The following is a 69,465-nucleotide window of genomic DNA, read 5'->3' on the forward strand; positions in this document are numbered from 1 at the left end:
CAAAAAAAATTTGACATGATATTTTAAGTTAAAATTGGAACGTTCTGTACCTTTCTATAATGTCGAGATATTTTTGTACATTAAATACTAAAATAATGTGGATAGAATCAAATATTGACAATAAGTCAATAACAAAATTAAACACAATAATACTATCACATATTGTGAATTCATTAAATATAATAGAATTGCATGTGTGTGTACAAGAAGTGAAGCATGCATACAATTAAATGGCACTCCACTACTATTTAGGTGATTCAATTTTGTTTATAAACACTAACATCTTATGTTTCCCACAAAAGAAAGTGTTGAAACTTCTTAATAAGTCTCCACTATGGAAAAGTAAGTTAAATATAGTACCTTTTTAAGTTGAAAAAGGCAATCCCAAATTAGGTTGTTTCACATTATAGTGAAAAATTACACATACGCATAATACTTGTCATATTTGGTGGATGTTCCCACCTCCCACTGTGAGAGAGTGTATGGATCCTTCCTTACTATTTCTATTAAATAATGTGGAGTAATAAAATAATATGAAAGAGCAAGTGTGAGGAAGATGACTATGTCAATGGAGGTTTTTTATTTTTATTTTTCATTCTCTTAGGAATAGTGTTCATGCTATTTTATGTTTTTTTTTTTACTTATGAGTCCAAAATTTTCCCATTTTATTATAAATGAAGATGTGACAATAATTAAATTTTTAGAATTCAATTTTGTAAAAAAATAAATTTAAAGCTTTAGGTATTAAATATTGATAAAATATTAAAATAAAACAATAAAATTGTGTTCATTCGTCTCACAATAAGAGTTCTTTTTTGTTATTTTGGTTTACCTCACGTTAAAGTTCCTTTTCACTTTAAATATACTACGGAGTACTATAGTAGTACATGTTAAGTAAATTCACATTCCACTAATTCATTGCACTCATATTTTACTATAAAACTACTCTAAAAAGTGAGATACATATTCCACTGTCTTTTTTCACTAACTTTCATTTATATTTCTTAAAACATGTGCCACAATTTAATGGGACTCCACTTACGAGACAAAAGAAAATAGTTAGGTCGTCACCAGGAGAGGATCACCTACGGCAAACCCTAATCCATCTCCTAATACATACACACATACATAATAAATGATGGTGGGGTCCATCACTCATCTACGTTTGTATGTATTAAGAAATGAATTAGGATTTGCCGTAGGTGATCCTTACCGGTTTTCACCTCAAAATAATTTAGGTGGAAAAACTCATGAAGCCAATAAAATTTTGTGCAGGTCATATTGCACTATTTTGTTGGATCGGAGGAGTTTATTTATTTATCAAAAAATACTCATAAAGTCGGTTGTCAAAAGTAAAGAGTGACAATAATAAATACTCGAGGCAACTTACATAAATAGGGGTTAGACTTAGTAGCTCACTATGTTGCTTTCATATAACTGTCACAATTTTGATCATGAAGTATCAAGAAAACATCCTATACATCGAATTCTCACTATTTGGTAGATGTATCTATCAATTAATAGTCACATGGATAAAATTCTTGAGAAGAAAAGTGGTTTGTGGGATCACAATAATAGAAAATTCATGGCCCTCAATATTTCCAGGAATTTTCTTTGATCTTTCTTCATAAATCTTCTAAAATTCAACATTTTCAAAGAAGAAAAGTTGCTAGCTGGATGCTTTGTAATAAGTTGGGCAACCTAATCATGTATGTGCTGGTATAAAAGAAAACATCCCTTGAGATTGTGAACTCATTAGTCATATAAAAAATTCAAGCAAATGCAACAATGATATAATATTATATGCGTGTGTGTGTGTGTGTGTGATTATTTAAATTTAATTTTATGTACACATGAGTGATTTGGACATGGAGTCAATGACTAATATTCCAGTCCTTAAGGTTAAATAAGCTTAGGGTCAATTAACTTCAACACTTAAGAAATGTATTAGTCAATATACTTTTGTATATAAATCAAGAGTTTGGTTTTGGTATAGCTTTATAGATTATCACTTTCACAATCATGTATCCATAGAAGTATTCTGCAAGACTGTAACATCTAATTATTGGAATAAGATTATGCACACACTTAATAATCAGAAACATCAATCTCGAAAACACTAGTAGCATTTTGATTTGTAGACCTAATATATAAGCATGTTTATGAACACCGGACGTTGGAATAAAGACAAGAATTAAGAAAGAAATAAATAAATAAATAACCGGGACTTAAATTTGTATTTTAGTTATATTCCGAATTTATCATAGAAATTAGTTCCATAAATAGTTGGTTGGATTATAGTATGATTATATTTAATATAATTTGGTTTTATTTAGACATCAAACCGCCTTTTCTTTTACTATTTTTACCATGTTCCATAATTGAAATTCTGTTTCTTTGTTTTATTTAGACATCAAACCGCCTTTTCTTTTACTATTTTTACCATGCTCCATAATTGAAATTCTGTTTCTTGTTACCCCTGTTTCTTGTCTTAGATTCGTTCCAAATCAAGAATTTATTATTATCATGAATAATACCATGTCAAAAAAACTGAAATTTTAAAAATCATACACTATAATTTTAATTTAGAACATTATGGTTGAAAAGATGGTTGTTTGATTGATTATTCCAAAAAACATAGTCCATACTCAAAAACTTGAATAAATATAAGCACATACATGCAATTGCCTACGGACAAATACTAATACAGAGATCAATAACCCCCAAAAGAGTAGAACAATATGAAAAAAATGTTCAAAAATGTCATTGAAGCTTACACTAACACATTTCAGTAGAGATTTTCAAATAAATATTCAACATGAATCCATAAAAAAAGAACCCCAATACAAAGACTAAAATTATAAATAAATAATATATCTCAAGATTCAATAGGGAGACCAAAACCATTCAATAAGGAGACCAGATCAAGCAGTGGACAAGTTCAAAGACATTCTAACCTCAATCACTCTCCAAGGAAAACTAATAAATAACTTTTCACCTAAAAGAAGAGAAAATTGGAGGGGAAATGGAAGATGTTTGTAGATACACGAGCATATGGTCGATGCAGAACACACATGAACGAAAGATTCCCACACAAAATGTAGCTCGAGAGCAAATCAAGCAGCTGGGATGATGAAAAACTACTGTTGCTTGCACTCTGGAGGCCTCTCGCCTTGCGGACCCTCACCAGCCGGTGCCCTTCCAGTTTTCTAAACACATCGGATCAGTAAAATAATCAGCAGAAGAAATATAATTAAGCAGATTGTAATCCTCTCAAAAGTTATGCTTTGCCTAAAAAAATTATGTGAAACAATAATCTGTAAGAATGTGTGAATTATCTGACCTTTTTCCTGGTCTTGGTTTCTTCTTCATCGTCCTCATCATCGTCGTCCTCGTCTTCTTCATCGTCCTCGTCCTCATCTTCCTCGTCGTCTTCATCAATATCATCTTCATCGTCATCAATATCCCCATACTCATCCTGTGCAGCCTCTCCCGTGAACCATGATACCGCATGAGGAATAATTTTATCACGAATAGTAGACCTACAATAGAAGTGTTCCAGGAATAGATAATCAATACACACATTAGGCTCTAGAAACATAATCTTCACAACTTTCTAGATTGGGCAAAATAGTTTCATTGTTTATCCTAGCTAAGAAATTCATTTAACTCACCCAATGTCATAATCATGTTCCATCAGATTTTGGAGCTCTTCGGCCTGACAAAAAAAAGTTATTATGATTTGAAAAGTAGAGTAGCACATATAGGGATTCAATAACAGGAAAGTGCGTTCTTACAGCTTCTTCATCAATATCATCATCGTCATCGGGAACCTGTGGAGGACTGAAGAAGTTGAAGAAACTCTCACATTGTTCGGTTTTAGTGATCGGTTTGGTATTTTTGGATCCTTTCTTTGGTTTCTTCTTAAGAATTTTTTGGGTCAGACATTTTCCTGGAAGCCATTCAATCTCCGTCCTAAAACATGTAATTTAGATCAGAGTTTGGAACATTTTTAACACATAAATATATTTAAAATATGAATAAAGGTTTACCCAATTGCTTTCTCCAAGATAGGTTCATCTTCGTCAATCATATGGTAAGTTTTTGTCAGAACCGCATTCTTGAAGTATGGATTGGCAGTGTCAAAATAGAACTCTAGCTTGAAGCCCTTCGGATTCTCTATTCTAAACCATTTAATATCTTTGAGGAATTTCAAAGCTCCCTCGTCACGCTCAGAAATCTGGCCACAATTAACATGAGAAGTAACATTAGCTTCGAGAAAGACCAATAACGAAAAAAGTTTGATCACGTATTTTAACAAACCTCTTCTGCAAGAACTTCATTATTTTTCATCGCAGTAAGCCAGAAATCAGGAACACCCTTCTCTGCAAATGATAAAAGTTTGAGCACATATTTCTATTTGTTAGACTACTGAAATATTGTAAAATATTCTCACCCTCTTCGTCTGTCTTCTCAGTTGCGCCCCCTTCAACTTCTACGTCACCATTCACGATTTCAAATCTCTACATGTAGTTAACATTGAGTGTCAATCGACAAAACAAAAAAGAAAAATTTTCTATTGTCCAAACAATTATGTCACGATTCACACCTTTGTATAAAGAGGCTGATACAGCTTCTGGTATTTGGCTTCAAGTACTGCTCTCTCCTCAAAAAATTTTGACTCCAATTCATCATGTTGCGCCTGTAAACACAACCCGACATTCAACTTTATCATAAAACTCATCAAAAAATTGACTCCAATTCATCTTTACATTCAACTTTATCAAAAAAGTCCTTCAACACAGCTTATGAGAAGAAAACTAATTCAACAACTTCAAAGCTAGAAAATAATGATCAAAATTGCATATACAAAAACTAAAATACATAGGAGATATACATACAATCTTTTCAATTTTCAGCTATCATTCAACCAAACTACCAAAGAGAGAGCAAAATAGAAACTACCAAACCAATCACATCACTAAATTATCAAACAAACTAGCAAAATTTCCACTAGCAATCCAAAATCAGCATTAAATTCAGAAACATACCTGAATATCCCTAAGTGTGTCGACGCGTTTCCTCACATCAGGTGAAAGATTCTCGAGCACATCGGAGTGCTTGCCAGCGAGATCCTGAAGCTTATCCTTCAGTCACAAAACAACAACAAAATCAACAAATAAAAAACAAGCTTACACACTATTAACACAATTAACAATAGATAAAGGAACCAACCTTTAAGGCATTAACAAGGCCAGCTCTATCCTCCGCGTTCAATGCTACAGCACATAATCATAAAAGAAACATTGAATTAAAATCAAATTATGAATCAATTAAATTCAAATTGGAGGTAGGGCTCGGACTCACCGGAGCCGAGATCGGCGACGTTAAAGCTGTCCTTGTTGTTGCTGCCCATTGCCGCCGGCCAAAACCCTAGCTCGGAAGCAAAAACCCTAAAAACGGCGGGCACGAGAATATGCTGATTGGAGAGATAAAGAAGGAGAGTGGAAGAGATGATGGAAGGGAGCAGCTGGATTTTAAGGTATTTATTTATAGTAAGGTGTCAAGGCCGTGTTTGGGGTTTCAAATTGTTTATTTTGGGATTTTTTAATTTAAAGTCCGGACCATCAAAATGTTACATGGCCCCTACCCATATATATATACTTAATACCATTTTCATAATTTAGACCATGTGATCATATTTTATGTAAAATAAAATTAACAAAATATATATAAACCAATGGTTTATAGTGTAGTTGGCAGAGCGGATTAAATAAGTTTAATATTGGATATCTTCAAACCAAATTAGTTATAGACCTTTTTATTTATAAACAACCTCTCCAATACTTCCTCCGTCTCCGAATAAACTAATGGTTTGTAGTGTAGTTGGCAGAGCTGATTAAATAAGTTTAATATTGCATATCTCCAAACCAAATTAGTTATAGACCCTTTTATTTATGAACAACCTCTCCAATACTCCCTCCGTCCCCGAATAAACCAATGAGTTGTAGTGTAGTTGGCAAAGCTGAATAAATAAGTTTAATATTGCATATCTTCAAACCAAATTAGTTATAGACCTTTTTATATATGAACAACCTCTCTAAGACTACATCCGTTCCCGAATAAGAGTAGCATTTTTCCATTTTGGTCCGTCCCCAATTAAGAGTAGCACTTCATTTTTACCATAAATGGTATGTAGGTCACACATTCCACTAACTCACTTCACTCACATTTTATTATAAAATTAATATAAAAAAAGTGAATCCTACGTTCCACTAACTTTTTCAATCAATTTTTCTTTACATTTTTTAAAACTCGTGTCCGGTTAAAGTGCTACCTATAATCGGGGACGGAGAAAGGAGATCATAGTTGATTGTCTGTGAGACGCAATAAATACTAAATGAAGAAATCAAGAGATTAAAGGTTATCGTCTACGGCCTACAAATCAAGAAAAGGAGAAAGTTGTCTTCAACTTGCTCATATTAATAAAGTATTTTATGGTAAAATCTCATAAATGATTACTTCAATATTTAACCAACACATTTATAAGTTACCAATCATTCAAGAACATCACTCTTTTTTATAGTGCGTGATGAAAACATGAATAAGTCCAATCATTCAAGGACATCATTTTTTTTATAGAGCGTGATGAAAACATAAATAAGTTGGACATTAGGAGACAGTTATGTTTATTAATTAGTAATTTATATTTATTATAAATTATAAATTACTGATTTCAATATCACAGATTTATCATTAACATATACAAATAAATTAAATAGTTTATTACACAGAATAATTATGTTCAACACTTTATACGTTTATGCTCTTTTTCCATTTTCTCAAAAGTTGTAAAAGATAGTATTTCATCACGAAATACACTCAATAGTTATTAAAACTATACAATTCGATTAAATTTACACATGCATATTGCCAATGGACAAAGAAATATTCACAGCCAAAAAAAATTGTATGCAAATGTTCAAAAATGCATAAATTATTGTAGATGTTTCAGATGAGATCTCAAATCATATTAAAACCCAAAAAAAAACCTCAATTCGACTACAAAATTGGAAATAAATATATTTAAAGATTCAATAGGGAGACCATAACCACCAGCAAAGACATTTCTAACTTAAATAACTCTCAAATGAAAACTAAAATGAAATAAGCAACATCTAAACGAAAAGAAAACTGGAGGGGGAAATAGAAAGTTTCGTAAATACACGAATATATGGCCGACTCAGAACACGCATGAACGATTCCCACACAAAATGGAGCTCGAGAGTAAATCAAGTAGCTGGGATGATCAACAACTACTGTTGCTTGCACTCCGGAGGCCTCTCGCCTTGCTGACCTTCAGCAGCCGGTGCCCTTCCACTCTTCTACGCACATCAAGATCAGTAAAATAATCAGCTTGTAAGCAAAAGAAATAAATTGAGCGATTGAACTACTCCTTGTGGAGTAGAAATCACACTCAGCGAGGTCATGCTATGCCGAAAAAATTAAGTTAAACGGTAATCTGTCAGAATTTATGAATCAATTAACCTTTTTCCTGGTCTTGGTTTCTTCTTCAGCATCCTCATCATCATCATCGTCTTCTTCATCATCCTCATCCTCATCTTCCTCGTCATCTTCTTCAATATCATCTTCATCGTCATCCAAATCCCCATACTCATCTTGTGCAGCCTCTCCCGTGAACCATGACACCGCATGAGGAATAATTTTGTCGCGGATCGTAGACCTACAATAGGAGGATTCAGGAATATAGATCACTTCATACCTTGCTAGACTCAAATTAAGCTGTTTGATCAAAATCACATATATCATGTTTTCATTAGGCTCTAGCAAACATAATCTAAGGTTTCATTAGTTGGGCAAAATTATTTCATCATCAATCCTAACTAAGCAATTCATTTAACTCACTCACCCAATGTCATAATCCTGCTCCATCAAACTTTGGAGCTCTTCAGCCTGGCAAAAATACAGTTACTGAGATTTTGAAGAATATAACAGCAAGAAGTAAAGATTCAGTAGTAAGTGCATTCTTACAGCTTCTTCATCAATATCATCATCGTCATCGGGAACCTGTGGAGGACTGAAGAAGTTGAAGAAACTCTCACATTGTTCGGTTTTAGTGATCGGTTTGGTGTTTTTGGATCCTTTCTTTGGTTTCTTCTTAAGAATTTTTTGGGTCAGACATTTTCCTGGAAGCCACTCAATCTCCGTCCTAAAACATGTAATTTAGATCAGAGTTTGGAACATTTTTAACACATAAATATATTTAAAATATGAATAAAGGTTTACCCAATTGCTTTCTCCAAGATAGGTTCATCTTCGTCAATCATATGGTAAGTTTTTGTCAATACAGCATTCTTAAAGTATGGATTGGCAGTGTCAAAATAGAACTCTAGCTTGAAGCCCTTCGGATTCTCTATTCTATACCATTTAATATCTTTGAGGAATTTAAGAGCTCCCTCGTCACGCTCAGAAATCTGGACACGATTAACATGAGAATTAACATCAATAAAATTGGAGAATAGAGCCCAATAACAAAAGAAAAAAAAAAGATTCATTATTTAACAAACCTCTTCGGCAAGCACTTCATTATTTTTCATTGCAGTGAGCCAAAAATCAGGAACACCCTTCTCTGCATATTATAAAAATTTTGAGCACATATTTCAATTTTGAGAATATAAAGATATTGGAAAAATACACTTACCCTCTTGGTCTGACTTCTCAGCTGCACCACCTTCAACTTCAACGTCGCCATTAACAATTTCAAACCTCTACATGTAGTTAACATTAATGAGTGAAAAAAAAAAGTATCTTGTAGTCGAGATACTTATGTTACCATTCACACACACCTTTGTATAAAGAGGCTGATACAACTTCTGGTATTTTGCTTCAAGCACTGCTCTCTCTTCGAAAAATTTTGACTCCAACTCATCATGTTGAGTCTGTAAACATATGCAAAACGTGTGATGACAATATAGTTTTGCAGAATACTCATTCAACACAAGCATCAAAAGACCATTGTAACAAGTAAAGCAAACCATCAAATAGCATATACAAAAGAGAGAATTTTTTTGAAAATTTGAGGTCGGCATCAGATAAACATAAAGCCAACAAAAGAAGATACAAATCCCTGCGGAGATGAACAACTCCACAAAAGTTTTAAACATGCATCAAATCTTTTCAGCAGCCATTCACCCAACAAGTAAGCAAATGAAAATTCTCCTACTTAATGAACCTATGAACCTCACTCTCTCCTCTGATGAACCGAGAAGCCCTAAACAACTAAGCAAACATACACAGACTTCACTCTCTCTCTCTGATGATCCAACAAGCCATAAACCACTAAGTAAAACATCCACAGTCTTTCAACCTCATACGCATCACTTAATATAATTATAAATAAACTTGCAAAATTCACAATTGTCATCTAAAAACAGCATTGATACATAAACATGGCTAGAAACGTGCCTGGATGTCCCTGAGTGAGTCGACACGTTTCCTCACATCAGGGGAAAGACTCTCGAGCATGTCGGAGTGCTGACCAGCTAGATCCTGGAGCTTGTTCTGCAAACACAAACAAATTACAAATCAGAAAAATAAATCATACAATAATCAAAATCAACAACCGATATATCAGCAATAATCAGCTCAGAGAGGGCAAATCAACCAACCTTTAGAGCGTTAACCAGGTCAGCCTTATTCTCCGCGTTCAATGCTACACATAAATTTTAAAAATCATTAAATTAAAATCAAATTCGCAATCAATCGAATTCAAATTGAAGGTAGGGCTCGGACTCACCGGCGCCGAGATCGGCGACGTTGATGCTGTCCTTGTTGCTGCTGCCCATTGTAGTGAGACAAAAACCCTAGCTCGGAGCAAAAACCCTAAAAACGGCGGGTGCGAGAATATGCAGATAGGAGGAGAGATGGTGAGAGGGATTGGACGGAGATGTGTTTAGTTAAGTTTGTACGCTATTTATAGTGAGGTATTAAGGCCTTGTTTGTTTGTTTTTTTGGGTTTTTCAATTTAAGGTTCCCGGTTTTGTGTCGCACTACTTTAATTTATTTTGACCACCAAATTGTCATGGCCCATAACATTTTTTAAATTTTGACACTCATTATGATTTTCTGAATTTAGACCATATATGTATTTTGTGTAAAATGAATAAAATTAAAAAGGCTCAATGAGAATGGTCCCTACTCCCCAGTGCATTATAGCCAATCAATATATTTATGTTAGGGTAATACTTCCTCCGTCCAGGATTAAAAGTCTCATTTCTAAATGACATGGATGTTAAGAAATGTTAAGAAAAGTGGATGGAAGAAAGTTAGTGGAATAGGGGACTCACTTGTATATATTAGTTTTTAATGATATGTGAGTGGAATTAGGTAATGGAATGTGGGGTCTCTTTATCATTTATGGTAATTATAAACCGGGACTCTTATTCATGGACGGACCAAAATGGAAAAACGGGACTCTTATTCATAGACGGAGGGAGTAAACTTTTACATATTTGTATATTTGTATCACAAGCATGATAGCAATTAACAAATCCATTCATTACGTTTTAAATAGACGAATATTAATGTCTTGTATATATGTATTACTGTGAGCATGATAGTAATTAATAAATCCATTCAAAATGTTTTAAATGAGTCATTCACATAATTGGGTCCATATTGTGAACATCCCCAAGACCCTAACTTTGTAATTTCCTTAGAGTATCCGCAGCTCGTCCGTCGCCTTGTCCGTCCGTGCCGCTGGACAGAGCTCGTCCGTCCGTGCCGCTGAGCAGCCATACGTGGCGTGTTTTTATAGCCGTTGGCAAATTTGATTTTTAGTTTTTTTTTTTTTTAATTCATAATTAATTCAAAATAATACCAAAAAAAATATATATATTTTTGGATTCCCAAAAAAATAGAGCCGTTTATAGACGTTTTTTTTGGATTTTTGTGAATTTTTTTTTTTTTTTTAATCCCAAAATCATCTATAAATACACACATTCATCATCCACTTACACACATTCATCATCCACTTTTCACATCAAATTATCTCTCATTCATACTTTTTCATACTAAATCATCTACATCTTCCAAACTCTCTCTAAAAAATTCAAAAATGGATTTCACCAATCTCATTGCGGAAGCGGAGCGCGAAGAACAAGAATATTATGAACAATATCATGCCGCCTATGAAGCCTATGTCGCCGCCAATACCCCCGCCCCTCCTCCTCAACCAACTAGAGCAAAACGTCGCTACATCCCTCGTGATCGAGAGGGAGCCCATGAAAGGCTCGTTGCCGACTATTTTTCCGACCAGCCGCGGTATCCAGAAGATTACTTTCGGCGCCGTTTTCGCATGTCAAAACGGTTGTTTATGCGTATTGTCAACACATTGTCCACCCGCGTTGAATACTTTCAAGAAGGTGCAGACGCAACCGGTCGGCAAAGTCTCACGGCATTGCAAAAGTGTACTTGTGCCATCCGACAACTTGCTATTGGGCAAACGGCTGACCTCTTCGACGAGTATTTGCATGTCGGTGAGTCAACTGGAATCCTATGCCTCAAGAGTTTTTGCGACGGCGTTCGTTCTGCTTTCGGCGAGGAATTCCTTCGGGCACCCACCACCGACGATTGTCAACGGTTGCTTCGTCTTCACGAAACAGTCCACGGTTTTCCCGGTATGCTAGGCAGCATTGATGCATGCATTGGAAGTGGAAGAATTGCCCGACTGCTTGGAGGGGGCAACACTTAAGCGGCCACAAAGGTGGCGGCCCAACGCTTATCCTTGAAGCGGTCGCCGACTACCGTCTATGGATTTGGCATGCATATTTCGGTGTTGCCGGATCCAACAACGACTTGAACATGCTATATTCTTCACCACTCTTCGATGATGTTTTGAATGGTGTAGCACCGGCGATCGACTTCACCATCAACGGAAATGCATACCACATGGGTTACTATCTCGCCGATGGTATCTACCCAAGGTGGTCGACTTTCGTGAAGTCGTTCAGCAATCAATAAGAGCCGAGACGGATTCTTTTTGCGCAGCGTCAAGAGTCTGCTCGGAAAGACGTCGAAAGAGCTTTTGGTGTCCTTCAAGGCCGATTCAACATTGTGAAGTCCCCTTCTCGGCTTTGGTACGTTAAGAATATCGCCGACATCATGTACACGTGCATTATCTTGCACAACATGATTATAGCTGACGAAGGACCGATGGCGGGTAACTTTTACGACGAGGATGAAGCCGGAAGCTCAACCGCGAGGTCTCCCCCACGTCGAGGTGTGCATACGACGGTGAACGAGAGGATGGAAAGAAGACACACAATGCGCGATACAAGAGCCCACACTGAGCTACAAAAAGATCTAATCAATCACATTTGGGCGAAATTCGGCAACGAGTAGTGTAATTTTTAATTTTTAGGATTTTATTTGTGTAATTTTTAATTTTTAGGATTTTAATTATGTAATTTTTAATTATTTTGTAATTTGTAATAGTATTTCGGATATTTTAATGCATTTTAATATTGTGGAAATGTTTTTATTTAAATTGAATAATAGAATGGTGGGACCCTTGAGCTTGTCCTTAGCTAAGAGCACGGATGTGGGTGTTGTGCTCTTAGCTAAGGACAAGCAGTAAAAGTGGGTCCGGGCCCACTTCCGTGCTCTTAGCTAAGAGCACGGATGGGGATGCTCTTATGTCTTGTGTCGTTAGAACTTGGAAGTCAGTGCATCGGGAATTCGGGATCTTCTTCCTGCCGCTGCAAATGGTAGCGCTGTTTATTGCCGTCGACGCAAGCCAGAATTGAAGTTCACCGAGAATCACATCAACATCAATTTGAAGTTTGAACTATATTGGTGGGTATTGTTATTCTAAGGGGTAGCCTAGAAATAGGGTGAAATAGCACTGTTCACATTATCTTTCCAGAGTTTGGTAGCTATGAAAACAATCTCACGACCTTGAACAAAGTAAGCGGGTTTCCACCCCCATATACTGTTGTCTATGTCTTCCTGATAACACAATCACACTCAAGGGCATGTATTAGGGGGAGGTCGTTTCTCCTATAAAAATTACTTTTCTAGGTCGCCAGCTATGGCGGTTGATACGATAAATTGTCTCGCTCTTATTACAATTTTTGTTAGAATAAATTACTCTCATCTAAACATAAATCAGCAAAAGTAGAGTGCCATCTTTTAAGCATGTCATGCCGAAAAGGGGGAAAAGCTCAAAGTCAAGAAGAAACATTAACAATTTGCTTTCCCTCATCAAAACACGAAGGTGAAATATCTACAAAGGTTATGAGCCGATTTATTAATATGCTATACATTTAGCATGCGTAGATCTAAACAATAAGTTACATTTATTAATTTATGCTCCTTCTGCCTTAAGATAGTTGAGATATTTTTTTCACAAGATTTACTAAATTGAATCTAAAAGATAAAATTGGCACAACAAATAAAGTATTATGACATAAAAAGAAATATTACATTATTAGAGAATATTCTTTTTGCTAACAATATTTAAATGATTCAAATACTTTTAGTGAACCCGAAAAAAAATACGACTAAAGTACCTCGAGGCACAAGGAGTACATAAATTACTGATTTCAATATTGATATTTCAATTAATTAGTAATTTTAAAACATGCATGGTTACTTAGTGTATAAATAATTAATTATTTCCAACACTTTTTTCAAACATTTAGATTTCTATTCCAAGTCTTTATAGCTTTTATTCTATTCCTTAAATCATAGTATATACTATCTTCAACAAGTAGTTACGTTTTTTTATAGATATTTTCTAAAATTAATTTTATATCTATGTATAGTATATTTGTTTATCAAATAAGATGGACTATATTTTCTTCTAATAAAATTTCAACTATTTTCAACTAGTAATAACCATTAGGGAGTAGTAATAGTTTTTCGAAATAAACAAATTGATTAAATTATAAATTATATACATACGTTATTATAAAAATGTGACGACCACTGAAAATCTCCATCACCGTTAAAGCTTCAGCTTCAGCCTTCGCTTTCGCAGGCGCCGCCGCGCCAATACTCAGCCAGCCATTCCATTCGGCCTCCGTTACTGTCACAGAATCCGACAACAAGCGACGTCGTTTGAGAGTCTCTTAAGTAATTGAAAATATTTCCTAACAATAGAGAGAGGACTCTGCCGCTTTAATGGAGGACTCGCCGCCGCTGCACAAATTAGTCCTAAATACACCGGAAACCGCCTATTCTTTCCCTCCGCGCCGTCGCCGGCCTCTCCCCAGCCGTACTTGCGGCGCGCTCCTCCAAATTATCTCCCTCCACCGCCCCCAGCTTCGAGTTAAAGGTATTGCAGGGGATTCCAATTCTTTTAATTTAGTGTCATGTTGTGTATGCTTTCTATCTGCTTTTATTTTAATTCCGAGTCTGAGAAGTGTTTATTTGTTCTAATTGAGTAGAAAGTAGTGAAAATTGGGGGGAAAGTTTTGATTTTTCATTATGTATTGCTTGTTTGCACATGCTGAATTAGGGTTTTTTTATTTCTATGTGGAAAAAACCCTAATTTAGGTATGTTTGTTACCTTTCGTGAAGTTAATTGTTGTGTTTTGAATCAGAGCCAGTTTGTGAAGAAGATGGATCTATCACTCATGATCAGGTTATTTCTACGGAGACGTTGGCTCCACATCTTAATAGCAAGGGATCAGAGGATAAGGTAGTTCTAGAAACATTTGATGGGGAGGGTAAGGAAAATAATGGTGTTCGGGATTTTGATGGTGAACATGAAACAGGATCAAAATTGCATCAGCCAGAGTTGGTACGAGACAGTGAGAAGCAATTAACTCCCCCAAATGAAATCAGCATCGAGGACTATATGGTTGTTGAAGAAAAGGCGGATGATTGTGCTGCTCGGAATGCTAAAGAGTTAGAAAATGTGAATAGCATCCTTGACATTGAGATGGATGATATTGGTACTTTAAAAAATGTTGAACTGGGGAAGGATTCTTGTTTTGATCGGTTCAATGATGTTTTTGACTCATGTTTTGGCTCAGACGTGGCTGTTGAATCATTAGAATCCAGACTGCTCAGCCAAGAGAAAGGCTCTGTTTCGGAGGTGAATTTAGTGAAGGATATGGATTATGAATTGCAGATGAAGGAGATGGAGCTAGAGAAACTCATTTTTAGTTCTGGCAATACAGAGGCATCCTTATGTCAAAATGCTGGAAGGATTGAAGAAGGAGAGATCTCTGGGGATGTTGGGATTGCTGATGAGTCATTTGATGCATCACTCGGAGGGGAAACGTTAGAAAATTCGGATGCTACCAAGGGTTATATCGATAGAGATAAACTCCTCTCTGAGGACACAGATAGAGGACGCCAGCAACACGGAATGTCCAGTCCATCACTGGCCAACGTAGCAAATATTGAGAGTAATCCCAAGGATGAGAAGAACAGATTACCTGCTAGACAATTGCGAGATTATCATGATTTGGATGATCTTCGTCCGAGTCATATGAAGACCCCCAAACGTCGTGATACACCCTGTGGTTTGGATAAACAAACTCCACCTGGAAGAATCCTTCTGGAGAATGCTGCTGAAAATCAAACTTCTATTACCACCGAAATGGTATGAATGTTATGACTGTTCTTCCAAATTTTAGTATGCTAGCATATGTTCTAGCTTCATTTTCTGTTTTGTAGGTTGCATGTCAAACAATCCCCATTGAAAGATGGATTGAGGTTATAACCATGAAAGATGGCATCTTAGTTAGGCTAGTATTACAAGTATCATACATATTATCTTAACAATTCATTTTCTTTGCATTGAGACTTAGGTAGAGAAAATGGAGAGATTGAACTAATATTATCCTTTCGGGGCTCACTTGTTTCAAACTTTGGTGGAGTGTCAATCCACTAAGGTTTCTACAATTCTGCTTTAGCATACACACACAATTTTGGTCATAGTTTAGTGTACTCTCCCAGCATGAGCTACAATCTGATGTGAAAGTTTATGCAGGATGAGAATGCTGGAAAAAATAAAAGGAAGAGAATTGTGACCAAGGAAAGAAAAGCTAAGAAAAAGGTAATTAAGAAAATATATTGGACTGAAAGTGTATAACACTGCATCGACCTTTCTGTGATATGTGGTGTCCCCACTTCATTTATCTAATGCAATACTTTTTTGCAGAAGAAGGAAAGAATTAAAAGAGCAGAAAAGAACAGAGAACAGGGGGTTGAGAGATTAAAGCTGCCAATGATTATGAAGCCAAAGCAGAAAGGGTATTGTCGCCACTATCTAAATGGGAGATGCTATGAGGTAGTTTGGGATAATATCTTAATATGTCGTATTGTTATCAGCTTTACTCTGTTGGGTCATAGCTAAGTTTTCCATAACACAATACTTAGAGGAAATATCTTTGTTGAAACTTTCTCTTACATCCTTTAATTTTTTATTTTACAGGGCAAAGATTGCAAATTTTCACATGATACAGTTCCCTTGACAAAGTCTCAGGTGTGCTTAACTAGTTTTCTGTTAATACAAGATATATATCTTTAACTTGTTTCTAAAACCTTGATGATCAGGTAGTATACTAAATGCAATCTTCTTAATTTCATGAATATTGGTCTTTTTGAATTATGTTATATGTAAAACCCTGCTCTATTTGCAATATCTTACAGAACAAGTGGGGCTTGCATATCGAGCGACTTGATATTGAAAGATAGTTGTTAATCTCTAATTCAGATGATTGTCTAATTTCACTTTTCATTCTACCTGCAAGTTTTCTTTATTCTCTTCCTGTAAACACGTGATTTAAAATTTTAGAATACAGAGCAATCAGTATCGATGTATGATAAAATCAATGGCCGTAGTCTGTTGGAGATCTTGCATGATTTACTCACTCATGGGTAGTATAATCTGTCATGTAAATTGTGCTTTTCTGGACTACCATTATTGTAATTTATAACTTCCAGAACTGAACATGTGACTCTCGTGCAGCCATGTGGCCATTTTGCTCGTCACGCTTGCATGAAAGGAGATGATTGTCCGTATGACCATCAGCTATCTAAATACCCATGCACCAAATATACAAATGGTTTCTGCAATAGAGGTTCTGAATGTATGTTTTCACATAAGGTAATGTTTTCTTCTACATCTTCTAAGCTTTTACTTACGGCTACTTGCTGCCGATCTTGTTTGTATCTATACTTCATGCAACTGAATTGTGTTTTGTGTAATTAATTATCTCAGATTCCAGCCAAGAGTTCTTCTGAGACCCCAAGTACCTCCAACCATGGTTTGATTTCTCAGCCGCAAACAGTGCCTGGAAAAGAAGGATCTCATTCAGTGTTGAAGGCCGGTAAATCTGAACTGAAGTCCCCATCAACACCGAACAACCAAAATTCTACCAGACCCATGGATAGTTTCGATACATCTCATCAGAAAGTTAACAGTAGATTAGGCTCCACCACAAACTCTGCTCAGAGAGAACAGCTAGCTTTGAAGCCTGTTCCAAGGACAAGTAGGCCAACACCCAGAGGAGTTAGCTTATTGAATGCGGCAGTGCCACTTGATGACAATGGTAAGGAAAAACGGGACGGGTCCTCGGTAAAAACAATTGATGGCAGTGTTGCTGCTGGCTGTAAAGGGACCCTTGAAGTGGCAGGTCCCAAAAGTGAGTTGAATCCAAGCAAACCACGGGGAATAAATTTTCTCTCCTTTTCCCAACCTCCTTCGGATGAATCTAGCAGTAAGTTTTCGTCTAGCTTGCTTCCCACTCCTAATGATGGGACAGAGAAGTCAGTCATGTATGATATAGGCAAAGGAAATTTTACTTGCTCGTCAGACGAAGGTGCCGGAACCTTGAATGTTAGGAGAATGAACCAAAGCGATACCAACCTAGTATCAGACGTAAAGGCTAATGAAACTCCTCCGACTGTACCCCGGATTGCAAATTTCTTGTCGTTTAACAGAGCTCGTGTGGATGCATCCACTTCAAAGGAAAAAGGAACTCTTGATTCTAGTAAAAGCGACACTGCTATATCGCCTGTTAAAGAGAGGAAGAGCACAAGTGAGCTTCAGGATATCACCGGAACACCTTCCCCCTTCTCGCGTAAGCAGGGTGCAAATTACTTGAAGGCTTTCCAATCAACATTAGCCATTGCTGCACAGCTTGAACCTGATGTTAAAGTTGGATTACCATCATCAACGGATAATTTAGATGTGAGTACTTAATTTTGCAAGCGTTACTTCATCCAAAAGGTATGGAATCTGCTTACTCAATCAATGATGTGATGCATATTGAATACTACATGACTGAGTGGTTAAAGCAGCGAGGGTTTAGCCGAGTGGAGTTCATTCGTACAGCAAGCTTGCTGTCGGTGGTCGTTATTCGTGCGTTGAAGGTGGTCTTCGAGTTCCAAGCGTTTGTGAGCAATAAAAGGGATCCTATTTTTGAAAAATTCAAGGAAACCTTGAGTTTATAAACTGTTGGAAGTTTTTTGGATAAATTTATATACTGGGCAGTAAATAGTAGGAAGAGAGTAATAGTTACCATTGCCCTATTATTAATTTGGGTTGATAATACTATTCATTTTTACTATTATTAGTTCATGTGGTAACATTGCACTATTATTAAATTCTCGAATATTACATGCATGATCCTGATCACATGTTTTCGTGTTACTCAAAACTTAAAATTAATACAGTACATAATTACATATACTTCACAATCAATTGATCGGTTGAAATCTGATGGAATGAGTTACTATTATATATATAATCAAAGGATAAATTATAATAAATGTTGATATCTTAGGCCATCCAAATTTTTAAATATTTGAAAATTAAATTATGAGATAGAAGTTTTGCAATTATCCTATCCACCTTAATTTTGCGATATATGTGATGGTTTTGCAATCGATTTTAAACACATGGAAGTGTTACAACTATGTTAACTTGCTTGGTGATAAATGTTTATGTGATGGGTGACGTGTTTAAAATCGGCTGATACATCAATTTCGCTATAAAATAAGGTATATGGAATAATTGCAAAATTTTCATCTTTCTTGATTTAACTATTCATATTTTGAAAAGTGTAAGACTGATCAAAATTTGGCCACGTGATTTATTTGACAATTTTGCACTAAAATCATTTGCCCTCCAATCATAAATGAATATCTCACTTTGCCCTCCAATCATACAAATGAAAATTGTTAGTGTAGTATGGTATTAGTAATATGTGAATAAAAAGTTTAATGGAATGTAGAGGTAATTTATTAAACAAAAAATTGTCATTTAAATTATACTAGTAACTTTTAGTTCACTTCTAGTCAATTTCGTAACTTTCCAATCTCACAAATTGTTTCATAAAGCACACAACGAAAAGAAAGAATAAAAAATAAAGAATAAATAGAAAGAGAAACCAAACTGAAAATAAAAATACTCCATAAGAGAGAGAAACTGATAATTGGCACATTGAGTAAAAATTCTTATTATGTGATCTTCAATTTATTATGCATATTAAATAGTATTTCATTATAAACAAAATTGCAGATGATCAGAAAGAAGCAAACAGTAAAGAGCAATAAATTTTGGAGAAACGAAAAACTGTTGAAGAGATATTATATTGAGAAACTCAGGCAACAGAAATTATAGATAATAAATGGGAAAATATCTAAAATCTGAGCCCACATTTCCACTCCAAAATGGATAATTCTTTTCAATATCAATAGTGTTGGAAAATTGGTGTTGGTATAAATTTACCTACGGATGATGTAGACTTCATCCGATCTATACAGTATGACTGCTGGAGTTGAGCAACTTTTCTTCCTCATTAGGGTTATCCAACGTGGATAACTGAATACTCGATTTGGAGTTCGTTTTGTTCCACTCGTTCTCCACCCGAAAGAACACCCACTGGAAACGGCGCAGTATCTCCAGCGCTGATATTGCAAACACAGTGAGGTAGTTATGGCGAAGATGGGCGGATAGCTTGTATGTCCACGTGCAACGCAGGATAAGATTGCTCCCGATCACCCAAACGTACACCTGCAACGTTCCAAATAAAGTATTACTTCATAGACTACTTTTGCATATTGCACGGGGAGTTGTGTTCTAAGGAGTATTATCATTTTCTTGATGCAACAAAGTGTTCTCTTACCCACTTCCTCCCATGTAACAAGTTGGATACGGTATGTGGTTTGTTGAATTTGAAAATCCGCGTGAAACAGCTGCGCGAGGAGAATTGGAAAAGAGTATTAAGTAGGAGAATTTCATATCATGGAAATTCAGGAATCAAATATGGGAATTTCTTTACTGTACATACCTCAAGTCCCAATCCCGTGTGATATCCCAGTAAAACGAGTACAGGGAGTTCAATACAGCCGATAATAGCCACAGTGGTCGATAAATACTTGTCCATTTTTCAGGAAAAACATGATACTTGAGGGCAGAAAGAAATATAACTGGTACTGCAGTTGAATACTTTAGGGCTGAAACAAAAGGAAGATCAAGAAATTTAATGACATAACATAATCAAACAATTCAGATTTCGCAGCCATTATTATATAAACCAAATGAAGCCCTTCGTAGGCTAAAGCTAAATGACTATGTTGTAGTATTACTGTAGTAGAGACCCATATGTCTGAACGAACGAATTCCCCCAAAATACCATCCTAACCTGGTTCTATTAACTTCAGTTATAATAAAAGGTGCCATCAGATCAACATAGATATAAGCAGACACCATGATAAAAGCTAACCATTAAGCAGAGCAGTTTTTTCTTTTGTATCCTTGTACTGCCGAAGACATTGGAATAAACGGAAAATGTAGGGCAAAACAAGAGCTATTGGTATTCCGACAGAGTGACTCCCACAAACAGAGTCTGCCTCAAACCATGCGATGGTAGCAACCTGACGATTATAAGACACATGCAAGTATAAATGGAAGACAGCATGTGAACTAACATACACAGGGAAGTAGGAGAGTTATAAAAAAGTTAACCTGGCGATGGACCATTCTACAAACTGAACGCTCCAGATCGGAGAAAACCTGCATGTGTAGACAAAGGTTAAAAAGAGGATAAGCTTACTCATGACTACAACCAGTTAACTTGGGGGAAGAATGATCCATAATGGAAATGGTCGTTCTCCAAGAAGCTCACATATGAAAGTAAAAGGAACTTTTTTCCCCAAAAAGAATGTACTTTACGAGAAGACATGCCATGTGTTTTCACATAGTAATGTACTTTACGAGAAGCACAAGAAAAAATTAAGATGATTAACTTACAAGTTACAAGTTACAACTTAGTGCAGTAGCAGATGGAAATGAAATAAATTAGCGCATTTTGAAAATAGCATTGTTCAACTTATATTTAAGTATAGAAAAGTTTTTGAATGGTAGAATTAGTGTCTTGCATATCAGAGCTACAATGCAGCATTTTGATTTGGAATTTTGAACCATGAATATATAAACAATCTGCAGACATCATGGTTGCAGGATTAGAATAACAATCAGATGCATACCTTTGCCATAGAGGTAAATATATCAGCCAAAAAGAAATCAGGAAATGATATTGCCTGCATCAGAAAGTAAATCTATCATAAAATTTTACAGAAATTATAACGTGAGCTCAAGGTTAATTTACAAATATGTTTGCTAGGTCATTTCCCTGAGAGGACTCAGGGTCAGAAAATTCACATATGCAAAGGATGTAAGCATGGCATATGAGTAGCATTGTTTCACTTGGAAGCTTAGATTTTGATTGATTGACTCAAAGAAGTGAGATAATAATGAAAACATCAATCGCAGAAATTTTCAGATGAAGCTTGAAAATATAACACCAAGCTTTCAGGCAAAGTATAGCGGCATAGAAATATGATAGCAGGACTGATCAGAATTTCTGGCTTTGGGAGACTGCACAAAATTTAGTAGTACAAATTTTAGGATGCAACAAAGTGTGAAGCCAAATTTCAAATGTTATGCCTTCACACACAGGCTCCTCCAATCTCAATGTATGTATATGTTAGTTTGTCGATGTCATATCTTAAGATAACGAATATCAGAGAACTTTTATCTTCTTTTTTGTGCGTAGCTAGTATGAATATATGAGCCCTTCAGTTATTGCAGCATTAATACTTGCCTGTAATGGGAAAACAATTCGCCAAACTGTCCTCAAGAAAAAGAAACGAGATGAAAGATAGAAGATATCAAAGGGAAATATGAGGGTCATCAAGACAGCAGCATACAAGAGCACCTGTAGTTGCAAAGACAATGTTAGTATAGTTTCTTCTCATAGAACAAAGAGGGGGGAGGGGTATTATGTATATGTATTACATACTAAATATAGATTATAGGCAAAATAGACCATGTCTGCCTCAAGGCAGGTCGCATACAAAGAAAACAAAGTTCATGTTTTTATCTCAGGCATGCTGATTAAGGCAGAGAAAATTAACAAGCCAAGAACCATCTAAATTCTAGAAAGACGACAATAATTATACTCGAGATATATGATTATATTGATGCATAGAGCCCATCAGCAAAAATCCAACCCCTGCAATATGACTTACACAGAAAGGCATATAAGTGTCACTCAATGCAATCATATTACATACGGAGTATTATTTTCCAGGGATTATCTAAATACAAAACAGAAACTAATCTGTAGGCAGAGTCCAAAGTTAAATACAGACTTGCATGAAAAAAATATTGACAAGTGGATCATGGAGCAAGTTGGGGAATGTCAAGTGTAAGAACCACAAGCAAAACCATAAGGGAGAGCACATTCTTTTACCCACTTGAGATATTGAAAGATGCTCATACTTGAAATATTTTAAAAGTTGACAGACTGAGGATGCTCACTGCATCCATTTTGGACTTCTGTTCCCCTTACCATGACTTGACCATCTAGCCAACATGGCTCCATCATGGAGTCATATTCAGAGCTCAAGTTCAAGATGACTCAATATAAGTCATGGCAGCTCAATAATCAATGTAGAGTGTGATTCAATCAAGCACACTTAATGATCGAGTCATTGTGACTCAATATCATGTGATGATCTATGCTCAAATTAGACTGCTGAACTATTTACTCATTTTCCTATCCTAAATGTGTGAAAAGAACTTGGCCAAGAAATATGTTTACCCATTTCCACTTAATAAAGAAAAATGACTGATCCAAAATTTAGCTTGCACAGTTTGACAAAGTAGAGTAATAGAAGAGGTCTCAAACAACTAGTATATGGTTTTCAATCAATGTTGTGAATCATATTCATCAGATTCAATTTAAAGGAAATAAGCATACGTACTAGAGCTACGGAACATTATAGTTTTTTAGATTGAATACAATTGATGTGGATTGTAATATTATTGTATGTATAGTAACTAATAAAAGAGAGCTCACTATAGTTCATCCTGCATAGTGCATACTGAAAAAATCATTTCAAAGAAACTGAACATGATAAACGATTAGAATAATTTCTAGGAGAAGAAGCATCTATTACACTGGTTGAGATGCCGCCAATGAAACTTCTCCGTGAGAATACAGATAAAGGTATGCTGTCATGCTAGTTGGCACAACTATTGTCATCCATGTAGCACACTGACACATAAAAGATATCGTCAATAAATATGTGAAACATAATCAACCACCAGGTGCGAGAACAAAGACTAGAGAGACATAAGTTGCATCTAGAAACAGGGAAATCCAAAGCACCTATAAGGGAATTTACAAATATGACTACAAGCTGAAGAGACCACAACTAAATGAAGATCAAAACAATGGAAGGGCTGCTTTTTAGGGAGCACAGATATAAAAAGTTGAGACACTATAAATAATACAATAATTTCTATGGTGTAATAAGCATTTACTGAGAAATGTAAGCACGAATGGGTATGTATCTGCTTAGAAATAGAATATATACATAAACACAGATCCGTTTAACCAAAAGGTGGAAATACTGTTCATAGTATCTGGTTAGGATATATACAGAAACTCAAATCCGTTTAACCAAAAGGTGGAAATACTGTTCATAGTATCTGGTTAGGATATATACAGAAACTCAAATCCGTTTAACCAAAAGGTGGAGATACTTTTCATAGTATCTGGTTAGGATCACTTAGGATAATACATAAACACAAATCAGTTTAGCCAAAAGGTGGAGATACTGTTTTGTAATATCATATATCATGAAGACGAAACTTTATGAAACCAGAATGTATCACAGCATGAGCTGCAAGACACAATCCTCCAGTTTATGTGGATCATACCACTTTAAAAGTCCTAATAGAACAGAAGACGATTTAACATAGAAAAAAAAAAGATTCTTATGGAAATTCAAGCTCAACATGCATAGTCCTGTATGATGAACTAAGGTTCGTAAGTTAGATACAGAGCAATGCAAGTGTATGATTCAGCCTGGATGAACTAGAACTCAAGTTTACAGCAGTAAAAGAAATAGCATCGAAACAAACGTAGATAAGAAAATATGGAGGGTAATGATAATAATAATAATATTTGGCCCAAAGCTTATGAATACCTTCCATATCTCTCTATGAGTGAGATGGCTCTGGTCTAGATCAAAAATCTTCACATATCCAATATTAGACTGGGCGAAAACCCACAAATTGATTCCCCAAAGCCAAACCATCATAGTCTGCAGCACAACCAAAAAAAATTGTAGATAGGCTTAAATTCAAGAATGCATATATTAATTCCATCACTAAATATAGACAGATTATATACGAGAACTCAATCAAGAAAAATCACTAACCACAAGAAGAAGAGGATTATAATACAAGAAAGCCTCATATAAAAACAAATCTCGAAGGTCTACACTCATTCTCATTACTGAATCCCATCCGATCTGCAAATAGTAGAAACGAACATTAGACATCTACAAATCAGAATCAAGCCAATATTAGAACATGTTGACACTTTATATATGTAGATTTGCAATAAAGGATGATATTCAGCTAACCTTGCAACAGCAAAATCCCCAGATGAAAAACAGTAGTACCTATAAAATTAGATTAGAGATGTCAAGCTAATCGAGCATGATAAAAAATCACCAAACTATAACTCGGAGATGCATCTAGAGATAATACCTTGAATCTCCAAAGCAGAAGAGGGGAAGGCACAATGGCTGCACTGCTTAATGGTATCGCCCCACCCTTCATTTCATTTGACTCTGTATTACGCAAAAATTCTTCCTCAGAGCTACTTCCGAGCTCCCCCGAACCTGCGAGATAATATGAATATCATCACAAGCATAGTTAAACTATTTGCAGAAAAAGGAAATGGATAATCATCATACAGATCAAAAGAGATGCTTAAAGATACATATACATATTCACTTACCAATATCAAACACAACAGACCGGCTACCAGATTTCCGTAGATGAGGACTATTCTTAGGGATAGACTCAAGACCTCCAAACATAGATGGAGGCGGTAAAAGGTACAAGCTTTATACAATCAAGTGTGCACCCTATAACCACAACTGCAGAAAACGAAAACTGTCCAACAAATCTGAGTATCTTACGCATACAACATTCTAGCAAATCATAACTGAACATTAATGTCAAAATTACTACCAGCAAACTCCAATCTGGATTCAAATTCAATCAGGACTACATCACAATGTGGCTTACAGAATAAAAATAATGAAATGAAGGAAGCTGCACTGCTCATTTCGATGTGTGTTGCAGGAATTGATTCATGTGATCTACATACTAATTACCTTAGATCTTCTGAATCTGCAACATTGCGCAGCTACTGAGTGCGGTATTCGCTTAGATTTCACGAAAATTTGTGAAGCAATCGGATGAATTTGCGGAATTGATGCAAGGGTTTTCAAGTACAGAGAGAGATCACAGAAGGAAGAATTATGCAATAGAAAGAAGATAAAAAAAAATCAGTTATAGAAAATGTTTTTCAGTATTTATACATTTGAAAATTTTTAAATCGCAACTCGCTTATAAAATGCCATTTATAATTTAAAAATAATAATAAATGGGCTAATTGGTAAGACTTACTCTACTAATTTTTTTTTCTAATATTTACTTTTTTTTATCTAAATAAAGAATTTTAGATTTTGATGGTATAAAATAACAATAAAGAAAATCAATGAGGTTGAAAAGAGCATTAGAGTTATAAAAGCTAATTAGCTTGTTAGTGGCTTTTAATGATTTTGTTTAGTGTTTGTTTATAATTCTATATACAGGTCATACTTTACTTGTTACTACAGCTTTAAATATTTAAAATAATATTTAAGAACTCCCCTATCCTATATACTTTGCCATTATAGCCCATAAATTAAATTTCTGTTAGTATTAGTATATAATAACCTGATCATTATAATCCCAAGATTTATTACTACTTACATTCCTATTCTTGGGCTTTTTTTGCAGAGCTACCAATGGACTTTGGCCCAACCTTTTCTCCCTTAATCTAATCATCCTAGCCCAATTCCAATTTATAACTCTTTGAAGAAAGTAAATTGGTCAATGATTTCGGTGATCCTCATATGTATTTTTTAAGCTCAGTTCAATTCATATGGCTAGAATATGGGAGTGTTATATTGTTAACTCAAACTTAATTGCTAATTATAATTAAATATTAGTTATATTAGAGTATTTTAATTAAGGATTTAGATTATTAATCCCTAAATGTCAATACGATCATCGAAACACGTCAATAAGGCCATAAGATTAATTCCAAAAAATATCAATAGGGGTATTAATGTCAATTAACTACATGTTTAGTTATAACTAACTTTTAAAAAAAATACCAAAACTTTAAATTCACATAACATGTATCAAATTAAAGATAATTTCATAAGGATTCCAACGATATCCTACATGCATATGTTCCGACGTCAAAATTTGAAAAAAAATTCAAATTTTTTTAATTTTTTCGTACAACAGAAATGTCAACATACTGTATAAAATATGTCAATATAATACATGTAGAATGTCAATATAAGCAATGGGTTAACATTCTCAAAGCATTGTGTTGATATTTTCGAAACACTATATTGACATTTTCATCCAAAACCCTAATTTGGAGTTTTTTTTTTTTTTTATCTTTTTTTATTTTATTAATAAAAACGAAAATTGCATGTGGAAAATTGTAGACCACATGTTTTTTAAAAGTCTATGGCCTTAAATTAGTTGTAGTTAGCAATTAAATGATAAATTAGCAATTGATCACTCCCATGCTAGGATATATATATATATATATAGAGTAGTGATATAGGGCAAATACCCCTTAAGCATATAACTAGAGAACAAATCCTAGCCACAAGATCAAGAAATCAAGGGCCAAGATTCCTTTTAGAATTCTAGTATTATATTTAGGTTTTGATTCACTGTATGAATAATTTAGTTCACCCGGGGGTATATTGGTCATGTTGCTGAATTAAAATGAGGTGGGTCTTCTCTTTCCCTCATTTGAACATTTCACTTCCGTATGTTTCTTCTCCAAATGCCATTCTCTCTCCGTCGAATACATACGGTTCCGCACCGTGACCTCTATTCTTTGTCATGTTTCCTCCATTCCAGCCGCCATTTCCTCCATTCCTCATCGTCGCATAGTTAGGGCTCATCACCGTGCTTTCCTCCATCAATTTCCGGCGCTGCGTCCTCCATTCCTCGACGTGTTTCTTCATTCGTTTCCTCCGACCAATGGCTTCAAACTGGTAATGCAGAGAGCGACAGAGGAGAAAAAGGCGATGATCGCGTTGCTCAGCTGCTCCATCCGACGGCTGAGGGGAAAATGAAGCTGGAGATGTGGAATTTTGTTGCCGGAACATGATTTATATTGGAGAAGAAGAAAACAGTGTGCAAATGTTGCAATTCAAGGAATTTGTGTGAGATATCTGTAAACTTATACGGATTTATAGTGAAATTTATTTTTGGTTTTGGATATTGTATTTACATTGAACATTGAGCAATATATATTGTGATTATAGTGAAATATATTGTATGTATGGTGAACTAGTATATTGCTATGGGAGTTTACTGTTTTTTTTCATTTGAGCGATCTATATCAGGTTTATAGTGAAGTATATTTTGTTTATAGTGAACTTGTATATGGAATGTGAGTGTACTATTTTGGCATTTGAGTTATGTATATTGTGTTTATAGTGAACTAGTATACTAGCATGTGAGTGTACTGATTTGAGATTTGAGTGAAGTATATTATGTTTATAGTGTACTAGTATATTCACGCATTAGTATACTATTTTTGCAGTTGAGTGATGTAAATTTTGCGTAGAGTGAAGTATATTTTGTTTAGAGTGAAGTATTCCATGTTTAGAGTGAAGTGTTTGTGATCCATGCTTATAGTGCATTATTTTTTCATTTCAGTGAAGTAAAACGTGCTTAGAGTGAAGTATTTCATAGTTAGAGTGAAGTGTTTGTGATCAATGCTTATATTGCTCTGTTTTTTCATTTCAGTGAAGTAAAACGACCTTAGTGTGAAGTATTCCATGGTTAGAGTGAAGTGTTTGTCATCCAGGCTTATGGTGCTTTGTTTTTCCATTTCAGTGAAGTAAAACATGATTAGCGTGAAGTATTCCATTATTAGAGTGAAGTGTTTGTCATCCATGCTTATAGTGCTTTTTTTTTCCATTTCAGTGATGTAAAACATGATTAGCGTGAAGTATTCCAGTGTTAGAGTGAAGTGTTTGTCATACATGCTTAAAAGTGTTCTGATTTTCCATTTCAGTGAAGTAAAACATGCATAGAGTGAAATATTTCATGGTTAGAGTGAAGTGTTTGTGATTCATGCTTAAAGTGATTTATTTTTCCATTCCAGTGAAGTAAAACTTACTTAGAGTGAAGTATTTCATAGTTAGAGTGAAGTGTTTGTCATTCATGCTTAAAGTGCTTTATTTTTCCATTTCAGTGAAGTAAAACTTGCTTAGAGTGAAGTATTTCATGGTTAGAGTGAAGTGTCTGTCATCCATTCTTATATTGATTTGTTTTTCCATTTCAGTTAAGTAAAACATGCTTAGAGTGAAGTATTTCATGGTTAGAGTGAAGTGTCTGTCATCCATTCTTATATTGATTTGTTTTTCCATTTCGGTTAAGTAAAACATGATTAGCGTGAAGTATTCCAGTGTTAGAGTGAAGTGTTTGTCATACATGCTTAAAGTGTTCTGATTTTCCATTTCTGTGAAGTAAAACATGCATAAAGTGAAATATTTCATGGTTAGAGTGAAGTGTTTGTGATTCATGCTTAAAGTGTTTTGTTTTTCCATTTCAGTAAGTAAAACTTGCTTAGAGTGAAGTATTTCATGGTTAGAGTGAAGTGTTTGTGATCAATGCTTAAAGTGCTTTATTTTTCCATTTCAGTGAAGTAAAACTTGCTTAGAGTGAAGTATTCCATAGTTAGAGTGAAGTGTTTTGTCATTCATGCTTAAAGTGCTTTATTTTTCCATTTCAGTGAAGTAAAATTTGCTTAGAGTGAAGTATTTCATGGTTAGAGTGAAGTGTCTGTCATCCATTCTTATATTGGTTTGTTTTTCCATTCCAGTTAAGTAAAACATGCTTAGAGTGAAGTATTTCATGGTTAGAGTGAAGTGTCTGTCATCCATTCTTACATGGATTTGTTTTTCCATTTCAGTTAAGTAAAACATGCTTAGAGTGAAGTATTCCAGTGTTAGAGTGAAGTGTTTGTATCCATGCTTAAAGTGCTTTGTTTTTTCATTTTAGTATTAAAATATGCTTAAAGTGAAGTGTTTGTCATCCATGCTTAAAGTGCTTTGTTTTTCCATTTCAATGAATTAAAACATGCATAGAGTGAAGTATTCTAGTGTTAGAGTGAAGTGTTTGTCATCCATGCTTAAAGTGCTTTGTTTTTTTTTTTTTTTTTTATTTCAGTGAATTAAAACATGCTTAGAATGAAGTATTCTTGTGTTAGAGTGAAGTATATTGAGTTTACCATTTTGGCATTTGAGTCAAGTATACTGTGTTTATAGTGAAGTGTTTTATGCTAATAGTGATGTATATATTGCAATGAATTGTTTGCCTTTATAATGAATGTTGTTATTAACATTTTCGAAAATTGCAGGTATACTTAATGAAAGACGAAGAGAAAGACATAGAACAACGGAAGCAGATCATGAATGAAACTTTGACATCTATGATTAAAGATTGTAGAGACATATGGACATAGATGTGGAAAAAATGATTGAGAACTTCAACAAATTTCATGAACAATTGTACAAAGTGATATAATTCATAATATATATCTATTTTTTTCACTGTAAAATGTATTCAGTTCATTTACATTAAATAGTTTGTTCATATTTTACATTAATATTTTGTTTATAGTATAAGGAATGCAGAAAATACTTCACTAAAATGGAAAAACAATACACTATAAGGCATGCGGAACATATTTTACTATATGCACAATATACATCACTATATGCTCAGTATACTTCACTAAAATGAAAAAAACAATACACTAAAACACATGCAGAATATACTTCACTATATGCACAATATACATCACTATATGCTCAATATACTTCACTAAAGTGGAAAATCATTACACTATAAGGCATGCTGAACATACTTCACTATATGCACAATATATATCACTATATGCTCAATATACTTCGCTAAAATGACTACAATGAAGTATTCAATGGCTAGAGTGAAGTGTTTGTGATCCATGCTTATAGTGCAATATTTTATCATTTTAGTGAAGTAAAATGTGCTTAGAGTGAGGCATTCCATGGTTAGAGTGAAGTGTTTGTGATGCATGTTTATAGTGATGTAGTATACCGTGAACTGTTTTCACTTTATAGTGAAGTATATTGTGTGTACAATTTTGTATGGGTTTTATAGTGAAGTATACTGCCTTTAGAGTGAAGTGTATTGTCTTTATAGTATAGTATATTGTGATTACATGTTTAAGCACTCAAAACATTTTTCATTAAATACTAACACCAACATATGCTTCATATGCGTTTATACGAGCGAACTGTAATGAAGGTAAAGTGAACCAATTTTGTCTTACATTGCACCATCTTTGATCGTCTCACAAATTCATGAGATAGAAAAATCAACTCTTGCGATGGAATCCTGAATTAGCATATCATGAAATCGAGTATTAGCGATGGAGAAATCAACTTTGCGATGAAAATTGATATAGCAGATCCTGAAATTAACAATTGATGATGGAGAAATCATCTCTTGCAAGAAAATTGATATAGTAGATCGTGAAATCAACAATTAAGATGAGGAAATTAGCTCTTGAGATGAATATTTTGCAAGATGTGATTGTTGAACATGAGCATGAGCGATGGAGATTGTAGCAAATCTGCATAAGTTTTGTTGCATCATATTGAGCGATGGACTCCGTCAAGGAAGAAGATGATTCTCTTGTTGTTGCGCAAGACGCTAGTGATGGCGTAGATGGAGATGAAGTTGTAGGAGATGGAAGATGAGAACAAGAAGGTGAGGCGCGAGCATGGAGGTTTATCGGTGGCGGAGCGGAGGACGGCGTCGCCAAAAATCTGGATGATTTTGTTGCAGCAAGATCTGGATTTAGCGTGAATTTCTTATAGAATATGGTTTCCAAAAATGCCCTTTTTAATTAAAATATGTAAAAATAGTCAAGCCATAAGATTAATTTGGAGTATTAAGATGTGTGGCTGAGATTTATTCTCTAGTTATACACTTAAAATTAGTTAAACATTCATCACTCCTCTCTCTCTCTATATATATATGATCTCTCGTTATAAGTTGCAATTGAAATAAAGTTTTTAGTGATATCGCATCTAATAAATGATTTATGTATTTATTCATTTATATACATGGTTACTTGTGGGTTTATTTCGTATTTGAAAGTTTTCAATCGGCAAATATGAAGTACTCCATATTTTATGTTAATACTGGCGTCGAATTATCTAAGGTTTAAATTAGGTCACAGCTTCTTTCCCATCAAATTCATAGTATGATAGTGCATGACAATCAACCGTGTAACTCAAAGTAATTTATAGTAAAAATTATACTAATTCAAATGATTAACCAAAAATCGATATTAAGAAATAATCATTCATGTAACGTGTAGTTACTGAATTACTACTGTTACATTTAGTACTACTTTTCCTACCTAAGTTGAACGCGTTGAAAAAAGTTGTAGTAGGTAGTTGCATGACCATCAAATAACTAAGTCTAACTCAACATAATTTATAAAAAATTAATGCTAATTACATTGTGATTAACCAATAATGCACACAATATATGAAATAATCGTTTATGTATAACGTGTAGTTAATTACTTTGTTGCATTCACTACTTTTCCATCATACATTGATCGAGTTGAAAATTTTGACTTCAATATTTATTAGTCAATGTCTTCAAACACACTCATCGACGCCATTTTCAAAGTAGTCTTCCTCTTCCCACATTAAAAGAAAATAATCATTTTGTTGTGTGTGTATTTCATTTTGGTTACTATAGTATATAAATTTATTTTTGTTATATATTCAAATTAAATTTCGCATGTTGTACTATATCAGTTGTTACAAAAAAATATTATTTGGCTCCACACAATTTAATTATTGTATAAATTAATATTTATATAAATAATTTCAGATAAATGAATTATATATGTACATAATAATAATGTATTTGAAGATATTCTAAAGTTGAGAAAGAATATATTTTTTTGATAATATCCAGGCATATTTTTTTGACTGATGTCACTTGCACTTCAATAATATACTTTAGTATATTTTATATATGCCGACTTGCTATCCACTATTCACTAATATATCTAATTTGATTCTTGAATATTGATATAATTGATACATTAATTAAAAGCCAGCAACAAAGAGTTTCAAATTGGGGGCCTAATTAATCGCATTCAGAGCAAACCCACTTGTTTAAAATTGATATTGAAGTTAAATAATTTGGTATTTAATTACATAAGTCAACTACTTTTTTATTTATCAATCGCATAATACTCTGAAAATCTACAATATACGATAAAAGGCTTACACACGTAAGGTTTTGATGATCAATATTCATACATTTGCAAATTTGGTCTCACACGTCACTTGTAGATTGATGACCAAGTGAAATATTTTATTTTATTAATTTATGGATTAGACATTCATTGATAATAAATTAATCCCGGTTGGAATTCTCTAGCTTACAATTTCTTGCCCTCACGACGTGTAATCTATTCTACATTCTTGTATAAATAGTTACTATTATTTTTTTTATTACCAAGCAATAATAGTAGTAGTATATAAGACTAATATTATTTATTTCTATTTTTTAAAAATTTCTTATCTATCTAAATTTTAATTTAATAATGCTACCAAACAAGCTCTTTTCGCCGCAAACATTAGCACAGTAACTAAAGTTGAGTCTAAATTAGAACACTACTATTTTTACATGATTTCGATCTTTACGAATTGATTATATATTGGAATTTATTCTTTTGACTACCTATTGGTTGGAATATTATTTGAAGTCTTCTAGTATTTCGAAAGAGAATATATGAAGCTAATTAATAAATTTGAAAAAATAAATTCAATGCATACGACCTTTTAGGCTGCTAATTGTACTTCCATTTTCCAATGCATCGCCCAAATAAAAGAAGTTTCGTATAATCTCCCAACAAAACTACTCCATAAATTATTGACCATTATGATCAATACATAGTTTATTCAAAAACTAACAAATAACCAAACTAGTGACAATTACTTACTCCACTATTCATAGTATAGAATATTAAGTTTTCATGTAATTAATGTTTTATATATAGTTAAGATAGCTAGCTAGTTTTCAATAATTCAAGATACTAGAATCAATTGACCGATAATTCATTATCATAAAAGCTAGTACTCCACCCTTGTTTGGTACACTTCATTTATTACAAAATCAATTACTACTATCAAATATCTTTTGCATTGCATGTGCCCACACACAAATTAAAATATCTAATCGAGAAAACCGATTTGTCATTTTGTGTGTTGAATGTATATTCAATGGAGTCGATCCATAAATTTATTTCGGTATGAGTTATATTACTATAATATTTGAATTAAAAGAATATTTTGTAGAGTAGTATGGAGTATTATTTTATTGTGATTATAAGAGCTTTTACATAATAAGTGGCATAAAATATATTCAATGCTATAATATTAATAAATAGTAGTACTAAATAAAATTTTAACTTTGATAAACTCAAGTTCCTTTATAAACTCAATCCAAATGTAATCAACCGCACTATTATTTTTTCATAATTATTATTCAAATACGTTTACACACTTACCGTACTTATATATCATGATTGAAATTCAAAATGATATAACTATATTCAATTAATACACCATAGCATAAAATAAAATATGGAGTTTGTGTTTACATATTATTCATATAATTACCAAAAAAATAATAGGATAAAATGAAATTGCTCCGAACAACCGCAAAAGCAAACAAACAAAAGCGAGTCGAGACTCGAGAGTCACCAAAGCATGTTCCGCGTTAGTTCGAGGTGACGGGACAAGCCCTACGTACGACCTCCGTTGTCAATGCCCTTATAATCCTACAAAATACTATCAATATCAAAACTTTTAAACTTATATTGCCATGGAAATGTGTGTGAAGACTATTGAATTGTAGCCAAACCAACACAAAACGTCGCCGTTCCACGTTGGCGCGTTTCTTGAATCACAACAACGTTCACCCGCAACTGACAAATTAATTCGTTGACTCTCTTGCATTTATTTCCACAAACAAAAAAACTAAATTATCTCTCACTCTCTCCCCTAATTTAAACAGGAAATCTATTTTCTAAAAATTCAATCTTTTTCATTGTAGATGACTCTTCATGGAAGCAGCCTAAGGCTTACTTTCTTTGACCAATATCCCTCAACAACACTATACTCAGATTTTAATTTTATTGTATCTGTATGTATATATATAGCTTGCTTTGAAATGTGTTCCATATATTTCTGTGAGTGCTGGAGTTTCCAGCAACAAAAAAGGAGAAAAGAAAACTTTTCCACTGGAATAAAAATCCAATCTTTGAATGCCTCAAACCTCGTGCGTTTGAAAGTGGGTAGAAATCTTTGAATCAGACCCATCATTTTCTCTCTTTTTTCTGCATTCCCATTTCAAGAAAATATTCAGAAACAAACATCTCACTGTCAAACTTTGATACGTGGGAAAGAATTCAAACCAGCTTCCCCTTCTTGTACGCGTGTCATTCGTATTAGAAGGTTTGATACATATATATAGACCATAATTGCATCCACATATCACATAAAGAGAAGATATTTGCTTATCTATAAACACATATACCTTCTCACACCAAAAGGGACTTGAGGGCTCTTCCATTTTTTGGTAAGAGATTGTGATTTTATCATAAAGACTGCTTTTTTATGTTGTTGCTATTGTGTTTGGATGAAATTTGGGGTTTTGTTTTTTCGGTGTAGTAATTTATTACACTCATTTATGGTTGAATGTGTTCTTGTTGTTGACATGTATCTATCACATAATTGTTGTAGGTGGGGGAGATTTAATTGGATTGCCTCTCTCAGTGCTTGTCTCAGGACCATAGACTTTTCAATTTGGCTTTAGGTGTTGATTTTGGGGGTGCAAGAAAGCAAAGAACAAACTGTTTGGGGAAATCAGAATCTGTGGCCATGACCTTATCACAAGGGCTCAACACCATGAGCAGGAAGAATGCAATAAAATTGGTGAATTGTGAGCCTGAGAAACTGGTTCTTGAAACCTCACTTTCATTCAAGGGCTTAGTTCAAGATTCAAGGAAAGTAGAAGGTGATGAGGCAGTTGAGGGTGTTGCTGATAAGTTGGAGTCTTGTATTGATCTCCCTGAGCCTGCTATAATGTTCTCTCCGCGCCCGGTCAGCGAGCTGGATGCGGCCGCGGTGAAGCTCCAGAAGGTGTACAAGAGCTACCGGACCAGGCGAAACCTTGCTGATTGTGCAGTTGTGGTGGAGGAGCTATGGTGTGTGTTTCTTGATCAATTTTTATTGCCCTCTCTCATGTTGTGTGTGTTTTGATGATGATCTGAGTTGACTAGTGGTGTTTCTTTGATGTGTGTAGGTGGAAGGCCTTGGACTTTGCAGCTTTGAAACGGAGCTCTGTGTCGTTCTTTGATGTGGAGAAGCCGGAGACTGCTGTCTCGCGTTGGGCTAGAGCGCGCACCAGAGCTGCCAAGGTTGGATTTTGGATTTTGCTACATACATTTTGATTCTTCCATGACTATGTGTGTATGTGTGTGTGTGTTTTAGATTGGTTTTGATTGTTTGAATGTGTTGCAGGTGGGGAAGGGGTTGTCTAAGGATGAAAAGGCTCAAAAACTTGCACTTCAACATTGGCTTGAAGCTGTAAGTTTTGACATATATGAATTTTGGATTTGAATTTATCAAATTATGATATAATGTTGAGTTAGGGTACTGATCTTATCGAAACTCCTCTGCAGATCGATCCACGCCATCGCTATGGGCACAACTTGCATCTCTACTATGATGTGTGGTTCAAGAGCGAGAGCGCTCAGCCGTTCTTCTACTGGCTGGACGTTGGAGACGGGAAGGAAGTGAATCTCGAGAAATGCCCGAGGACCAGCCTGCAAAAGCAATGCATCACCTATCTAGGACCAGTAAGTCTCTAGTCATTCGAAGTTTGTTTAGATTGAGGTGATGATCTCGTACTTACTCAGCCGTTGTCTTTGTGATTCTGTTTCAACAGAAGGAGAGGGAGTCGTACGAGGTCGTGGTTGAGGATGGGAAGCTTATGTACAAAGCAAGTGGTGTGTTGGTGGAGACCATCGAGGGGTCAAAGTGGATATTCGTTCTCAGCACGACGAGAACTCTGTACATCGGGCAAAAGAAGAAGGGCCTTTTCCAGCACTCGAGTTTCTTGGCTGGAGGAGCTATCACAGCTGCTGGGAGATTGGTGGCTCATGGTGGTGTTCTTGAGGTAAACATAGTTGACACAAGGCGTTTGATAAACGTACACTGCGATTTTTCGTGTAATCTAACAATGCTGCTGATCATCTGCAGGCAATTTGGCCTTACAGTGGCCACTATCTTCCCACAGAAGAAAACTTCAGAGAGTTCATAAGCTTCCTCGAGGAGCACTCTGTCGATCTTTCAGACGTCAAGGTAAATACCCGGCCTCACATTTTCCGATCATATATGATGTGGTGTGATATGACATAGTACTAAACTTGGGTGTTTCATGTGTTGGTGCAGAGATGCGCGACGGATGATGACCGTCCTCCTGTCATGAGTGGTGCGAACGAGGAGAACGCATCACAGGGCAGCCTCAGCCAGCAAGAAAACGCCACGACACACGTTGAAGATGTTCCATCGATGGAGCCAGTACGTGATCAAGATAATAAGCTGGAATACAGCTTTGCCAAGCGTATGTCGTGCAAGTGGAGCACGGGGGCAGGGCCGAGGATCGGGTGCGTTAGGGAGTACCCAACGGAGCTACAAACACGAGCACTTGAACAGGTGAACCTTTCACCTCGGGTGGTGAGTGGAGGCATTGGCAACTATGGGCCGATCCCATCACCCCGGCCTAGTCCAAAGCTTCGACTTTCTCCTAGAGTTTCGTACATGGGACTGCCCAGTCCGAGGACTCCAATGGCTGCAGCTCACTGAGGAAGACAGAGGGATAGGGATTGGATTTTGGCTAAGGAGAGACACCTTCTTCAATAAGGGAACTAACTTTAATCTTTCTTCTTTTATTCAATTAATAAGTTTGTAAATGTCTCATTTCCATGAAAAGTAATTTTTTAGGTTTTGGCTCCTTTTGAGAGTTGTAAGCAAGGTTTTACTAGTTTGTAATGTATTGCTTCAGCTGTTGCTAGTTAACCAAATTCATGTTGGTAAAGATGTAGTGCACTTCCTCTTCTATTTAAATGCAGAAATAATGCATTCAAAGTAAGTTACAAGTGCTTTGCAAATACAAAAAGCCCCCCGTGCACACACATATATAGTCACACAACCATTTTGCAATATCATTATAAAGGTATTAATGTAGTTTTAAAAATAATTTTAGCTAGGTCCTATGATTATGAAATTAAATCACTTCCACTATTTAACATTTTTATCCACGTAAATTATCTCCCATAGTCTCATTCAATCTATTTTCATCATATAGCATGGATTACCAAATTAAAGATAACTATTTGGTAAAAAGTTTGGTTTATTATTTTGGAAATATATATTTATGAACAGAGAACTTTTGTTACTGCGTGTATTGAGTTTCACAAAGTCATCTCCTTATTCCATTCATAACACACTCGATCACTATTTTACTACCCTAAAAATCTGATTTTTTTTATACTAATTGGTCCCCAACATGTGAAGTTAGGAATATTACTACTTCTTTACAATGGATGCATAAAATAATCTAAGTTGATTTACAATTTTACTTTAATAAATAATTTTGAATTTGTTTGATGATTTTATTTTTCTTAACATATGTTTTGCCTGGTTGAAAATAGGTTGGATTGATTTGTTGATTTCTTATATTTATGCAACGGCTCAACATTAACTAGTAGTGAACTCGAAGTTGAAGAGCAAAAGAACAAAAACAAGAAAGCATGATCAAGAAAGGTAAAAGTTCAATAAAAATCCACAGACAAGGTTGATGATTACTAGCATCTCCTCAAAACCAACGACTTAAGATTACGAAACACGGTATAAACCAGAAGAATGCACACACAACGCCAACTAGGAAGCGCGACGACAATCCTATTTCAGAAAACGATAATAGTTCTGATCTGGTGAAGGAGAAGAGGTAAACTCTTCATGCTACTTCAAGTAGAAGGAAAACATAAAAAAGAAATCCAAGAAATGAGCTATCTTGGACAAAGAACTAAAAGTCTAAAACATATTTTCAGTAAAGAATTCTGATACTACACTTGAAAAAGATGCTAACTTTCCCTAGAGAAGGGGGTCATTATCACTAGCATCTCCTCAAAATCAACGGCTTCAACTACAAAACCAGAAGACGACACAAGCAACGCCAACTAGGAAGCGCGGTAACATTCCTATTTCAGACAAAATCAACAGTTCTGATCTGATCTTCTTCAAGTAGAATGCAAACTTAAGAAGAACACCAAGATAGATTTTCTACACAGAATTCAGATACCACACTTGAAAAGAAGCTAACTTTCCATTCCAAAACATCATAATCTCACAAATATACCATAACCAGAGAGCAAAAAGATACCAACACCTTCCACTTTTAAAGCAAATCAAACTAAGCTTAACTACAATCTAAAACAGCTAAGGTTTTGACAGCCTCTCGAATCATTCGTGATCATCCGAATCCACCGATATTCATCCATTCAAATCAACATTTTCACACAATGCCAGTCTCTGATCAGCAACATTTGACTCAGAATCATTCAATTCGATTTAGCTCAGCAAACTCAATACAAATCACAATCAAATTTCAAATCCATACCCCAAAATGAAGCTCAATTAATCACCAATATCAAAATCCAGAGGTTCAACAACCAATTTAGGCAAACACAATACATACACGTATACATATAGAGAGAGAAACAGATGAATACATTCACCTATAGCCATAGACCATGAGAGTATACCTCTCCTTGATCCACCTAAAGCTCTTCTTAAACGATCCCTTCACTTTCCCCTCGACCGTGTAAGCCTTGTAGCTCGCAACTCTCTTCTTCCTCTGCAGCTCCGGATCAGTCAGAGTCCAGCTTCTCGCATCCGCCGCATTCGTTGACTTCCCCTTTTTGAACTTCCACTGCTCTCCTCCGCCGCCGCCGCCGCCGGCCACGACGATGTCGAGCTGGCCGTTGGAGGAGGAGGCGTACGACGCGCTGTAGCACCGCAGATCCTGCATCCCGCTAGGGTTTGGATTCGGCTTGAAATTGGCATTGCTGTCGCCGAAATTGGGGCCGTAGTAGCCGTAGGAGCTGTCGAGCTGCTCGTTTTTGTACGATTTGGATCTGAAATCCCCCATTTCTGCAGGAATTTGAGCTTAATTTTTGTGATTTCAGTGGTGGAATGATTGATTGATTGATATAAGCATGTGAAGAAGGAGAGAAGAAATTCTAGTTGTGTTTTGTGGTGTCGGTGGACTTCGTCATTAACAAGAAGCTGACCCCTGCAAAATTCCCCTCTTTGCCTTGTTTAAATAAATCTATTTATTTTCATTTATTAAATTAAATAATAACATGGCTGTTGATCAATCGAGAACTTTTAGACCGAGAATTACACTCATTTTTGTTAAATGAGTGGTTCCGAATTTGCCACGTGAAAAATATTTTTAGATTAATTAGTTATGAAACGACAGAATGGTAATTTCATAGTACATTTTATTCAATAAATACTCTTTTTTTTAATTTTAATTTTTTAAAGATTTTTATTAATTTTTTTTAAAAAAAATTTTGTCAACTACACACATATAATGTCAACTATGTGTATAATCCATGTCAACTGCATATACAATTCATGTCAACTATACGCATATAATGTCAACTATGTGTGCAATCCATGTCAACCACGTATACAATTCATGTCAATTATACACATATAATGTCAACTATGTGTACAATCCATGTCAATTATATGTCAATAATATAGGTCGTTGACGTGAAAATATTTATTGTTGACATCAATTATTTGTAAAATGTTGTTGTTGACATAATATTTGACATAAATAATGTTTGATGTTGACATCGTAGTTGACATAATGTCTCTGTAGTTGACATCGCATCGCGCGAAAATTGTGAATAAGTGGCTGAAAATGGATTTTAGTTCTCAATTAGGCCTAAAAATCTCACAGGACACATAATAACATTGATAATATATGCATTAATAATAATAATATTGATAATGAATTATATTAAGATGACAACCTTTTTAAAGTGACAACGTAGCACCAATCTCGTGTTGCACCCTAATGCTCCCCCATTGATAATAGTACTATATGTTTTTAAATATTGCACCGCCCGCATATATTTTAGAGTGTCATATTTTGACAAAAGAACATTTAATAAATTAATTGCAAGTGTTATAATAAATGGCTCTTACGAATTTCAATAGGTGAATAATATAAAATATATGGTCAGACTCAGACCAATAATACCATTCATACTCTTTGGCCGAAAAAACTTGTAACTATTTGAGATAAAATACAATCTAAAATAACATGAGTTAGCTCATGAACATTTGAGCTGATATATTCTCTCACCTATTTATGCATTTGTCAATTTGAACTCATCTTTAGGACCACATATATTTAAACTCATTAAATTAATGTGTGCAGTCAACTTGAATAATAAATGAGTACATAGTAGTACTATTTTGGTTTGCAGCACGTTTTATCTCTTTAAATTTAGGCTACTAGTTGATTTGAATAAGCTTATCTCTTGCTGGCCCAAATTTCAATTTTGTCACGTAAAATTCAATCTTTTAGATATACAACACTAGGCCAATAATCGTAATTTTAAAGGTTAATCCGATTATTAGTTTTTAATCTTTAGTTTTGTCATTAAAGTAGCTACAGTATTTGAATACTAACTTTATCGGCTATATTTACTAAACACTTCAAGTTTCGGTCTTATCCCAAATAAAGTTTCTATTTTTCCTTTTTATATTTAGTTTACAATTAAAATGAAGAGAGTTTATCAATCACTACAAAACTTATGCTATAAATAAATTACGTCTAGTTTTCATGTATCACGTCAACATTTTAAGCTAAACCTTTTGGGCGTTCGGTTTCTGCTCATTGGGCATATTTGAGGACAAAACATGTGAATAACGGCGGTTCGGTGTCCCCATACATTTCTGCATGGCTCTCGATAAGACCACTGGCCCGGACCGTTTCCATTGACTTCCGCATGATTTAATTCTTTCCACCTACTTGATATTGCAAATCTGCTCCGCTACAATTGCTACCAACGTTACCGTCTCAACACGCACAACCCCCTTTTCACTGAGAGAACCTCTCTAATACTCACGAACTCACAGATCCTCACAAGAACACAATGATATCGCCTCCAACTTAGCAGATCTAACAAACAAGTTAGACCTAGCGCTAGACTTTGCAAGGCCACCGAAGAGGTAACCTCTGCTAGTGATTTCACCGGTTGAAACACTCTGAAAGGCTCAGAGAAACACTCGAAGAGAAGATCTCAGACGAAGAATGGAAACCCTAGAAAAATCGCCAGAGAGAGAGAGAGTGTGTAGTCTAGAATGAATGAGAGAGTCTAAGAGACTCCTCAGTTATTACTCACAAAACTAACACACTCAACATCCAACGGCGAGGAGGGGCGATTTGCGTGGAGTTGCAACGTGGCAGCAATCCAGCCACTCTAGAGAGTAAGGCAACGACCAACCGGGCCTAAAGCTTTGGGCCCAGAATTAATAAGTCATAGGGCTGAACAAATCCAAGCCCAAGACACCATTATTCAGATATAGTCCATTAAGTCTCACGTTCACAAACTCCATTCCTTAGCCTCTACTCATCCACCTCGGCCGCCGCAGCTCTCCGGCAAAGACCAATTTTAGCAAGTCTTTATTGAGTTTTAAGCCAGAGCGCAATAGCATCAACAATACATGGATCACAATTAAGTCGGACATACATTATTCATAATTTCACAATTTTTAATTCATTACAGTATTTACTTTATTAGTCTCCAATACATATACTTTCAAAATTATGATATGCATATAGCTACAATATAAATTGCATAAATGAAATAAAAGAATTCTGTTAAAAAAATTTGTTTTTAATTAAGTACACAACATTTGTTTTTAATTAAATTAATAGTAATAATTAACTAAACTTAATAAGATTATACAATCGGAGTACTAGATTTCAAGAGGAGGCAAAAATATAAAATAAATAATCAACGAAAAAAAGCAGACAAATGAAAAGAAAAGGAAAGAAAATAGTAGAAAAAAATCTCTAAGTCCCATATAAAAACTCATCTAAATATGAGTGCATTTTGAAACTATAACTAGTGTTAACACACACGCGGGACAAAAGATTTTTAAATAATGAATATATATTAACTTAAAATAAATATAGAGTAAAAAAATATAAAAATATATTTACATATAAGAACTAATTAAAATAAGTATTTGTAATATTATAAACAACAACAACAAAATATTTGTACAATTGTACTTTTCTCAACCCACTCTCAACAACATTTCATATTTTAGTAGATGATTGTATACTATTTGAATATTTGATATGAGTATAGTATAAATTAAAATAAATAACAAAAGAGGAGATGTGTAGATGAAATAGAATAAGACATAGTACAAATAAAGAAAAATGTAATACTACTATTTACAAAAGAATAAAAAAAGCCAACTATTTGAATGAATAAGTAGTAGTAGTCAAACAATAAAAACATATTATATAAAATTTAATAAATAGTAGTAGTCAAATAAAAGTACACAACACATATTAATGTTATGCCATATTGTTCTTTATGATAATGATATTAATTTAGTTTCACTTTATATCATCATTTATTAGTATTTCATAATTACTTGATTTAGCCACATTTGAATTTAATAGAAACATATTTCAAATTTTTGAGAAGTAAAAAGAATAGAAATATGAGTAAATCTAAAAAGAGAAATATGAGTAATCAAAGTCAACTCAATTCTAACTATATACTATGAATTTAATTACTTATTAAAAAGACTTCAAAAATTTATTTTCCCTCTTGAGTAGAAGTAACACCAAGTGTGCGATCTAACATCAAGAAACTAACACATAGTAAATCAAAGTTAACTCAATTCTAACTATATATAGACTTAATTACTTATTGAAAAAATAATTTTAAAAGTAAATATATATATATATATTATATAGAGTCCAATAAATTAAAAATTCAAATTAAAAACTATATTTAATCAAGAAAGATGTACTACATTACATAGTTTTATAATACTACTATTTGAAATCAAAATTATACTCCAAAATCCAAAAATTCCAAACAATATACAATAACTTCCAAAAAGCCCACTAAATATTAAACAAAAATTCCAAACAATATTGCAATATACTATCAAGAGAAATAAAGAAATATTAAATAACTTGATATTTAAATTTCATTTATTAATAAAAAAACTTCTAAAATAAATATCATAAATTACTATATTTCAATATTCAAAAAATCTGAAAAAATATATGAGTAAAAGTGTTAAGTATAAACTACATAGATTAAATATAAAATTCTATAGTACTACTATTTTGCTATTGGAGCCCAAATTTTATCATGCATTATAAGCTCAAATTCATTACTAGAGCCCAAATTTTAATTAACATTATAAGCCTAAATTAGAGCCCAATTAATATACAATAACTACACTAACTTCAACCCTAAATGCAGATGTAACTTTTCCATCTTCTGTTCAAACTTATTGAGATTCATAACAACCATAATTCAAGCACTAAACCATTGAAAACTCACATTTGAGCACAAGTTTCAATAAGAAAATGAAAATTTTGAATTTTTTTTATAAAATTGATTTAAATTCCATAATAAATAATGGGAGTAATGTTATCCAGGAATGTCAATCGGGCCGGCCTGTCGTGTTTTTTGCCAACCCTACTCAGTTGCGGGGCAATCGGGTGCGGGCTAATCGGGTTGTGATTTCTTTCGGGTTATAACAGCTCAACCCTAACCCTAAAAGCTCGGGTTTCGGGCTAGCCCATCGGGTTAATCGGGTTGCTACCGATAATATTAACATGCGATTAATCCAATAATTAATGATTAAAATTACTAACATTCATACAATGTAGAACATTTAATTATGATATATTTTAGATATATGCTTAAACTCAATCATAAACATGATCAAATACTAATATTTGAGATATTTCGTGGAATTTTAATGCATGTTTTAGAAATTAAAATATTTTTGTAGTTAATTTGAAGTTTTTAATTTATTTATCAATTATTATATTAAAAATTTAATATATAATTTGTATATTTAATTATAAAACTGAAAGTTATTTTTTTAGTTAAAATTAATTAATGAAGTGTCGAATTTGGAGTAAAAAATAGAATAATAGAAATTTTATCGGGTTTTCGGGTCTGACCCTCACGAGTTGCGGGTTAATCGAGTGCGGGTAATCAGATTTTGATTTTATCGAACTAAAAATTTTCGATCCTAACCCTATAAATTTGGCGGGCTATTCGGACCAGTCCACAGGTTACGGGCTAGATTGAAATCCCTAATCTTATCATACGTGGAATAAAAAAAATAGGCCAACTTATTACTACTACAACTTATTTAATAAATTGCCTAATTACATAAGCCCTCTCCTAAAACCTAAGTGCTTCAAACCCGCTTTCTTCCCTCTGCGATTTCATCTACTACGACGACGTCGTTTTCCCCTGTGCCACCAACAGCGGAGCCGCCGCCGCTGCTGCTTCGGGTGAGTGGAACTTTGAATTCCAGCATTGGCTATTGATTTCTCTATTCTCCTTTCTCTTTTTTTGCTTTTGCGATAGACGAATCCGTTCTGATGGATTCGAATTAGGGGATTTTGATTGCCCTGCGATTTCTGAATTTGAGTTGGCCTGAATTTGTTTACATTCGTGTAGTTCGGTTTCTCTATCTGTGATTGTGAGTTTTAGTCGATGGTGGAGTTTGGAGGTCCTTATTTGAGAAAGGTTCGCAGCCCTAATTTTGAACCCTTTTAAGCTCCGATCACTGAATTTCGATTCCCGAAGCCCCAATTGCGCATATTATGCTGAGATCACCGTCGTCTCCGCCAAAGTAAGAAGCTTTATCCACGGTCGCATGAGTTGGCCTGAATTAGTGGATTTGTTGTTTGCCGTTAAGCATAAAACTTAGAATTCCCTTATCGTGCGTCATCTTTCTTATTAGAATTGTGTGGTAATGTTAATTTTCACGATAAGTCTTCAGACTCCGTTGCTCAATCATGTGTGTAATTAGGGGTAAAAAAAGAGAATGTGGTTATGTAATTCTACTTTTGGGAAAGCGATAAACTAATCTAAAAATGCATTTGCTTTTTAGTGTTGGGTTAAAGTAGATTTATGACAGCATAATGAAGAATGTTGTTAGGTTGGGGATACCACTAGGATGAAAGTTATGATGTTGATTTGTGACAAGAAGTTCGTATCAATTGGTCAAAGATTTTATGTGCGAGAAGTTCTTGTCTATAAAAACTCATAAATGCCTAATTAACTATGAAGTGATCACATCGGGACTGGATTATCTTCGGTGAATGAGGTAATTTACATTTTTTGCTGCTTTGTTTTGTACACTTGCATTTTTTCTGTATGAGTTTTCTTAAGTTGGCAATGAGTTGTGGACTGTCTTTGGGTTTGGATGTGATCTCCGCATAATGTAATACTTAGTTTTGAAGATAACATAAATGATTGCTTACCCAAGTTCTGTGGTTTCCCCGATTTTTAGCTTTAATTTGCGATTTCTTAAAACTGGTGGCAGGTTGAGTATTCTCGCGCTTGCTGAAAGATAGAACATGATTTATACGGCAATTGACACGTTTTATCTGTCAGAAGAACAGCTGAAGAGTTCACCATCTCGTAAAGATGGCATTGACGAGGCCACTGAAACTACACTTAGAATCTATGGTTGTGACCTCATACAAGAGAGCGGCATATTGCTTAAGCTGTATCCTTTCCCATGCCATATTCTGTTTATTCGATTTCTCTTACTTTGGTGGTTTAGCGTATAATCTTCCATGTTTTTGTTACATGTAGAAATAATCTTACGTTGCTGCTGAACTGCAAAAAATATCTGGTAAAGTGATCGCGTAGTACTATATGTGAGTCACCTTGTCCTCTACTTTGGCTTTCTAATTTCCTTATCTATGCTCAGACCACAAGCTGTTATGGCCACTGGTCAAGTCCTATTTCATCGCTTCTACTGCAAGAAGTCATTTGCTCGGTTTAATGTGAAGGTCTCTTTTGTTTACCCATTTGTTCTTACTATGCCTAATCACATTTTTCATTTTGAATCTTTTTTATTCTATTGTGACTTTGACTAGATTCATTTATTTGCAGAGGGTTGCAGCTAGTTGTCTCTGGCTTGCTACAAAACTTGAGGAGAGTCCTAGAAAAGCAAGGCAGATACTGATTGTCTTTCACAGGATGGAATGTAGGAGGGAGAACTTGCCAATAGAGCATTTGGACACATCCTCCAAGGTTAGATGTTACTACTGTTATATCTAAGATGCTTGTTTTCATATTTTTGATTTGCTATGAACTATTTTATTCTTCTGTTGATCATTCTTTGTCACAGTCTAGTGTCTCAAATAGTCAAGTACCTGAGTTGACTGTGTTTATATATTTGGGGAGTGAATTCATGTCTTTTGTTCTTTAACAGAGATATGTGGATCTGAAGGGAGATTTGGTCAGAACAGAAAGGCATCTTCTCAAAGAGATGGGTTTCATCTGTCATGTTGAGCACCCTCACAAATTCATATCAAATTACATTGCTACTCTGGAAATTCCCCCAGAACTCAGACAAGAAGCTTGGAATCTTGCAAACGACAGGTTTAACTTTTGTACCATATATCTTTTATTTGGAATTTTGGATAAAAAGATGTAAAAAGATTGGAACTCAGACAAAAAACTTTGAATTTGGTTTTTGTTCTGTTGAAAACGTTTTTTATCAACAGCGCTTAGTAGGTTCGCTCTCTCCATTCATAGTCTGACATTGCAGTCTTAATGTGGATGTGTGGACCAAGAGTCTTTAATCAACCAATTCTTCTTGACAGTTATCACACAATTCTAATGATGTTCTTATGTTGTGTACAAACAGCTTGCGCACGACTTTGTGTGTGAGATTCAAGAGTGCAGTCGTGGCATGTGGTGTTGTATATGCTGCAGCCCGCAGGTCTCAAGTGCCATTACCTGAGAATCCTCCATGGTGGAAAGCATTTGATGCCGACAAATCTGGAATCGATGAGGTTTGTAGAGTTTTGGCGCATCTGTACAGCCTTCCAAAGGCCCAGTATATTCCTGTTTGTAAGGAAGGGGGTTCCTTTACCACACCTGCTAATCGATCATGGGATTCACCACATCAGTCAGCTTCGAAGGTAAAAACAACAACGTTATACTTTTTTCAGGTTTCATGTTATTTTCCAGTTTGTTCATGTTTTCACGCTCTCCATCTTGCTACCAAAGCACATGTGAATACATTTTGCAGTAGCTATTAATTGTCTCCATTGGAATCGAGTAAACAAATGTAGATGATCTGCTCGTATCTCATACTTCTTTTCAGGATGGTCAATTAGCAGGAACAACCACAAATGAAGACACCAGTACTGCAAAGGCGCCTTCCACTGCTGTCAATGCAGAAGCTGGTAAGGACGAACTGGTCAAAGCTTCTCTCGAAAAACTGAAGGATACAAAGAAAAGTGACAAGGATGGTAAAAGCACGACAAATGGCGGTGACTCAAGGGAGGAACCTCAGGCTAAACTGTCATCGGACACTAGGACAGAGACAGGTGGCGAAAGGATCAAGGAGAGGGAGAGAGACAGGGAAAGGGAGAGAACCAGGGGCAGAGACCATGATAGAGGGCGGGATTCTGACAGAGAACGTGGACGGGATGAGAGGGATGACTATGAAAGGGGCAGAGACAAGGTTAGGGAGAGGGTTCATCGTTCAAGGGACAAAGGAAAAGATTCTGGTGAGCATTATTTTAGTTATATGCTCTTCTCAAATTGCTGTTTATTCGTTTATGAGTACATTATTCAACTTTCTTACTGACCTAATCACACACAGGACGCATGGAGAAGTCCAAACATCATTCTTCTCGAGGTACTTCTGCTCGTCTTTTTTCATATTTCACTATATCTAGGACCAGTAGTTATACAAGCCAATGATAATTTCTAATTTCTTGTGGAAATGTTTTTTCGACCAGAACGAGACCATCACAGCTCTTCTTATGCATCAAAAGAGAAGGATCGCCGCAAGCATCATTCATATGCTTGAATGAAACATTGGACATACATGGGAGCATGGGGGGAACGACTACCAGCGGCGCGGATAACTGCTCTTTCCTCATTCTATACTTCACTAGATGTAGTTCTTCTCATTGCTGTACCTTTACATTGTGCATTTTGTGAAGTTTTTTTAAAAAAAAATTTCTCATACTATTAATTTTGTTTATTTTCTTCCACGTTAGTAATTTTTTTACTCTAGCTTTTGTAAGAAGATGGTGAAACACAACTCAGTTGATATCAATCCAATAGTTTAGGATTTCAAGTCATCACCAAATGAATAGAGAACCAAGAGAACCATTATTGATCCTTGTTCTCAAAAAATAATAATAATTATAGATTAAGTAGGCTTCCAAAAGCATAAGAATTTACGATGTTTTCCCCCAAAACATAGTGCAATGGTATTTTTTAAAGTTCCAAAATTCTCTCCTAATATTAGTATAAATTTGAAATAAGTTGTTTCACCTTCATAGCCTATGTGCTCGTAAGACGCCAACTATAAAAGTTATCAAACTCGACACCAATTTTATTTTATCTTGATTCGACATTAGAAATATACTGGTTTTTATAAGTAAATCGATTTTTGCCTAATGCTTAACACTTTTTCACCTCTATGAGTTCTAGTCTCAATCCGAATTTATTGGAGGGTCATCCCATAACAATTGAGTTGGGGACTTTAACCATTCGGTTTCAATGGTAGCCCTAACTTCTTGATTTATAGCAAGATAAACAAGCCAAAGCCCAACTTTGAACTCCAAATTCATAGCATGCAAAAGATAAATGGAAATTATAAACAAAAGAACAGTCATCTACTCTTTGTTAGAATAGCTGCAACTACAATATTAATAATTCTTTACCAATCTAGTAAAGGCTAAGAAACTACCACCAACACTATGATAGTAAACCTTCTACTAGCTTTTATAAGTACATACCCACAGAAACAGATTGTGAACCCCCCTCCAGAGACTACCCTTTTTACCAGTAAGCTGGAACCTCAATATAGAAAAATGACTATCTCTGCAGAATACTTCATCTTCAGTTCCTGTTATGATGCACTAACAAAAAGTTCTGCACAGTCGGACCGTACAAGACGCTTCAGAAGGAGACATCAAGACAGGTTCAAGATTCCAACAATTCGGAAATTTGGTACTTAAACAGCTAGTGAAAACCAACCAAATCATGGGTACCTACCATTTGTTTGCCCAAGACTTGACTTGTTTATTTGTTGGGGGAAAACCACAAAATCCACATCCAGCTAGCCATAAATCTTCACCAGCCTCAGTAAACAAATGTTGTTTGGGGGAATACATGCTGACATCATTTCGTGCTTTGCTTCATAAAATTCCCTCCCCGAGGCGATCGCCGGAGGTTCTTCCCTGTAGGCCCTTTCGAATCCAGAGTCTTATGAGGACTACAGAATCTCCCTGACTTAGAAGATTTACCGTTTTCCTCAGCACATTTCGGCAGTGAGCTCTCAACACTAGGATTTTCATCTCTATGTTCGACCTTTGCTTTCCCAGGGAAATACAAGTCCTCGGGATTAAGAGGCAAAGAAGCAGGATCAAGTTCAAAGGAACCTATCGGCACTCCTTCTCTTTCCATGCCTGTCATTTTGAAACTGGGAACAAAGTGTGAGAACTTGTACAGCTCTTTCGGGTCTATTAAAAATGAATTGATTACATTTTGCTCACGCCTCCGGAAGAGGCTCACAAATCCATTGACCTTCTCCAAGTGGACAACTTCTATGCCAATACCTTCAGCAAAATCCGAGAGAACCTCAACAATTTCATATCTGATTTTCTCATGATTCTTGGGGTCAGAACTCCAACTGATGTCCCAGTCTCTCAGAAGAGCCCAAACCTCCCCTTTTCTTGGGTATAAGAAAAAGGAACCTCTCTTTTTCCCTTTTTCACAATGCACTTGATGAGAGAGTGACAAGCATCCAGATATTTTGTCAGTTTTGCCAATCTTAAAACTTCCACAACCAACAGGCAACTCCGCCTCTACCCACCCTTTAAAAGAATCATGTATAGGAACAGCTTCCAGCCATGTAATATGCAATTCAAACGGAGAAGAACATACCTTCCTCACCTTGGCGTAGAATCTTGGCATGCTATCTAATGTATCATAACAAGCCCAAAACTGATTGACACGAAACTGGTTTTCATCACGCATCTTCTCAAAATCACTAAATTCTGGGTCAGGACACTCCATATATTCTGTGTCTAGGTCAGAGCTTTCAACTTTAACTGGGTCAGCAGGAACACCAGACCTACCACCAGTTACCCCTCTGATATCAGCTTTTTTATTAAAACCCTCATTGTTGTCCTTCAAACTTTCTTTGGAATGAGCAGCTCCTGTCTCTTTGTTTCCAAACTTAGAAGATTCTGGAACGGTGGGGAAACTATTTTGATTAACATGCTTTGAGTCTCCAGCATCCTTATGCTCCTTAGCATCTGTCTCTGTGCTTGCGCGAGGTCTCTTGAGAGGTCTAGAATCATTATCTTCATCAGCTTCCATATATGACACATGCTGCCTGCTCCGTGATGACTTACGTGCAGATTGAGCTTGAGCAGCATTGGTCTTGGCATTTTTAGATTCCTTCTGAACTGGACCAGCGTTGGTCTTTAAATTCTCAGCAGCCCCTTGTGATCCAGATTGGGGCACTGAAGACGCTTTAGCAGCAGCTTGGTGTACATCAGGTTTTGATGGAAACTGCTGAGAACCTTGGTTACCCAACTTGCCTGAGGAAACTTGTGGAGCAGGGATTACATATGCAACAAATGGCTTAGAGCATTTAAGGCACATCAAACGCGTGTTCACAAATTTTCTGGGATGCTTGTAGTTTACTTTGCAGTAAGGGCATTGTGTCCAGAACTCAGTAGTGGGAGTATTATGATGTTGATTCAGGCTACTGAAACCATTAGACGTGTTTTTGTTTTGAACACCATATTGGCTATTGAACTGAGAACTTCTGTTCGTCTGATGATTTGGAGGGATTGTGGATCTGGACCAGGCGTTTATCTTTCTGTCATATACAGATTTTTTTGCTGGATCTGAAAGCAATGCATTTGCTTCACAAATCAACTTAAAAGCCCCCTCCGCACCAGGAAATCGATTCTTATCAGGATGGAGCATAAGTGCTAGCCGGCGATATTGTTTTTTGATTGTTGCCTCATCAGCCGACTTTTCAACTTGAAGGACTCCATACCAATCCCTTTCGGATCCTACAATCCTTTTTTCAGCTGAGCAATGCACATCACAGATGCTCAGCATCTGGGCAATATTTTCAAGTTCAGGGTAGAGGTTTTTTCCTTTTAAAGCAATCTTTCGGGCACCTTCAAAGTCGTGACTCTGCATCTTCTTTTCAGCGATTTCCTTGGCCCTGATAGCCTCATCTTTGTTGCAGTCCATTGAAAACAAACTAGATTTCCAAATTCCACAATGAGCTACCTAAGTACACCAAACATGTAGACTGTAAATTGCCATATTCTGCAAGCATACCCACATTCACACCATTCATGAACACTACTTAAAAGTTTGTGTAAGCTAACAGTCTAGTCACACTAATAAAATACAGTTTAACAAAAAACAAGGCACAACCAACACTCCTAAACCCCCAATAACTGAAAATACAAACCTTGTGGTCTGGAAACAGATTTAGTAGCAACGGCCAAGCACCACAGAGCACTTGGCCTTCACAAGAACTTGTTGTATCCAAGCAGCGAAGGGGATCACAAATCCATTAATAACCCGAGCTTCAACCGCCAGTCAATAAACCTGATAAAGAATACATCAAGAAGCCATCAATAGGAAGATATTTACAGCACAAAGCAGCATATAAGTTTATGTAGAATGCCAGGAGACTAGATAGGAGCCTGGGACAAGATAGATATTAGTATAAGCATTGGGAAATATATTGCGCTCACATGATAACTTTCCTAAATAAAGCTTATCTTATTCTTATTGTTTTCTCACTCAACACCAACTAACAACTCCAACAATGCTGAGTATAAATGACTGAATGAACACACAGGCTGCAGCAGGTATGCAAAAAGGTCCCAGAGAACTTTCTGCCATCAATTTCTAAAAGCTAGAAGTATATCAACTTTAGTAGGAAAAAATTAATCATATTACAAGACAGTAACTCTATGATCCTAGTAACCAACAAGAATTTCATCACATATATTAATACACTGAACATTCCAGCAAATACAGTCCTTTTACCCTGAAAACGTTTCCAAAGTTTATGTATCAAATCTTTTATCTCATGCACAACTTTCCGTGAATTAGTCTGATACAATAAGCCATTTTAGGAGGTGGACCGAGAAACTAAATACATACTGTACTTCATTTACAAGACCCAACAGGACAAAACTGTTCTCATTAAGTATATCTCAAAATTAATCCCTGAATTTGGGGAAGTTAATAAGAAACTGCATAAAATGTGGAATTAATAATCTCATCTACCTCACTGGAGGAGTGAAAGAATGGCAGTTACATAGCATTCAAGCAGTATAATGGAATAAAAAAAGCTACAATAATCACATGCACTGGAAGCCACAATTACAAGAGTAAGAACTTCAAACTTCAACGCTAAATGTTTTACCCCATCCAAAATGAAGCTTTTACTGACAAATCACACACAAACGTCAAGAAAAAAAGGTTAAAATGCAGCGCCAGCCAAAAAATTATCCTCATGCGAGACCAGATACTCATGAATGTCACCATACAAAATGAAGAAACCGAAGCAGTGCTCAAAATGCACAAAAAAATGAGTTTTGAGATATGCAACATGAGCAAACACGAATTTGACGGGTGAAGAAAGCTTTTCTCAACTATTTAGCAACTTCAATTCGAAAATATGAAATCACACTACGCAGTTAAAATTGCCGATTGCAACAAAATCAACGGAAACCCTAGAAACGACCGGAGAGATAGAACTCCTAAAGCCACAAGCAAAACCATATAATACCAAACAAAATCAAGCACCTCGGCACTTCAATTTTCATACTCTAAAGCAGAAAAAGCTCTGACAAATCTCACACCAAGCAATGTAGTACCTTGTGAGAAAAAGAGTGAGAGAGGGAGTCAACGAGTGGGGAGTGAAATTTGAGGTTGTTTTGTGGTGTTTCAATGGAGATCTGCTGCAAAAAGAGAGGGAAAGAAAAGGAGGGAAAAAGAGAGATTGAATTTTTTTGAAACCCTAAAAAATCAAATTCCTCAGAAATTTGATTTTCCCCCAAAACTATTGTGAGGGTTCAGCTTGCAGGGATGAAACGAGGGTTTTTTTTTGAGTGATCAGAAAAATTTAATGAACAATCTAGAACATGGGCTTGGGCTTTGATTGAGTTGGCCCAATGGGCCTTGATTGTTATGGAATTTTGGATGGGATGTTAATCGGGCCAATTCACTTATAGTTGCGAGTTATGTCTTACATGACCGAACTATTTTCGATTCAAGCTACTAATTGGGTTATGTTTACGAGTAAAAAGATCGCACCGTCTTGAAATTTCGGTGTTCGGCTAACCTCTCGGAAAGTGATTTGTGAATTTGCATACCGTGTGTGGGTTTTATTGGTGATTGTATTCTTGTAGCAACACGTATACCATTTTTAGTCGATCGAAGCAACTAATTTCGCATTTATTGCAAATTTGAGTACCGTCTCGACCTTAGTTTAAATAATACAGTACATAACTAATAAGTAACTAACCGAGATACCATAACTTGACACATTTTTCAAAAATAATTATAAGGATTTCCAAAAATTACAAATATCTCAATATACGGTATCTAGCTAATACAAGATAATTCTTTTGGTATTCTAGGGTAAGTATTACTTAAGTTCCACAAGTGTTCTGGACTTTTTTTTGAATTTTCAATTTGGGAGCGACGCATGAGGGTCATGTGTCATCGGAAACTAGCTAGAGCATAACTACTAGGGCTGGCTAAATATACCGAAATACCGCACTTATCGTACCAAAAAAATACCAGAAATACCGAATTTGCGGTACGGTATGATACCTTACCGATATATTTCGGTACGGTATATAAAAAAAAGCTAATATGTTAAAATCCCTAACCGTATTTCCGTATTTTAGTTCAGCCGCCCCCAACCCTAAACACACTTATGCAAATTTGAGTATCGTCTTGACCTTAGTTTAAATGAGTACATAACTAATAAGTAACTAACCGAGATACCATAACTTGACACATTTGTCATAAATAATTATAAGGATTTTCAAAAATTACAAATATCTCAATATACGAGATAATTCTTTTGGTGTTCTAGGGTAAGTATTATTTAAGTTCCATAAGTGTTATGGGCTTTTTTAAAATTTTCAATTTGAGGCGATGCATGAGGGTCATGCGTTGTCGGAAACTAGCTACAGTATAACTACACTTTAATCAGGGTTGTTCATAGGGGTGTGCATTCGGGTTTCGGTTCGATTCTTCGCTCAAACCGAACCGAACCGAAAAACCGAATTTAGGCTAAAATTGAAACCGAACCGAACAAAAAAACTGAAAAACCGAACTAAATCGAAAAAATGAAATAAAAAAAAACCCGAAAAACTGAAAAAAATAGTATATATATATAAAAGGGGCATGTTAGGGTGCCACCACCCCTTAAAATAACACCATACCACCAATCCTAGCCAATCATTTATACACGTGGATGGATAATAATACGTATGAAAAATTTCTTGTCCAGCAATATCCGACACACTATACAGCATTCTATAGATTGTTGTGTTAGTGTTTGTAATATTGCTGTATAAGTGTTGTCACGGTGTCATTTTAAGAGGAGTTATCATTTTAACACGATATATATATATATAGGTTTGCTGTGTTAAAATAACAACACCTCTTAAAATGACACCGTGACACCGCTTATACAACAATATCCGACACACTTGTACAACATTCTATAGATTGTTGTGTAGTGTTTGTAATATTGTTGTGTAACGTTTATAATATTGTTGTATAAGTGTTGTCACGGTATCATTTTAAGAGGAGTTGTCATTTTAACACGAACCTACCCCACAATCATTATATATAAAATTTGATTTTAATTGAATAATCATCTCTAGGTTGTTGGAATTGTGATATGTGGCCCAATACTATTTTTTGCTTGTAAAAATGGGCCAGAGTGTACTTGCACCTTGTTATAAAAAACTTTAGTAGGAGTATATGATACCTATCTCTTGGTCTTTGAAAAGGACTTCATTTTGATCATGGGACTTAAGAATCTCAACCTTTCTTGTGTGTAAATCGTCACTTGACATGCAATTTTGCACTTATAACATCTTCATCCAATTACGTTGTCAGTAACATCCATATTTTTGAATCTTTAATGGAATCCGTAAAATTTATATTGACGCCGTAAAATATTTGTAAGTGCAAAATTGCATGTCAAGTTAGGTTTGATAGTAGTATACTTTATTTGATGGTGATGAATTTTTTCTAACTACCAAATATCTAATGATAAATAAAAAATTATTTAAAATTTCGAAACACTTAAATAGGTGTAATAGATTTATGAAAACAATCCAGCATAGCATCTTCTTTCATTTGCAATATTCTTGATTAAGTATAATAAAGCACCAACAAAGCAATAAATAGATATTTGGAAAAAAACCACAAAACAAAGCAATTAAGAGTAAATACGAAGAAACAATAAAATCAACAGAAATAACAAAGATCACTATATAATAAAACCCTAAAATGAGTGAACGCTCATATTATCCATCACCAAGGATTTGAGCGAAATAAAACTAGGACTATAAATAACTATGTTGTCACAACTGCTCAAATCTTTATTGATCTCTTGAATAGTTTTAGTCGAATTCGTGTAGTAAAATTGTCGAGCAAATTGATCCAACGTGACGTGAGTAAGATCCCGCCAAGACCATCATCTCCTACTCTCATAAATATGAACAAAGTAAATCCTAACTAACAACAAACTATATAATTATAACAAAACTCTAGTTAAACGACTCAGCCTTCATATTTTCCATCATCAAAGAGGGAAACAAAATTTGGACAATGAATAACTAAGTTGGACATATCACAGTCATTCTCTTTCTTGATCTATTGAATAGCTTTAGTATCGTTTGAGTAGTAAAATAGTCGAGCAGATGCATGCAAGGCGAGTAAGATTCCGCCATCTTCAAATGCTTTAGCGAGATAAAGTATATTATGGTCATCCTCTTGGAGGTCTATGACTCTATAATTGCAGGATTATCTAAAAAGTCTTTGATTTCATGTAAATCATATTGATTATTAAATTTTGGTAAACTATAATGAATTTTAAACTTGCAATAGTTTAGAAGAATATCGCTAAATGTGAGCATATATGGTTTTCTCTTGATAACATAATCTTTGGTCCATGATTTGTCGCATATTCCTTCATGCAAACGTCCCCTTAAAGCAGATAGCGAGTAATATAAACTTCTTTTACAATTTTGAATACTAGAAGGACATGAAAAATAGTTAAATAGTTCGGTTTCAAGATCGAGATAATAAATGATAGGATGAATATCTCTACCCTCAATGTCAAGTATAAGCCAATGATGATTCCCATTAACCCAAGGAGGCACATTTTGCATTTGAGACTTCAATTTTAATAGTATCTCAACCATGATGCTTGCCCCGTTTTTAGATTGTATACTTGACATGTAAGGGGAATATGCCAATAATAATGAAACTTTTCAATCTTATATTGACCACTTTTGCTCACTCCAAACCCAAATGCATATTCATACGAATGACACTTATGACCCATCTCAATCCTGACATACTCACGAGTGATTGGATTGCATAGGAATAGTTAAGACAGAGAGTTAAAGTTGACCATGAAGAGCAAATTATTTTAGAAAGCATCAATCTTGAGAAATAATTATTTTAGAAAGCAGGCATCCTAATGTTCGCTTATGTTCTCGTTCTTTATTTAGAATTTTAGAACTTATATTTTAATTAAATTATTAGATTTAATTAATCGTCGTTCTTTATTGGGCCTCGTTAAATTTGATAATTTGCGGCCACCCAAGGCGTCGCTGGAGACGCCAGCCAGCCGGAACACGTTCATGAATTCAATAGAATAATTCAGAATTTAATTAAACTAACTCAGAAATTAATGTAATTAAATTCCAACCTTTTCCATCGAAACCTGGTCCAATCCTATCCCATTTACTTAGCCCAGAGAATTATATTAAGTCATGGTAGCCCAGCCCAAATGGATTAAAAGAAAAAGAAATCAGAAATACTCCACTCTATTTATTTCTCGCCACTATCGCTCAAACTCAAAATTAGTGGCTAGTGGTTTGAATTGAAAACTCAAAATACAATTAAATTGGCCTAATTTCTAATTAAATTGGACATTGGTCTTTGGTTTAACTTACTTTGATCGGCCTACGTGTCTGTATTTAAAACTAATTATTTGCTTTGTTCGATTTTTTTTATATTTTGTATAGACAAATTTATTAATCACCTCATATTTACTTGGTGTTATTATATTTCTCTCAAATGATCATGAAAAACACTATCACTCACTCTCGAAAGCTCTCAGCTTCTAATGAGACATGATCCAATCAAGAATTGTTCACACTCTTAACCTTTTTACTCGTTCAGTTCCACAAAACGAAATTCTCTACGTCATGCATTAAAGTAATTTTTTTTTCTTTATTAACAAAAGAATCGAAATTTGACTTAAATAAAGATGTCCTTTCGAGTAAAATTAAAATAATACCCACTTCGTCCCAATTTGGGAGTCCCAGTTGACCATTTATGGGCGTTCAACTTTAAGAGTCTTGGTTGGAATAATCCATAAATGGTATTCTCTCTGTCTCATTAAAAATGAAACGTTTGCTTTTTCACACGTGTTTTGAGTATAATTTTTTCAAAACAAGTGCGCAAAAGCAAACGTTGCATATTTAATGGGACAGAGGGAGTGATAGGTTTCATATTTCACTAATCTTTTCCACTCACATTTTATTATAAAACTAATATATAAAAGTCCACATTCCACTATTTTTTTTACCAATTTTTCTTTACATTTCTTAAAATTTGTGCCGAATTCAAATGAGACTTCTAAAATGGAGTGGAGGGAATATAAATTTGACTTAACTATTACCCTCCGTCCCCAATAATTTTACCCACTTTGACCCGACACGGGTTTTAAGAAATCTAATAGAAAGTGAGTTGAAAAAGTTGGTGGGATGTGAGTCCTACTTTTAAAGTATTAGTTTTATAATAAAATGTGAGTAGGAATGAGTTAGTGGAATATGGAGTCCACTGCCAAAAATGATAAAAGTGAAATGAGTAAAATTATGGGGGACGACCCAAAATGGAATACTGGGTAAAATTATGGGGACGGAGGGAGTATATTCCTTATCACATACCCAAACCTTTTGTCAACCCTCATAACTCGGGATGCTAATCCAATAAAATTAACTAGTGCATCTTGGATGTACAAAGAATTCATCCTAATAAAATTATAATTATGTTATAATAGGTACCAAAGATAAACTCTCTCCGTCCCGCAATAGGAGTGCTATTTAGTTATAGACTTATAGCACAAGTTTTAAGAAATATAAAGAATAGTGAGTTGAATAAGTTAGTGAAATAAGGATCACACTTATATATTACTAGTTTTACGATAAAATGTAAGTGAAATAAGTTTGTGGAATGAAGTGTACTTACCATTTATGGTAAAAGTGAAATAAATAAGACTTTTATTGTGGACGGACCGAAATGGTAAAACAGAACTCTTATTGTGCGACGGAGAGAGTAATTAAATTTTTTATTGTTTATGGTGGATATTACGGACTATGAAGATTCTGATACTGTTGATATTTTAGCACATCATCAAATTCATATTCAAACGTCGAATGGAGATTTAAATCGTATTCATAGAGACATAGACCATTGCGAGAAGACTTTTTAGCCTAAATGTTGAATAATATAAATATAATAATTTACAATGTGTATCTTATTCTTCAATTTAGTTAAATTTGGTTGGACTCCATTTCATGGATAACTTGGCCGGTTTCGATTAATTGAAAATAATTTATTTTCACTTCTTTTTGACAAGTTAGCGGTTGTTGATCACACACGACTTCTATTTAGGAATATGGTGGTCTAAACACTAATTAATGCACGTGCACTTTAATTCAAGCATAAATAAATTTAATAAATCTTAGTTCGAATTTTTTTACGATTTTTCAGTTACAATCAAAATGGATCCGAAACATTGCCGTTTTTAATTATATATAATGATTTTTTATTTAATGACAACTTATCGTATCATCCATGTTGCATAAAATTTCTACTACAATACATGTTAATTATTTTTCATGTTGTTGCAATATTTTTTATTTTGCTTATATTAAAGTCAAAACATGTGATTGCAAATGTACACAATGCAACTTGTGAAATTGCAACATATTACATACTTATTGGCTTTCATGTATCAGAATCAGATCGTATTAAATTTTGTTGACAACTTTTTGTTAAGATAATATTTCCAATCTATCCGTTCACACACCATATAAAATAATGTACTATTAGATAAATGCAAAGCGAGTAAGATCCCGCCATCTTCGAATGCTTTAAGGGGATAAAGCATATCATGTATTGGGATCATTAACATATCATTTTGGAGTTGCTCATCCAAAACATTATCACCCTCTAAAAGCCCTAAAAGATAATGACTTTTAATTTTGATATGAATATCTTCAAATGTATCAAATGTGACCATAGGTGGGATTCTCATGATAACATAATCTTTAGTCCATGATTTGTCATTCCCATATTCTTTCATGCACCATATTTCAACCCTATCTGCAAATTCATCATTGGTGAAGCACAAGCGTCTCCCCAAAGCAGATAGCGTGTAATAAAAACTACTCTCACAATTTTGAATACTAGGTGGACAAGAAAAATAATTAAATAGCTCGGTTTCAAGATCGAGATAATAAATTTTCGGAGGAATATGTCTAATTCTCACAAATTCAAGTATAAGCCAGTGAAGATTCCCATTTACCCAAGCGGGCACTTTTTTCATTTGAGACTTGAATTCCAATTGTTCCTCAACCATGATGCTTTTCCACTGCCCAGTTCCTAGATTATATATTTCACACGTAAGGGGAAAATCCCATTTATCATGAAACCTGACAATCTTATACTGACCACTTTTGCTCACTCCAAACCCGAATGCATATTTATTTGATTGACACTCATGACCCATCTCAATTTTCACATACTCACGAGTGATTGGATTGCATATGAACAGTTCAGACGTGGAGTCAAAGTCGATCATAAAGAGCAAACCATTAACCGAGCTATGTATAAATGGCTTATAAGGGTTTGGAAAAGTGTGAGATAGAACTGAACCTTTGGGTGATTTATGAATCATTTCATAATCATCAATATACCCCAAGAAGGAGTGGGCCCTTGAGAATTCGATGGCGGGAAGGCAGGTAAAGGACAAGGCTGCCTGATGACGAGAATGCACTGAGTCAAAGAGTGGGCTCTCCACCAGACCATGCCATAACTTGCAAACACACTTGGATATCAAGATGGTCCGAATGGGGAGTCGTGAGAGGATTTCGATGATGAGTTCTTGTAGAAGATCATTAAATTTTTTATTCTTGATATTCATATTTTGGTGTGAGTAATTTGAGGAATGAGTTAGAAAGGAGTGGAGAGAAGAGACGAGATAAAATTGGTCGGGTTCAAGCACATGATCGAGAACTATTTATAATCTCTTTTTAAGAGGAGGGTGGGAATTAAATAAGTTTGAAATTTCTTAGTACAATATTAATTTGTTAATTATATCTCTAGAGTTATGATTCTTCTATTATTAAATTACTTCCATGCCTATATTTATAGCTATATAAGAGTTACTCCAAACCTTGTTTTTTTGTTTAAATATAACTACCATAACTGAAAATTAATTGCATCTATAGCGTGAATATTATGATATTATCATTTAATTTTTGAGATTCCACGGCCAATCAGCATTAAATTTGGAATGGTTCTCCACTGATTAAAATAGGGAGTATAATTTAGACAGTCATTAAGGAAAAAATATACCGCAGATTCCATGACCAGAAAATGATTAAGACAACGTGAATATTTTGATATTACCATTCAATTTTAATTTGGAGATTCCCACCGATTAGCATTTTATTTCAAATGGTTCTCCACTAATTATAAAATATTTTTAACATTCATAATACAAGTGCGGGGGCGGAGCTATGGTAGAGCATTCCATTCGAGTTTTGACTATAAAATAAGTATTCAAATACGTTATTCTAAAATATCTATACATATATAAAGTCACAGTTTGACTATTCACTTTTGGCGCCCAGTTTGATAAAATTTTGGGTAATCATATTGTATAATTATTGGATCATGTATTAACTACTATATTTATGTGATTTGATCTTAGATTCTTAGTTATTCTATGAATTTGATCTATATTCAATACAGTAATTTTTAATATGTGTTGTGTTCCATCAAATGATAGTGGAATTCTATCGTTTGATCAAACAAAATTAATAACCTATAAAAATATATGGCAAAGTTTAGCTGCCATCTACAGTTATTTTGCAGATCTAAAGCAGAAAAAAATTAATATAAAAAAAGGAACATTAATATTTACGAAAAGAAAAATCAAAATAGCTAAACAAATGTAGCCACAAATTTTGTTGTCGATCTACAATTACTTTTGTAGATTGTGGACTACGGACTCTTAGAAAATAGTACTTCCTCCGTCCCACTAGAATATGCACTATTTCTTCATATGAATATGCATTTTTCAATTTTGAAAATTCTTTTCACTCAAATGAGATGAGACTCATTCTCCATTGACAATACTTTAATTACTTTTTGTTCTCTACCTAAGGTTTGTTCTGTTTATTATTTTGAATTTATATTTTAATAAATGAAAATTATATGACTCGTGCATAGCACTGGTGATAATACTAGTTGATAGAAGTGCATTAGCAGAATTCAATTCTCAGCTATGCCATCATTTTTTCAATATAAAAAATATAATAATAATTAGATATTTTGTATATTATGTGTGAATAATGAAAGCAATGCGAAAAGCACACGAACAAACGGTTTGCGCGGTTCGATGTAAGACTACATCCACGGACGAAGGTGAGTCGATTCTATTGCTGAAACTAATCGGAACAAGATTACAAAATACAAGCTACAAACGCAGCTAGCTACTGATCTATCAAGCCGAATGGATAAAGCTATGAACTCAAGTGAAAAACCCTCACGAGACTCAATCTCTCTATCTCTCTGTTTCTTGATCTTGATTGTTACAATTATGAATCTACTGTGTGTGTGCGCTCACCACAGCTTAAGTATGAGTGCGTGTGAGCTGGACTCTACTCTTCTCACTCAACCGCCTCATGAGCTCTCTTTTCCAGCTCATCAATTATGTGCCACGTCAGCCAACACAACTGATTTCTTCAGCCATAATGTAACATTATGAATATATATGAAAGATAGATAAATGTACATAATTAGTATGAGATTTATTTTAAATTAATTAATACTTACATACTCCCTCCGTTTCGCCATAGTTGAGGCGGACTTTTGGGCACGGAGTTTTAGAAATGAATGTTGGGTGTGTTAAATAAATAGATAAAAAAAGTAAGAGAGAGGAAAATGTAGAGAGAATAAAGTGTAAAGTGAATAAAGTAGAAAGAATAAAGTAAGAAAGAGAAAAAAGTTACCATATACGAAAATGACTCAACTATGAAGAAACTTCCCGAAATAGTAAAATGACTCAACTATGGCGAAACGGAGGGAGTATCAATTTTAATGTAAAATGTTAAAAAATAATTAAACATTTATGATTTATCACTAGACTTCTGAATATTTTGTACATCAATTTGTATCTTGATAATGCAAGGCTGAGTATACCTTGTAACAGCTTCTCTATCCTGAACCTTTTTAGTTTTCTCATAAAAAACAAGTGTTCACACAATGACTTATTTATAGTATAAGAAATATTCTTTGATTATAGTAACTAGGAAGTCTGGTAAATTACAAACATGTTTTGAATTGTTGTTTGTAATTACAAGAAGAAAAAGGTAAAGGATTACACAAATTAAAATGAAGCTGGATCAGAACGACGTACGCCATGTTCTCAAGGATTTCTCGAGAATGTTGGATAATTGGGTGAGTAAAGGTTTGAAAATTCATCAAACTCTTTAAGTTAAATGCTATATTTCTGATAAGGTCAAAGTCAAAATCAACTCTTGTATAGAAATCATTATGGTTTATGTTGTAGGATATTTTGCTGTGTTGATAATGGTTATACCTTGTAATAGCAACTGTCAGTCTTGTTAGTTTTCTCATAAAAAATAAGAATGCCATTGGCTTGAGGAAAATCCTTAAAGAAATTTGATAAGCGATTTGGCTAAAAATTTACAGATTACTATGTCAAAACTCGTGCTAATCATCCTTAGTATTCAAGCACATGGTAATATTAAATGGAAATGGATCTCACTGCTTCTGTTTTATTGCAGAGTGGTTGGTGATCCTATAGCTTGGTTCTTTTTTTGATAAACAAAACAAGATTGTATGTAATAACTCCACTTAAAAAGCAATATAATATGTTTCTTATGACTAAAAACATGTAATAAAGAATGGTAGTAGTTGATTCGATAATTATACTACCAACCAATCTACTGAATCTCAATTTTCATCAGTGAATTAGTAAAAGAAGAAGATGATTTACAGTAATTTTTAAAAATCTACTACTATCCATTTGAGAGAAGAGAGTACTGGTAAATAACTAAAAAATGCGAGATACATACAATAGTTAATAATATTAATAATAAAATCCGGTAAAATCAGCAAACAGCGGCGAGAGTAGTTAATATTTACAGACGGCAAATGAGGGTAAAAGTAAAGGCGAATTATTAATAGAAATACTAGTAATTACTAAGTAAGAAATTGGATGATGAAATTCAAGGGGCCGGCGAAGGGTGGGCAGGCGAGCGGCGAGCGCGAGCAGCCATGGTGCGGGCGGCAGCATTGGCGCGGGCCTCCTCCACGCGGAAACGGGCCGTGTAGGCGGCAGCGTCGGCGAGATGCGCCTCCGCCTGAGCAGAGGCCGTCTCCATCAGCGCGGCGGCGGCGGCGGTGTGAGCCGCCTCCGCCTTGGATGCCGCCGCCTCCACGCGAGCGGAGGCGTCGCGTTGGGTGCGCGCCGCATCTCTGAGTTCCCGGAAAGCGGTGCGGACCGCCGTGCTGTTGGCCGAAACCATTCCGGTTTCGGCCTCGGCCACCACCCGCGTCGCACTGATTGCCGCCGCGCGGCTGTTAGCCACCAGTGCGGCGGCGGCAAGTGCAAGCTCAGTCTCCTTGTTGGTAGCTTCTTCCATCGCTCACTCTCAGTGTGTGTGTGTGTTTTTGAGTTTTTGATTGTGTGTGCGCGTTTGTGTTTGTGTTTGTGAAGAGAGATAGTAGTATGGATATCATATATAGGAAATTTTGAGGTGGGGACCACACTTATGATTACTCCTATTACACTACTCACCGACTACTACTACTACTACCTCTATTACTTCTCGTCCCCAAAAAACTTAATTTTCACCCGTGGAATTAATTCTTTATGTATGTTATGTGCAATAATATGGAGCATAAGTACTAAGATATGTGTCATCTTAGCCGGGACGAAGGGAGTAATAATATGGAGTATAAGTACTAAACCCTAAACTCCAAACAATAATATGGAGTATAAGTACTAATAAAACAACTACTCCTACTAAACTATGCATTCGATCATTTACAAATTTTAATTATGGCTATTTTTCACATACTTATAATACTAAATTAAAGTTGCAAATTAAAAGTTATCATAATCATTTTCTATTTCTTGAAAAAAGCAACCACGAACCTTATAGACAAAGCAAACTAATATATAGGCACATACGTATGTACGTACACACAATGAAGAAGATTCATTCAAGCAAGGAGTCTTGGAAAAAAGAGCAAAGTTCTTATAATATAATTCCAAAGAATCCATGGACGTCATTTCCTTAAATTATATTCCTCGAAATCTAGCAATCCGTCCGAATTAGTGTCCTAGACGCCAATCATTTGCATACAATTATCTTGGCCACTCCTCGACGATGATCCGTCTCCCATTCAAATAAAAAATCCCGAGTGCCTTCTGAAGATCGTCCTCTGCGAATTCGAGGGCGCCCTCTTGATTTGGTCCCTATTTTCTTGAACAATGGTAATGTTCAAGATTTGGGAAATCGAAAAAGTTTACAGCCTTGTCATCGCCCACTAGAAGCTCAAGCTCGTCGATGCAGTTAGGGCTGGGTAAATATACCGAAAAAACGGTATAACGATCGTATCGTATTGAAAAATATCGAAAAATATCGAATTTTCGGTATACCGAAACTTTCGGTACGATACAATACCGTATCGAAAGTTTTCGGTATGATAACGATATGAATTTTCTTATACCGCGGTATACCGTTTTATATCGAATATACGATATATATCGATATTATCGGTATACCGAAATATATCGAAAATCAATACTATCGAATTATCGATACATATCGTTTATACCGTTTATACCGATGATGATGATGATGATGATGATGATGATGATGATGATAATAATAATAATAATAATAATAATAATAATATAATTTATTTTTTTAAGATTAAAAGTTTAAATCATAAATATATCCATATAACTTAATTATATATTTTTTGATTATGAAGATGTAGACAATGTTTATTTTATTATGTTAAAATTATATTAATTTTGGTTTTATTTTTCGGTTTTGAAATTATATTTTTTGGTATACAGGTATTCGAAATGGTATAAAATTTCGGTATATCGTACGAAATATCGATATACCGTTCAGAACGGTATACCGAAGTTCGGTACGATATACCGAAATTTTGAAACGATAACGGTATAGTTTTTTTCTATACCGAAATTTTGATATACTGAAATACGGTATACCGAAACTTTCGAAACAATAACGATATAAAATTCTTTCATATCGATATTTTCGGTATGATAACAATTGGCAATGCCCGCTACTGTGCTGCAGATGTGATATCTGCGATATTGTACTGCATTCATGCTGTGCAATGCTTCCGTCAAAAGTGAGTAATCATCGATGGGACAAGCACCCTCTGCCGCTGTCATTTGATGCTAGCACCAACCATCCTAATGACTTCTAATGCTAACTCTGCGAAAAGGAGATGAATCCCAAAACCTGTCGAGGCTGCGATGTTTCCATCCATCTTAAGTGCTTGCCAACTTCATTGGGCTGGCGTCGGAGCACCAAGTTTGTGCAGCAATATAAGGTTGGGGCATTTCACCAACACCGTATCATGTATTCTACGGTTTGAAAGCACAATCTCAAATGACACACTTAATGATGGACAGAGGGAGTACATGAAAACGCTCATATTTTCGAATAATTTACATATAGCACATAAGAAAAATAAAAAGTACAAACTGAAACCATCTCCACAGTCTGAAAATGTCAATGTTTCATCAAATTTTAGACCATTCTGTATTTTTGAGAAATGGACAAAACTTTGATGGCTCCTTCTTACCCACATTACAACAACAAATCATAAAGTTATCTTGCTATGGCTGATAACTTACTACTTCAAGCCGTTTTACACAGATAAGATGCATCAAGTTCTCTATTGGCACATAATTAGGGATCCTTCTTTTCTCTTTGGGGCGAGGGGTTATCTGCTTGAAATATCTTTTGAAGACAGATATCCCTACCTTGTGCCAGCTTTTCGATTCATCAAGTCATGGTAGTACAACAGCACGCACATGGGTTGACCGAAGATGCAGAAGAAGCACCAAAACATCATATTGCCCACCTGGTGGAGAGAATGGATTATAGGCAACTGATTTTTACAAATATTACCAATTTACGGATGTACAAGGGCAAAAGAAAAAGAAACATACAATGTCCCATAAGTTTTTTATTTGAGACAAAGTAGAGCTTATCTACTACTGATGTTAAAGGGATCTTTCCGTGCTAACACATGTCTTCCAAACTTAGTGAAGGAACTAAACCTTTTAAATAGAGTCAAATCAAGAAACTAGAAAGATACATCGGAATCCCAGGAGAGTCAGGTATGTTTCAGATTCGTACATGATAGCTTTGGAGAAAGGTCTAGCACATAGTTATTATGAAGACAATTTAAGGTATTAATAAGTTGAATTTACATCATAAGCCGATTATTTGCAATTACTCTAACTAGAAGCTGTACTCAGCAATAAGGAACAAGTCAACTTAAAGAGCGCCATAATACTAATATACCACATTATTTTTCCCATTCCTGTTTCTTTTGGGGGGTTGGGGTTGGGGCTGGAGGGGGGGTGTTGGGGTGGGCTTTCTCATAAGGTCAAGTCATTCACTGTCAAACTGGTAAGTAAGCATGGTAAATAAACCAAAGTAGTAAATGTGATAAGAAAGCAGAAGCCTACCATTGAGTTTTTGAACTTGTCTTGCAAGTAATTAGTCACGATTACAAGAGGAACCTGTTCAAATACAAAGAAGAGGAAGGAATTAAAAACAATGGCGTCATGTTTCATGTTGGATTATAAAAAAAAATTCATACCTGAAGCATGATACCAGAGAATGCCCAAAACTTGAATATGTGGCAAGGGACAGCTACGCACAACTGTGTTGGCACATGTAACCCACAATTATCTAACACAGCTAGAGTTCCTAAGTTTCATGAATAAAATAAACCAGTAGAAGGTCATCATACCTCATGGAAAATTGCAGAAACAAGAAACGCAATCAAAATTGCCACCGTCTGCAACAGAAACCGAAGGAATTTAAAAATAAAGGTAGGAGACACAAGCAAATATAAATATCATTAGAGGAATAACTACCATGGTCAGAAATCGCCAATCCATAACCACCAATATAATAAATTCAGATACTAGCGGAGGACAAAGGCTCTGATATTATGGACAATTATGGAAAACATTATCTAATTGTTTATTCCGGGGTTCAGTTGTGTGGAAAATTACCAGCACCTTAATTTTTTTATTGTTTTGATTTATTTGGTTAAAGAAATTACCACTTATAAAAATATAGTAAGAAGATGGGTGATATTTTGCCAGTATGTATGCATTACATACTTCCAAATGGAAATTATGAGAAGAGGGAGCAAGCTTCTAAACATTACTAAAGAATGAAAATCTATCAACAGGAACAAAGATATAGGAAGTTAGAGACTGTAGAAGGTCAACACGAATGGAGGCAGAAGCACTGGTAGCAAACAAACATTGATCTGAGCTTGTTGGATTCACGTGTAAGATTTAGTGCCAAAATTATGGATAGATGTTGTTCAAACATATCAATAAATTTCTATTGTAATG

At 35.0% G+C, this 69,465-nt stretch overlaps 9 protein-coding genes across 22 annotated transcripts in view; 3 read left to right on the forward strand and 6 right to left on the reverse strand.

Annotated features, from left to right (window-relative positions):
• Positions 1 to 2,848: 2,848 nt before the first annotated feature.
• Positions 2,849 to 5,526, reverse strand: LOC125192302 (nucleosome assembly protein 1;3-like). The gene is made up of 11 exons (XM_048089839.1): positions 5,368 to 5,526; positions 5,236 to 5,279; positions 5,052 to 5,147; positions 4,610 to 4,702; positions 4,457 to 4,523; positions 4,324 to 4,385; positions 4,053 to 4,240; positions 3,798 to 3,975; positions 3,675 to 3,718; positions 3,344 to 3,542; positions 2,849 to 3,209 (listed from the first exon to the last, which is right to left on the reverse strand). Exons 1-11 carry the CDS (start codon positions 5,414 to 5,416, stop codon positions 3,141 to 3,143), a joined length of 1,089 nt encoding a protein of 362 aa, XP_047945796.1. The 5' UTR covers positions 5,417 to 5,526; the 3' UTR covers positions 2,849 to 3,140.
• A 1,531-nt stretch (positions 5,527 to 7,057) lies between these two features.
• Positions 7,058 to 9,976, reverse strand: LOC125192303 (nucleosome assembly protein 1;2-like). Its single transcript, XM_048089840.1, has 11 exons — positions 9,818 to 9,976; positions 9,690 to 9,733; positions 9,487 to 9,582; positions 8,868 to 8,960; positions 8,723 to 8,789; positions 8,589 to 8,650; positions 8,308 to 8,495; positions 8,053 to 8,230; positions 7,931 to 7,974; positions 7,549 to 7,744; positions 7,058 to 7,385 (listed from the first exon to the last, which is right to left on the reverse strand). Exons 1-11 carry the CDS (start codon positions 9,864 to 9,866, stop codon positions 7,317 to 7,319), a joined length of 1,086 nt encoding a protein of 361 aa, XP_047945797.1. The 5' UTR covers positions 9,867 to 9,976; the 3' UTR covers positions 7,058 to 7,316.
• Positions 9,977 to 14,022: 4,046 nt separating this feature from the next.
• Positions 14,023 to 18,640, forward strand: LOC125195758 (zinc finger CCCH domain-containing protein 7). Of its 6 annotated transcripts, none has more exons than XM_048093966.1 (8): positions 14,023 to 14,359; positions 14,628 to 15,637; positions 16,028 to 16,093; positions 16,199 to 16,327; positions 16,472 to 16,522; positions 17,009 to 17,146; positions 17,261 to 18,271; positions 18,343 to 18,640. In XM_048093966.1, exons 1-7 carry the CDS (start codon positions 14,206 to 14,208, stop codon positions 18,242 to 18,244), a joined length of 2,532 nt encoding a protein of 843 aa, XP_047949923.1. In that variant the 5' UTR covers positions 14,023 to 14,205; the 3' UTR covers positions 18,245 to 18,271; positions 18,343 to 18,640. The 6 variants fall into 6 exon arrangements, with proteins under 6 accessions (XP_047949923.1, XP_047949925.1, XP_047949926.1 ...); XM_048093968.1 differs by having other exon boundaries at positions 17,261 to 17,759; positions 17,829 to 18,640; XM_048093969.1 differs by having other exon boundaries at positions 14,628 to 14,981; positions 15,063 to 15,637; positions 17,261 to 18,640.
• A 979-nt stretch (positions 18,641 to 19,619) lies between these two features.
• LOC125197499 (SPX and EXS domain-containing protein 5-like) lies at positions 19,620 to 25,908 on the reverse strand. Of its 2 annotated transcripts, none has more exons than XM_048096255.1 (14): positions 25,750 to 25,908; positions 25,368 to 25,509; positions 25,115 to 25,248; positions 24,988 to 25,026; positions 24,781 to 24,873; positions 24,547 to 24,663; positions 23,514 to 23,609; positions 22,152 to 22,265; positions 21,535 to 21,588; positions 21,014 to 21,061; positions 20,772 to 20,922; positions 20,337 to 20,502; positions 20,172 to 20,241; positions 19,620 to 20,059 (listed from the first exon to the last, which is right to left on the reverse strand). In XM_048096255.1, exons 2-14 carry the CDS (start codon positions 25,447 to 25,449, stop codon positions 19,802 to 19,804), a joined length of 1,422 nt encoding a protein of 473 aa, XP_047952212.1. In that variant the 5' UTR covers positions 25,450 to 25,509; positions 25,750 to 25,908; the 3' UTR covers positions 19,620 to 19,801. The 2 variants fall into 2 exon arrangements, with proteins under 2 accessions (XP_047952212.1, XP_047952211.1); XM_048096254.1 differs by having other exon boundaries at positions 25,368 to 25,525.
• Positions 25,909 to 34,521: 8,613 nt separating this feature from the next.
• LOC125194445 lies at positions 34,522 to 40,179 on the reverse strand. 4 transcript variants are annotated; one of them, XM_048092665.1, is made up of 2 exons: positions 39,642 to 40,179; positions 34,522 to 34,589 (listed from the first exon to the last, which is right to left on the reverse strand). In XM_048092665.1, the coding sequence occupies exons 1-2, from the start codon at positions 40,025 to 40,027 to the stop codon at positions 34,529 to 34,531; spliced, it is 447 nt and encodes a 148-aa protein (XP_047948622.1). In that variant the 5' UTR covers positions 40,028 to 40,179; the 3' UTR covers positions 34,522 to 34,528. The 4 variants fall into 4 exon arrangements, with proteins under 4 accessions (XP_047948622.1, XP_047948623.1, XP_047948625.1 ...); XM_048092666.1 differs by lacking the exon at positions 34,522 to 34,589 and adding an exon at positions 38,757 to 39,077; XM_048092668.1 differs by lacking the exon at positions 34,522 to 34,589 and adding an exon at positions 39,051 to 39,111.
• Positions 35,003 to 37,966, forward strand: LOC125194444 (IQ domain-containing protein IQM4). The gene is made up of 8 exons (XM_048092664.1): positions 35,003 to 35,389; positions 35,554 to 36,017; positions 36,116 to 36,230; positions 36,334 to 36,399; positions 36,495 to 36,671; positions 36,761 to 36,991; positions 37,075 to 37,176; positions 37,267 to 37,966. Exons 2-8 carry the CDS (start codon positions 35,692 to 35,694, stop codon positions 37,678 to 37,680), a joined length of 1,431 nt encoding a protein of 476 aa, XP_047948621.1. The 5' UTR covers positions 35,003 to 35,389; positions 35,554 to 35,691; the 3' UTR covers positions 37,681 to 37,966.
• Positions 40,180 to 45,380: 5,201 nt separating the features above from the next.
• Positions 45,381 to 49,193, forward strand: LOC125196965 (cyclin-L1-1). Of its 3 annotated transcripts, none has more exons than XM_048095638.1 (9): positions 45,381 to 45,475; positions 46,587 to 46,701; positions 46,909 to 46,990; positions 47,094 to 47,234; positions 47,416 to 47,585; positions 47,854 to 48,130; positions 48,316 to 48,724; positions 48,820 to 48,855; positions 48,959 to 49,193. In XM_048095638.1, the coding sequence occupies exons 3-9, from the start codon at positions 46,922 to 46,924 to the stop codon at positions 49,027 to 49,029; spliced, it is 1,173 nt and encodes a 390-aa protein (XP_047951595.1). In that variant the 5' UTR covers positions 45,381 to 45,475; positions 46,587 to 46,701; positions 46,909 to 46,921; the 3' UTR covers positions 49,030 to 49,193. The 3 variants fall into 3 exon arrangements, with proteins under 3 accessions (XP_047951595.1, XP_047951593.1, XP_047951594.1); XM_048095636.1 differs by lacking the exon at positions 45,381 to 45,475 and adding an exon at positions 45,697 to 45,819 and having other exon boundaries at positions 46,516 to 46,701; XM_048095637.1 differs by lacking the exon at positions 45,381 to 45,475 and adding an exon at positions 46,791 to 46,830 and having other exon boundaries at positions 46,560 to 46,701.
• A 588-nt stretch (positions 49,194 to 49,781) lies between these two features.
• On the reverse strand, positions 49,782 to 54,297 carry LOC125196222. 3 transcript variants are annotated; one of them, XR_007171840.1, is made up of 4 exons: positions 54,101 to 54,297; positions 52,678 to 52,817; positions 50,229 to 52,490; positions 49,782 to 50,079 (listed from the first exon to the last, which is right to left on the reverse strand). XR_007171840.1 is itself a non-coding variant. In XM_048094646.1 (3 exons), the coding sequence occupies exon 3, from the start codon at positions 52,449 to 52,451 to the stop codon at positions 50,355 to 50,357; it is 2,097 nt and encodes a 698-aa protein (XP_047950603.1). In that variant the 5' UTR covers positions 52,452 to 52,490; positions 52,678 to 52,817; positions 54,101 to 54,297; the 3' UTR covers positions 49,782 to 50,354. The 3 variants fall into 3 exon arrangements, 1 of the variants encoding a protein (XP_047950603.1); XR_007171839.1 differs by having other exon boundaries at positions 49,782 to 50,105; XM_048094646.1 differs by having other exon boundaries at positions 49,782 to 52,490.
• A 13,200-nt stretch (positions 54,298 to 67,497) lies between these two features.
• Positions 67,498 to 69,465, reverse strand: part of LOC125194449 (diacylglycerol O-acyltransferase 1A-like) — an 8,302-nt gene continuing 6,334 nt past the window's right edge. The window contains exons 13-16 of the mRNA XM_048092675.1: positions 68,847 to 68,894; positions 68,694 to 68,756; positions 68,560 to 68,613; positions 67,498 to 67,946 (exon numbers count right to left, since the gene is read on the reverse strand). Coding sequence (XP_047948632.1) covers positions 67,842 to 67,946; positions 68,560 to 68,613; positions 68,694 to 68,756; positions 68,847 to 68,894 — 270 coding nt within the window. The 3' untranslated portion in view covers positions 67,498 to 67,841. The remainder of the gene's footprint in view (positions 67,947 to 68,559; positions 68,614 to 68,693; positions 68,757 to 68,846; positions 68,895 to 69,465) is intronic.

This window comes from Salvia hispanica, chromosome 6 (genome assembly GCF_023119035.1).
Source record: "Salvia hispanica cultivar TCC Black 2014 chromosome 6, UniMelb_Shisp_WGS_1.0, whole genome shotgun sequence".
Lineage (NCBI taxonomy): Eukaryota > Viridiplantae > Streptophyta > Magnoliopsida > Lamiales > Lamiaceae > Salvia > Salvia hispanica.

Bases quoted from the DNA above. Each gene is read 5' to 3' on its own strand.
- LOC125195758 (XM_048093965.1), top strand. From the start codon at position 14,206: ATGGAGGACTCGCCGCCGCTGCACAAATTAGTCCTAAATACACCGGAA. The intron at 16,094-16,198 runs GTAATTAAGAAA...ACTTTTTTGCAG, and splicing joins AAAGAAAAGCTAAGAAAAAG to AAGAAGGAAAGAATTAAAAG. The intron at 16,328-16,471 runs GTAGTTTGGGAT...TTTATTTTACAG, and splicing joins TAAATGGGAGATGCTATGAG to GGCAAAGATTGCAAATTTTC.
- LOC125196222 (XM_048094646.1), bottom strand. From the start codon at position 52,451: ATGGACTGCAACAAAGATGAGGCTATCAGGGCCAAGGAAATCGCTGAA.
- LOC125194445 (XM_048092665.1), bottom strand. From the start codon at position 40,027: ATGGGGGATTTCAGATCCAAATCGTACAAAAACGAGCAGCTCGACAGC. The intron at 34,590-39,641 runs GTATACTCTCAT...AGTATTTTGTAG, and splicing joins TTTAGGTGGATCAAGGAGAG to GATTATAAGGGCATTGACAA.
- LOC125192302 (XM_048089839.1), bottom strand. From the start codon at position 5,416: ATGGGCAGCAACAACAAGGACAGCTTTAACGTCGCCGATCTCGGCTCC. The intron at 4,524-4,609 runs GTGTGAATCGTG...AACTACATGTAG, and splicing joins ATCAGCCTCTTTATACAAAG to AGATTTGAAATCGTGAATGG. The intron at 3,719-3,797 runs GTAAGAACGCAC...TTTTTTTGTCAG, and splicing joins ATGATATTGATGAAGAAGCT to GCCGAAGAGCTCCAAAATCT.
- LOC125196965 (XM_048095636.1), top strand. From the start codon at position 46,550: ATGATTTATACGGCAATTGACACGTTTTATCTGTCAGAAGAACAGCTG. The intron at 47,586-47,853 runs GTTTAACTTTTG...GTGTACAAACAG, and splicing joins TGGAATCTTGCAAACGACAG to CTTGCGCACGACTTTGTGTG. The intron at 48,725-48,819 runs GTGAGCATTATT...AATCACACACAG, and splicing joins GGACAAAGGAAAAGATTCTG to GACGCATGGAGAAGTCCAAA.
- LOC125194444 (XM_048092664.1), top strand. From the start codon at position 35,692: ATGACCTTATCACAAGGGCTCAACACCATGAGCAGGAAGAATGCAATA. The intron at 36,400-36,494 runs GTAAGTTTTGAC...ACTCCTCTGCAG, and splicing joins TTCAACATTGGCTTGAAGCT to ATCGATCCACGCCATCGCTA. The intron at 37,177-37,266 runs GTAAATACCCGG...GTGTTGGTGCAG, and splicing joins TCGATCTTTCAGACGTCAAG to AGATGCGCGACGGATGATGA.
- LOC125197499 (XM_048096255.1), bottom strand. From the start codon at position 25,449: ATGTTTGGAGGTCTTGAGTCTATCCCTAAGAATAGTCCTCATCTACGG. The intron at 25,249-25,367 runs GTAAGTGAATAT...ATTATCTCGCAG, and splicing joins GTCTGTTGTGTTTGATATTG to GTTCGGGGGAGCTCGGAAGT. The intron at 24,664-24,780 runs GTTAGTGATTTT...GTTGTGCTGCAG, and splicing joins ATAATCCTCTTCTTCTTGTG to ACTATGATGGTTTGGCTTTG.
- LOC125192303 (XM_048089840.1), bottom strand. From the start codon at position 9,866: ATGGGCAGCAGCAACAAGGACAGCATCAACGTCGCCGATCTCGGCGCC. The intron at 8,961-9,486 runs GCACGTTTCTAG...ATATGTTTACAG, and splicing joins ACTCACTCAGGGACATCCAG to ACTCAACATGATGAGTTGGA. The intron at 7,975-8,052 runs GTAAGAATGCAC...TATTTTTGCCAG, and splicing joins ATGATATTGATGAAGAAGCT to GCTGAAGAGCTCCAAAGTTT.